This window comes from Gymnoscopelus microlampas, assembly GCF_963454915.1.
Source record: "Gymnoscopelus microlampas genome assembly, chromosome: 4".
In the NCBI taxonomy this organism is placed as follows: domain Eukaryota; kingdom Metazoa; phylum Chordata; class Actinopteri; order Myctophiformes; family Myctophidae; genus Gymnoscopelus; species Gymnoscopelus microlampas.
Window position 1 is genome coordinate 38972576 of NC_139941.1, and position 60948 is coordinate 39033523.

Genomic DNA, 60948 nt, shown 5'->3' on the forward strand with positions numbered 1-60948 from the left:
AATCTACTTCTAACTAAATATGACTCTATCCAATCTCTTCCATTTTGAATGGTAATGACTGGGCCTGTCTGCAGGTTCATACATCATTCCCATTACAAAGAATCCTATTACAAATCCCATTTGATTTTTTATACTGTATGAAATAACATTTATCAAAAGGACAATCATACCACGTGAACCAAGACATCCTTTATTTATGATTCTCTTATGATGATTCATTGAATACCTATACAGTAGATAATGCAGTGTATTCATCAAAGTCTCATAGATCACAGTGGGTTGCACAATATCTCTGCACAAAGGTTGGCCCTAGCTTTTCATGAGTTGGCCGCAGTCATTCCATGTTCAATTTCTCCCTCAGTAATGTTCCCTGGAATTCAATGGGATTTGTGCACTGGAGAAAATAGGATACACATATTTTTTTGAACTAAAATTATTTTGATGCAGCAAAGCGTATATCCACTTATAAATGATTTCAGTGAAGAAGAAAATCAATAGCTCTCTAGTTGTGTTTCTGCCAGGCTGATGGAGGTAGTTGGCGTTCAGGTACAAAGACAGATCTAGTTATTAGTTAGAAAGCAATCAAATCCCAAACATTCTATTTGAGAAGTGTCAAATGTAGGGCAGCAAACTGGGGAACAGTCCAATGCCAAGCACTGGGGTTCAGTCATGTTGGAACCGAGTAAGCCACACCAGATGGCACAGTAAAGACGCACACTAAAATGTAATTGAAAAAAGGTTACACGATATATATCCATTACAGTAGCCTGTAAATTGATTACTGTTTTATGTAATGAGTAACAGCATTTAGCATTCTAGCATTTAACTGTAATGAAAATGCATTTCAAAATGTTATTCTTAGATCTTACGTCCTTTGCAACAAGGGGAGTGAAATAAATATCACCAATTAAACAAATGATAAGGTTCTGCTGTAGTTTTAATTTGAATTATTTCTTATTAGATCTTGTTGCTCTATAATTATGAATTTTGCATTACAAATATATGTATAATCAGTCTTATCTCATTGATTTTATAGTTTTTCCTATAATAAGAAAAGGGGGGGGGGGCAACAATTAGGTTACTATGAAATGTCAGAAAAACATGTCCGAATTGTGTTTTGGTCTGTAATCAAGCATAGAATGAGTATCTCCTGGCAGACTAATGATTGATGCAAATATAGTGCTACTGAACTCAAAATGCACTTTGTGATCTACAGTATGACTAACAATTACTGTATGTCTCAGCCAGGAGGACACTGTCTCGCTTAAATACCTGGTCTGTGAGAGTTTCTGATCCCACCGTAGTGCGAGGTCTCAACCATTGTCTAACTAGTGAGGTCACACAAATTAAGTCACCATAATGACAAGTATGAATAGCTGTTTGTGGGAGTTGCTATAATTGCGCCGATAGGAACCATTACCTGTCCTTGCCAACTGCTCAGCTCCTTAGCGACAGACAGTGTCTTTGAGGTGAATCACCATTTAGCTTTTCTTCCAGGTTCTGGGAGGATTTGTTAAAAATCATTAGCGCCGATGCATTATGATGTTCCTGCATCTTACTTCTCTGAAAGCTCCCACAGCATATGAAATTGTTTAAGTTATTGCTATTCATAACACTGGTGGGTGAAGTCAAGGTTGAATACCTACTTTGTTTCATCAGCCATGTAGAGTAGCCTAATGGTGAACTTTGACCTATTGCACAACTGTACATTCCCACTTCTTCCCACTCACAGGGAATTGAAGAAATAATAATATGAAGTCAGAGTTCAGCTATAAGCCTAATGGACCTGTGCAACTTTATTGTCACATCACAGGTTCTCAGGTGTAAAACAGTGGGTGAAATTTGGTTTTGTCATTTCCATAAAACTATAAGAGAAAGGTTTTGCTGTTTTAATGGTGACAAGCCAAAGGGACATGAAAATTATAAGCTAACTCTGGTACAGTACATCAAATAAAACATTTACGTTTAACACTGTGCATAATCTTTACATAAATGAAAGAAGAAATAGGCCTATAATATATTTTTGCGCCGTCCACATTTCAACAATCCTAGATATCGCTGTGTACTCCACTTTCAGTGTGGTCAAACAAAACATTCATCTGAACACACTAGTAATGGTGCTGGCTTGGTGGTTTAAATTAGATATCATTAGACAATGATACGAATAACGAACAGCATTTGTGTCTGATGTGGTTTCTATGGCAGCACATCTGACCGCCTAAAAATAAGAAAGCGATAATCTCACACCAGCTGTCTGCTTTTTTTCCACCAAGTACATTCTGCAGATCTTGAACACTGACAGATAGGCAGACACACACACGTCTCCCACGCACGCACGCACGCACGCACGCACGCACGCACGCACGCACGCACGCACGCACGCACACACACACACACACACACACACACACACACACACACACACACAGGCTACCAGCTTGCATCAAAACATCTGAGTCTTAACATCTGGAACTAATGCTCAAGATGAGTGTGATTTTATTTTGTTACATTTCTTCCCAGCAGAACTCTATTTAGAAGACTCTTTTGAGAGGGAGGAGTCGACTGTAGTACATCGCCTCAGAGCTGCAGCACAAAGGGAAGTGGAGCTGTCCTGTTTTTTGAGGCCCTCAATTTAATATTGTATTTCCAAGGCAATCCTGTTAGCACCTCCTAATCTGACTCTGAGTGACAGACTTGAAGATGGGCCCCAGAGGCAGCATGAGGATTATACACAATGGTCTCCCATACAGTACATTTGCTTGCCTAAACATTTCGGGATATAAACAAAAAGTCAGTCTGTATGGGGAAGGCATAAATAGAGTGAAAACAGGTCTTTGAGATCCACACATAAAATGCCAGTCCCAGGCACAGTGGATTGATGAAGGAAATACGAGGAGGGATAAAAGTGAGTGAGAACTCAATACACCACAAGCAGCTTGTGTCATCCAATTGTAGTTGGCACTCAGGGGGGTTTTGAGTCTCACAAGGCTGCTGCAGGCTGTCAGTGTTTGATATTTACCACAGCTGTTCCTCTTGTCTTTGTGGTTATTGGAAGTTCATTTTCATGTGGCTCTGCTGATCCAGTTTTCATCTTCTCAGCTTTGCTGGCACGTCATTCTCTCATGCCTTCCATATCCCTCTCCCTAGAGGTGATAGTGAAAGCCTTTGCAGACGAGAATCTATCACGTGTCCCTGGCTTGCGTTGGCGCAAAATGAAAAAGGCTCAGTTTTCACATTATCAAACATCTCAGAGAAGATTAAACAATGGCCCAGTTGTAATGTTGCATTGCAACTTTATATAAAAAACAAATAGGTAGGGCAATGCATAATGGAGTAAAAATCATTTTTTTCTTATTTCACTTGCACAGCATTCATCAGAGAGTATAGAATACATTAAAGCTAATTGAGCATATTTGCCATTTGGGCTGTATTAATTGAAAAGCCATCACTGCCAGCCATGCACTAAATGACCACATTAACTGTCAGCATTATGTTTGACATCCTACTAGATGGAACTGTGCTTGGGGAGCTCTCAGAGGGCTCTTAGATGCAACAGAAGCAGAGTGAAGAGCCATACTAGATGGTCAGGCCTAAAGTCAAAGTACGATCTGTCCTCAGCTAATCACAGTGGATTAATTTACCACATCGTTCAGAAACTGTCCTGCTGGAGAAAAACAGCACAGACTGTAGATAAGCAGTACATGGAAATGAAATGGCAAGTGGCAAACAGCCTCTTTAGTCTATTTAGAGGGGAGTTTGCCATGTTGTTTGCGCACCATTCTTGTTCATAGCACATCTATCATGTTGCCCCTTCCTCCTGCAAGATATTTTCACCCTCGTTGCTCCCCCGGTCTCATCTTGTTCGAGTATCTCAGCTTTGTGTTGCAGCACAGGTAGCCCAGGGAGCAAAACACTGATTTCTGTCTCCTTTGGTACATTATACACTCACTCAAGTGCTGCTAGTGCGCAGTGTGGCGCTTGGAAGATGACAGCGGTGCTTAATTTGAACATAAAGGTATCTGAGAGATGCCTCCGGTGTGATGGAGTTCAGAGCGAACCCAAACACAAAATGCAGACACCGGAGATAAGATGAGGTTTAAGGTTTATTTGTAGAGGGTGGCTGAGTTAAGGGGTGATGGTGAATGGTGTGGACAGGCTGGAATAGCAAGATGACTGACAGGCAAGCAAGCAGGTAAGCAGTGAAGAAAGCAGGCAGGCAAGCAGACAAGGAATTATCCTGTGTGAGCACAAGGAAAGACTGTTAGTACAATGTTTGTAATAAACATGTAAAACTGTAAAACTCAAAACCAATCTAACTCGGGAGGTCTGAAGCATGTCACTAACGCTGGAGCTATAGGCTCTATGCACAGCAGCCATATTGGAAATAAATTGGGCCTCTTCCTTACTTCCTTCACAGGTTTTACAAATGATACTAATTAAGACTCTGTTACATTTAGTGTAGCACAGTGGACCCCCATAACTCTGAGAGTGTACAAATGGAGCCAAATGGACCCTTACGGGTCCATTTGGTTCCATTTGTACACTCTCAGAGTCACACACCCGTAAGGGGCAATTTGAAACCCCCTCAAGGAACCATGAGGGTCCCTGGACCACACTTTGAGACCGGTGTTCACTCTCCATTCCGACATCTCACCACTCCGACTAGTGGCTTCCGCGTGCGGTTAGGGTTAGGGTGAGGGTTAGGTATAGGGTTCGTCAACGTCGGAAAGGCGACATGTCGGAAAGGAGAAATGCACCCTTTGAGACCCACTGGTGTAGCAGAGTGTTTCCAGTGAGCCAGCATGCACAATATCAGCACCCTGACTCTGTTTGACCAGAATGGAACAGAGCCTTCATTAGTATCATTGGTAACACCTGTGAAAGAAGTAAGAAGAGGCCCAATTTCTTTCCAATATGGCTGCTGTAAATAGAGCCTATTTCATTTTCGTCAACCTGTTTTTTTCAGTGGGTAAACCAGGGTTATATGCCAGAGAGTTGATGAGGTGATGGATGGCAGGTGTGTTGGCTCTGAGGGAGGTGAGAAGCTGCAGGTGTGCAGGATTCAGGTGAGTCAGCGCCAGGACAGGAACTCATGGACACACACACACACACACACACACACACAGACACAGACCAACAGGGGACACAGAAGGAGAAGGAAAACACACAGAAACACAAGGTAAGATACAGGTGCATGGCCATGGCTGCTGTGACAAGACTCCCGCTCAACGGGTGCCTCCAGGCAACCCACCAGGCTTGCAGGGATGCTCTTCTTGGTGAAAGTCTTTGACGAGGGAAGAATCCAGGATGAGACGGTGTAACATCCACCTGCTAACCTGGTAGCTACAGGTACCCACAGCCTCAATGGTGTATGCCAGATGGTGGTCGATGATGCAGGGGGGTGGAGGGGGCGATGGCCGGGCTGGAGGACACAGATTTCAACAGGGAATCGAGGAAGGCCGGGCGAATCCTCATTGAACCGGTAGCTTGAGTTTAACAAAGGAAGGGTTAATCGCTTTCAACTTGGTGTTCCTATTTTTTGAGCATGTCATATAGGCAAACATTAAAATATATTTCTAGAAACATAAATATTTAGAAGTCTAGATCTATGCTATTTTCGTATTCTTGCATGACACTGTTGTACGGCGAAGTACTGTATAAAACAGGGCATAGGCGGTTAATGATGCAGTCTATTATGTGTGGATCAATATACCACTAGGATGCAGGTGTTCTTGGAGCCAAACCCTCTGACCTGGTTGGTAGTTGGATGCTGGGGGTCCGGTGGCAGTTGCAGATGGCTGACATTCAGATAATTCAATCACTACTGCATTTGCTCAGGCAGATGTTACATTTTGCTAATAAGATCCAGTTGTCAGAGTTGAGGAGAGAGTTGAGGAGAGGGAAAGCTTAATTGATTTAGATGGATAGGCTGAGACAGGTATTTAGAGTGATGTGAATATAATTACACATCAATCTGTGTTATGCGTTACATGAGAGGCAGCGATCATAGTTAGCATGTGATGAATGAGTTGGAAAACAAATTAAATCAAGTCACCTTTTTTTTTGTAAATTACATTTGGTGAAATCCATATCAGGGAGCAAAATAACATCTTACATGGTTATCATTTTCCTGGTCCTCACAAGAGAAATGGTTGTTGTATGGTTTACAGTTAGGACACGATTCGGGTTGGGGTTAGGGTTAGGATTTGATAATTTAGAGGTTATGTTTAAGGGTTGGAATCAAGGTTGAGAAGAACACTTGATGATGATGTCACACACAGCAAATCAGCTATTTTAAATGCCGTCCTTGATGTCCTCACGAGTATAGTAATACGCGTGTGTGTGTGTGTGTGTGTGTGTGTGTGTGTGTGTGTGTGTGTGTGTGTGTGTGTGTGTGTGTGTGTGTGTGTGTGTGTGTGTGTGTGTGTGTGTGTGTGTGTGTGTGTGTGTGTGTGTGTGTGTGTGTGTGTGTGTGTGTGTGTGTGTGTGTGTGTGTGACTGTGACTGTGACTCACCCGACTGTATTTGGGTGTGTGTGGGGGTGGGTGGGGTTGGGGGTTGTAGTCCGGCGGATGTAGCCCTGGTGTGAGACAGCTTTTCCTCAATCCCACCTGGAGGACATTCCTGAAGCTGCCAAGCTTCTGCAGGGAATGAATGCCTCAGAATGCTTTGGAGACAGGGACTAATGCAGCCCATGCTAAATCCCTGTTCTAGAGAAATTCATTTTCAAGTTGGCTTTGTGCTGAGGACATTGAAACCATTTCCAGTATAGCCTCTCTTCATGGTTGCACTGGTGAGGTGGGTTTATACACTGTAAATATGGGTCAAAGACTTATACGATTTTCAAAAAAGATTAACAGCAATTTAAATACCCTAAAGAGGTTTTTATGTTCATTTGAGTATAAAGCCAATAATGATATGTTATATGTTTCATAATCACAAGGATATATATGTGTGTGTGTGTGTGTGTGTGTGTGTGTGTGTGTGTGTGTGTGTGTGTGTGTGTGTGTGTGTGTGTGTGTGTGTGTGTGTGTGTGTGTGTGTGTGTGTGTGTGTGTGTGTGGGTGCGCGTGTGTGCGCGCGCGCGCGTGTGTGTGTGTGTGTGTGTGTGTGTATATATATATATATATATATATATATATATATATTATGCATCTGATGAGTTATTATTATATATTATATATAGGCGTATAGGCGTATACATAATGTCATCCCAACTTGACTTTCTCCATGTTTATCAGTTCTTGGTCAACTTTTAATTATCACAATATGCTTTGTGTTGATTCAATCTCACTCAAGAACAAGAGGTCAGTTACTTTATCTGACCGCTATCATCCTAGAGACCTTGGAAGTAAACATTGAATTCATGCCAATAAGTTAACTATCAGATAAGAAACAAAGCGTTTGCAGCCAAATGGAGCTTTTCAACCCAAGATGGACATAGAGCAAGAGACCATGTGGATGATGCGATAGCTCTGGGGTCAAACAAACCCACTCAAAAAATACACCGATTTTTCCAACAGCCAGGTTGTAATCCTATTAAATCAGGCACAAATGAAATAATCTGCTACAACTGGAGGGAGGCCAAGTTTACATAAATAAATTAAGATACAGATTCTCTTCCACCCCCTTCAGTGATTGCACCTGTATTCACTGAACAGGAAAAGGGCATGATTGAACTGATAAAGGCCTGTAAATGAATTGCACTCACATGGCATTTGATTCAGCTGGCCACTCATGTTTTTAGCCCTTTGTAATTTATAATGTTTCGGTGCATGATATGCAATGGTATTTTCCGAATTCCAGGAACGGCATACACATTCACGGGAAGCATATTGGCTGTGAACCTTTCTTAATCATTAGCCTTGTTTTTGATATCTCATTTTACATATTCTGAAACATATTGTTTGCACACAGAGCATGGCATTTTGTGGCTGACTCGTTTCGTTGTTTGAACCCGAATAAAGAAGCTCATTTATGAAATACAGTCGCGCGCGCATGTGCGCACACACACACACACACACACACACACACACACACACACACACACACACACACACACACACACACACACACACACACACACACACACACACACACACACACACACACACACACACACTTCACACACACTTTGCCATCAAAGGGTAGCCTACTTGAAGGCTGGAGGAGCTTCAACATATTCCAATAGTAACCACAGAACTGCATGGAGCTGTTTGATCACTTGTTAACTATAGGAGTTCTGCTCCAAGTTCACTGTGTTATTTCCTCTCTCCTAATTGTGTAAAGAACAAGAACAAAAAATCTTTTCATAGTTCCATTCATTGGGCTTGGCAGGACTGCCCACCCATCTGCTAACAAAGTCATCCAACCTTTGAAAACACCAGCGCCTTGTCAAGTCCACTATCCCTGTGAACTGGTTAAGAATTTTACAGGGGCCTTGGAAGACACTGACGATCTCTTGATGCTATATCTAAATTTGTCCAGCTTTAGGTGACAAAACGTTTTATGTAATCCAACTGAACCCAAAATCTAATGGATTTGCACTATATGAAGTTGCTCAACCCTAACCAATTGTGTTATTGTATTATCCAGCAACAAACATGATTTGATTAGCAAAGATTGCTTGCATTGTTTGGATAAGGTGGTTGTGTACTCATTAAAGGAATTCGGTATAGGTCTGATGCTTGACTATTGTTTTATTCCAGGGAGTATGCAGGTGTGCATACTCAACAGCATTTTGTTCTCTGAAACAGTCTCCTTCATTTCCTCCTGAGCAAGTTAAGATGAATGGGTTTAATTTCCATTTGAAATCCCTGAAAATAGGATGAATATTTTGGCAAACATTCCATTATTCTATCCCCTGAAGAAATTATATGATGAATTAAAACAATTGAAACGAGGGCTTTGTTGTCATTGGGAGAATTTCCATTAGAAGGCCAAGAAAATGAAATATGTTTCCTCAAACCCTGATATGACAGCAGTGCATCATTCACCCTTGGCAGCTTAATGCTGCTTTTTATGCTTGAACCATGGATTAACCCATTAAGACCTCAGGCCAATTCTACAAATGTCTTCTAAATCCTGAGAAAAACGTATGTTGCTATATCAGTGGTGCTCAAGCCTTTTTTACGTCAAGGACCCCCAAAATTATATGTATTTGGTCGCGGACCCACATCTCAAAAGATTTTGTTCCCGGGACCCCAGAAGCAAAGATTTGAATTAAAAATGCTCGCTTTAAAAAAAATATCCATTCAAAGATTTGCACAAATTTGCACACATTTTTGAAAATAGCAGATCTACAAGCTCATAGTGGCATTTTGTGCCGCGCTATGAGCTTGTATATCTACTATTTTTTAATAGCCAAAGTATTAAATAACGGCTAAAGTGGTTAAAATGACACAGATATCTTTAGTTTTACAACACAATTTTCAGGTGTCCTCCTGTCCTTAATTCGCTTAGTTTGAGTCCATGGAGAGCACTGAGGAAGAAGGACAGAAAACCACCTAATTCCAATGATAGAGATCTTAGCTGATTTGGGAAAGTGAAATTATTTTTTGTTACAGTGAAAAAGAAGGAGAGAAAAGTCCTTTATTAATCCCATGGTGTTGTAACTGAAGCACTTGCTTCCTTACTTTGTCCTGGAAACCACAAAAAAACTGCAGCAATGATCCATAGGGTATTACATTTTAATGGCATTATTACAGCAGGCGACTACAATTAGTTCATCAGCAGAATGGAGAGATAATTTTCAATGGCTCAGCTCCATTTAATGACAGTCCCAGGGATGCTGGCACAGCAAGGGACTATGAAACCGGAACACTCAAACACACAGTGGCATTTAGAAGCATAAACAATTGCACACAAGTCTTAACGACAGAGTTAATTTACCTGAAAAGCCACAATACTTTGGCTAGCGAAACCTGTGTTGACCTGGCTCTGCTCATGTGCCTAATCTTTGTTTATCTAACTATATAAATGGCGACCGACTTCCGCACCCTCGGTGAGGACACCCCACAGCTCTGTTATCGAATAAACAACGCACCGCCAGACCACATGTCGCCAACTGACTCGCCACGGCGGCCGCGCTGAATTTACGCGTCGCGTAGGGGACATCTCATTGCTCACTACACCTTTTCCACCGCGCAACATAATTAATTCTACTCACCAAATGTCGGACAAAACGGAAGGTGAATCACTTTCGTACCGTTTACCGTGCACACCACCGACACCGAACGCCGACGGGTTTCGCCGAAACAACACGAGCGGCCGCCATTGCACTCTGCCCATCTCCTCCACAACACCACACACGCAGCTCCTTTGCTTCAACCCCCCCCCCCTTCTTACGTACCTCCTTTGTTCCACCCAGGCCGTTACTTTCACTTCACTCATGTCTCGATCACAATATGTCCGTCCTTCACGTGCCATGTTCATCCCAAACACACAAACAAACAGCGACGGCCACAGCACAGCACGTTGCCCAGGCTAATGTGGTAAACAAACCGTTCTAGGTTCATGACACCAAAGGACTCGACAGTGATGTCATCATTATGCAACCCGGAAGTACAAATACCAAGGATACGTCAGTGATGTCAGTCGGGTTGCCAGGCATGCCAGGTTCTCTAAAAACAAGCGCCAGAAACAAGCAACCACCTTCATGACAAAAAAAAAAACACCGTAGGGGTCCGCAATGTTCCAGGGGTGTCCCCGCGCGTCCCAACACTCCACAGGGGGTCAGTGGACCAGCAGGGGGTCCGCGGACCCCCTGTGGACCCCCTGAAACATAAAAAATATTATTTCTTCTAATTTTTTCCTTTTTCAAAACAACTTTTCCACAGTTTTACTCCGGCGATTTGGGTCCCCCAATATACACGCGGCCACGCTGGGCCCCGTGCGCGGCTGGGGTTGAGGGGGGCGTAGCCCCCCGAAACTCTAGTAACTTATATATAACCTTGTTCCTATAATGACTTGCCCAAAATAGGGATGGTTGAAAGTGATTTCAAAGACCCTTCCATATTGGGTTATTCTTTTATATTCCCCTTCAATTAAAATACAGACGGAAATCTCAAATTCACTCATCAGAATCAGTTTAACTTGAATCAGTTCATATAAAAGAAGTTATCACCCTCTGTAACCCTTTGGAGGGCAAATGGGAACTATAACGAGAGTCAAATGTTACCATCACAGCAAGGCATGCGACCGTTTTGCTCATTGATTACTGATTTGCAAGTGAAAAACAATGAGCGACACATTCATCCAGTAAAATTGTGTATTGTCAGACTTAAAGATGTACCAGTTATACGAACCTCAGATTTTGCTGTGTAGCTGCTTAACATATAGACCTATACTTCAATGTTCTGTAACGATACAAGCAGAAAGAAAGGCAAGTTGGAGGAGATGGGATGATGTAAAACCACCATTCTTACTGCCATTCCATGGCATCAATCATTCTTTGACAGTTTCACTATTGTCAGGTAATGATATTCAATGGGTGAAGTAGAGATTGGATGAGTAAAATGGTGTCATCCTGATGTGAGGACGAGAGCGAGAAACACCTGTGTATGTGTTAATGACTTGATATAGAACTTTCACATTTTCAGCAGCCCTGTATTTTATTTCACCATAATTCATCTCAATAAATTCTATGTGCAATATGGAGGAACAATTTTCCCTGGTGTTTGTTGCTTACAAATAGTGATGATTGCATGCTATAACTTTTGACTAATGTCTAAGTAAGGCGTTCAAGATTACTACTTCAATCACATTCAACAGTGACTTTTACTTTCATGCCAGCAATCATTTTTGATTCCTTTTGATGATTGGCATTATATTCTTCAAGTGTGGACAAGGTTCAGCCAGATGATATACCTTTTTCAGAGTTGCTGTTATATTTTATAAATGTGAATGTTGCTCAGGTGAATTTCTTCTTTCTAAAAAGAAATATCCCAAATAACTTTTCTTGTGAAAGGTAGTACAATCTACTGCAAAATATCAAAGATAATGCAAGGCTTTCAATTCAATTCTTCACAGATTGAGGTAACTCCCAGCTGCACGAAGCGTGACAAGGCTTCAGCAATTTTGAAAACAGCCGCACACATTGTTGAAAGAGTTTATTGTCAGTGTGTGAGTTGCCATGACTGCAATGGTGGGAATCCCTGGTGTTGTGTTTTTTTTTCCCCACTCCCACTTTTTAGCTGCAAGACAGGAGATGCTAATCAGTCTCAAAGCAGTTTCATTACCATAAAGAATCATGCAGTCTTTGCTACTGCTTTGTTCTTGTCAGTCCTTTAAAAATGATAAATGGTTTGCACAGTATAAAATCCATTACTTTGAGTATAGTGAGACAAGGAGAGGCACAACAGTGCAGATCTGTGGGTGGGAGCTGGAGAAAGGTGTCCTTGAGGTTTTTAATTCAAGAAAGATGCACAATGGAGCAACACAAAGTAGACCATTAAAAATAGCCCTCTTTTATGGCGCTCAGCAAGCTTTGCCATGCACAAAGCTTTGCCTGTGCTGTTCTTTATTGCACAAATACTCCAACTCATACTGAGACACAAAGCTTTGCCATGTGTCTGCAAATGATGCCATATAGTACATGCGTTCTGAAGTACATTTAATAGAAATTAGTACGTTATTAATTATCACATATTAAAAAATATGTTTTACTTGTTTCTTACATTAATAAGCAGCTGGCAGACTGCAACATCGTGTTTGCCCACAAGTATGTTGGCCTATATATAACTCATGATTGCTTCTATTTGCCATCATTTTTCAGGTCTGCTTTACAATACCATTATGTGGAAAAACTCAGATTGAAAATTGGAAAATGGAAATTCTAAAAGGTAGATAATACATCATTGTAAGACATTTCGGTCCAACTCACACATTTTTGGAACACTGTCGGTGGCATAGGAGAAAAATGTCATGTTGCACAAGTTCTATATTTAAGAGACCCACAGTGGGAGTTACAGCCTTGTGTAAGATCATGTATTCATTTTTGTCTCACAGGCAGCCCTACTGAGTATTCTGTATGCTGATTATCTCGGAGGATTCTGAATATTTATTGTTTGTTTGTATGTTCATTTCATGTTCTCGAGCAGTTGCAAAGATATCTTGGTACACACACACACACGCACACGCACACGCACACGCACACGCACACGCACACACACAGTAAAGCCAAAAGATCTCTGTGACAAACAGGGAAACACAAATATACAGAAATAATGAATAGGAATTATAAAACCTGGCTGGGACACAGACTTCTCTGTGTTTCTTTCAATCTAGTGCCTACAACACACCTCATCTCAGCACCATGGACAGAGTAAGGCAATGAAGTGCTCAAACTTCATTCAAGTAGATTAAATCCATGCAAATAGTCTCAAAGGTAGCCTCAAATAGTCTTACAGTATTATAGTGGCATTATTATATGCTGGCCAATGTTGTGGGTCTTCTTATCTAACCACTTATACTTTACCTCATTGACTGGAGTCCCCAGGGGTCTATACTAGGCCTCCTCCTTTTTTCACTCTACACACCAATATCTTAGCCAATAGCTGATCTACAAGCCCACAATGTGTTGTGTTGCGCCACGTTCTGAGTTTGTAGATTGGCTATTCTTACCAAATGTTTGTCCGAGAATACACTAGGATTCTGGTCTGGTTTTGTCGCACTTTTACCAAAACCATCAAGTCCCAAAGAGTCACCACTCCTGTTTTCTCAATATCTCAGCTTCATCTGGCTAAATATTAGCGAATTTAAATCTACATTAAATAATTGTTTCATCACGTAATATTTTCTAGACTAAAATGCCTCCACTTCAGATATGTTGTGTACATGTCATGGCATGTTACAGTTTGTTATGGGTGCCCCTAGAATATATGTATACCCTCTCAACTCTGAGACCACTCTGTGTATTATAAATGTACAACAGAAACACCCTCACGGAATCATGGCAGGCACATCCCTCATACCTTATGATAGAAAGGAGAGAGAAAGTCGTAATGAAAGTCGAAGTCGAATTGAAGTAAATAAATCCCTGTGATACTGTTTGGCAGGAGGTTGCTTGATATACCTTGGGCTGGATATTAAAAACCTCAAATGGGCCATCTAACTGACAACTTATTCCATTTACAGTCATGACTAAGCAGCAGGGAGCTGAGTCAGGGTCAATCTGTCATCTCACACAGGCACAATAAGTTTGTCTGTGGCAATCAATTATACAATGAAACGCTAGCAAGAGTGCAATCGTCCTATTTTGGTATCATGATGAATAGCAGCAGGCATGGAGTGAAAGCTTACCCAGGTATAGAAATACAGTTTACCTTGAAATTAACATTTTCCGAGCAAACTGAGAGACTGCAAGGACATCACTGACTTGATTTGGAAATATCAGTTATGCAAAAGCCTTGGCCAGTGAAGGGGAGACAAAATGACCCTTTGAAAACAGCAGCTCAGTATGTTAATTAATAAGGACATATTCCAAGGTAGCGTGAGATTGGCTGGGGGCAGAGGAGTTGAGGTGACTTTCATTATCGCTCACTCAATAAGATGAAATCTGTTGAAATGCGATAGATTGTAATATACTGTACTTTTAGATGGTTGGCTAGTGCAACAGTGTCAGTTGCCAAAAGGACAGATTTTCATCAAGCTATAAATTAGGCTTCATATACCGAAAAAGCAACAGAGAATGCTATTTTATTGCTTAAATTTGAATATAGCTAACTAATTGGATGTCAAAAGGTTACGTGTTTAATTGAAGAAGAAGAAGAAGAAGAAGAAGAAGATCAGTTTAGTATTACTTTATTGTCTTTTTGCATATCCCAGACATACAGTATACATTGTAAAATGGTGCATTTATATAGTGCCTTTATCCAAAGCACTTTACAATGTACATTCATTTACCCATTAACAGTTCACACACCGATGGCGGAGGAAACCATGCAAGACACCAACCTGCTTGTTGGAAGCAGTTGGGTTCAGTCAGTGTCTTGGTCAAGGACACTTGGGGAGTCAGGGATTGAACCAGGAGACTCCAGATTCCCAAGTATGCATGCACGCACTCACTCACTCACTCACTCACTCACTCACTCACTCACTCACTCATCCATCCGATCCCATGGCCTAGGGGGCCGTAGAGGTGTCCTGGTGGATGTTTCGGCAGACAGGGATCTCTGCAGCTCTTGATCTTCTGCTTTGTGAAGCAGGGTTGGGAAGCTGCAGCCAGTCCATTCCTAGGGGAGTCCCTTTTTTCCGAAGGTTTCGCCCCAGGACCGCCCCTAATGTGCCTATGCCTAGCCTTAACTCTAACCTTAACCTCACCCTGCGTTTTAACAGCGGGCAACTCTCGGGCGATGCCGGGCAACATCGCCCAAAATATAATGAAAGTCTATGAGAGCCGGCGATCGGGCGAAGTGGGCGGGGGGGCGATGAAAGATGGATTTTCTTTATCTTTTTGGGCGATATCGCCCGGCATCGCCCAGAGTTGCCCGCTGTTAAAACGCACCGTAAGTAACCCAGGCGAAACCCTCGGAAAAGAGGGAGACTCCCATCCCTTGATGTTGTCCAGCCAGGACTTTCTCTGTCCGCCTCTTCCTCACGTGCCCTCTACTGTCCCCTGCAGGATGCTCTTTGACAGGGAGGTTTGTCGTGTGATGTGACTATACCAGGTACAGTAAGTTTGTGGCATTTGACTGTTATGAGTAGTGATTCTGGTTCTCCAGCACGGGTGGTAACTAGATGCCTGAGGCTACATTGTTCCTTAATCACCTACAGTATATACTTGTTCTTGTTGTATGACAAATAGCAAAACATAGCCACTGCTGTTTTTGTTATTTTTGAATATATAAAGGCACTTAGCCACATAGTTGGTGGGCTCTGTGGATATTACAACTGTATACCCTCTTGGGAACCCACAGACTGTTGTGTCAATGCATACTATATTGTTGTTTATAGTGTGAGAGTGTAGTGGTTACACTCTCAGTTAATTCATTTCACTATTGTATTTTGAAAACACATATGGACAAACAAACTGCATCAGTGCTCTGCTGTATGCAGCAGGTTTTCAAATAATCAAGAAATCCAGGGATATAATAGTTAGTCATATCTTTGGGCTTATGCGATTATTGCATGGACTGCAGATTTGAATTTGCTGTTGAAAATGCTCGCTCATTTTCTTATCTATCGATGGCATACAGTTCAGTTGTAAAGTTCTCAATCAAACCTAATTGACCATTGATATTCAATTTTATTCTCAGCCTCTCACACAAACAGACAGGCATGCAGTCACATATACACACACACACACACACACACACACACACACACACACACACACACACACACACACACACACACACACACACACACACACACACACACACACACACACACACACACACAGAGAGAGAGAGAGAGAGAGAGAGAGAGAGAGAGAGAGAGAGAGAGAGAGAGAGAGAGAGAGAGAGAGAGAGAGAGAGAGAGAGAGAGAGAGAGAGAGAGAGAGAGAGAGAGAGAGAGAGAGAGAGAGAGAGAGAGAGAGAGAGAGGGGTTCTGTACAGCTGTACAGGTCAGTGCTATAGAGCAGGGGTGGGCAGCATTCCTTTCCAGAGAGCCAGAGTGACTTGTATAAAGTGACCGAAGGGCCACTCATTGGACAATTGAAATGAAACTTGAAACACATAGTGACAAATAATGTTAAACTTTCATGAATTTGGTAGACATGACAGACTACTTTACAAAAGTTTTTGTTTTAACAGCTGTACTGTATCACTGAAATTATGTTATAAATATGGGCCCAAGGCAGACTGTTTCACTGTTACATTATAAACATGTAACATTTGAGTGTATACAGATGGAATATGAAATGCAGGCTATGTACTCAAGGGTAAATTTTAATTACTTTAATGTTCCCCTCAGAAAGGGAATCATAGGGTTCAAGTGGTTAATGTAAAAAAAACTAAATCCTATCACGCAAAGATTTGGCGGACCCCCTATAGTAGCTCTGAGGACCCCCTAGGGGTCCCGGACCCCCTGTTGAAGACCCCTGCTATAGAGTGTTTGTTCAGTACAGTGGTCTCCCTTCTCTCCACCTCTTTAGTAAACAGAAAATGCATTTTCAGGTCGGTTATTCAATTTTATTCAATCAGGAGAGAGAACTCATAGAGGATACAGGACAAGCAAGTTAAATTGGAAGTGATGACACACAGAAATGAGCAGGCACATTTGAAAATGGAACACTATAAAATTGAAGCTGATAAATGGGTACTCTGTCCTGATTGGCTGAAATTGGCAATCCACCTAAAAAAAGAAATCTGTTTATTAAAAGCGATGGAGAGAAAGGAAGACCTCAGTTATTGAACAAGCACTCTATAGCAATGATTACAATCTGAATATAAGAGCTGTAACTTTATTGATTTAGCTAACAAATATCAATTACATTACATTTAAATCTTAAATTAGTGTTAAATGCTGACAAGACTTTTAACTAAGATGTTTTGGATGAAACTTGGTTTCTTATACTGAAACAGAAGAGGCTAAATTAGGTACTTTTCCTTTCTGCTTTGGATTATGGGGACATCATTTACAAAAATTCATCAGCTACCACACTTAAAACTTTGGATTCAGTTTATCACTCGACACTCAGATTAATAACAAAGAATGGTTATTATAGTACCCACCATTGCATCCTCAGGGTTGGTTGGCCCTCCCTTGCTATTAGGAGAAATCAGCACTGGTTTGTATTTATTTACAAAGAGTTTACCTCCTACTTAAATTCTCTTTCACATTGGAATACTGGAGCCTATCATATACGCTCCCAGGACTGTCTGACGCTTGAGATCCTAAGACTTTTAAATTGTGTGCCCCCGCATACTTGAAACAATTTACAGGGTCTGCTCAAGGGAGTTGTAACTCCCCTTTTTACACTTGTAAATCTGTAATGTGACAATAAAGTTGAAGTTGAGAAAACATAAAAGCATTAAAACAAACTGCAAAATAAACACATTAAAAAAGGCATTTAGATACAATTCATAAAATAAAATACAAGAATAAAGTTTCAGGTTGAAAAGCCTCAATAAAGTACAGTGACAAACACAAACCTTTAGGTTTGATTTAAAATAACTGAGAGTTGTAGCAAACCTGCAGTTTTCTGTGCGTTTGTTACAGGTATGTGGTGCATGAACGCTGCTTCTCCTCATTTAGTTTTGAATCTGGGAACAGAAAGCAGACCTGTCCTAGACAACCTGACAAGTCTTGGTGGTAGGCTACATAATGTAGCAGATCATAAATGTGCTTTGGCCCAAAGCAATTCAGTGCTTTATAAAACAACAAATCAATAATTTGACAGACAGGAAGCCAAGGATCTGAGAACTAGTCTGGTCTGAACTGTACTTGCACCTCTGTTGTGCTTGACTCCCTGAGAAGAAGGTAAAACATTTGCACACTGTGGATGTTTTTACCTTCTTCTCTTTGATCCTTGCCTTGATGTCCAGCACCTGGCCTATACAGATACAACTTGTGCACACAATCTCCTCTGTGGTTGACTGCCTACCATGCCAGTTCAATAAGGAGATCTGAGTTCCTATTCCAGTGCAATGGAATATGAACCCCTAAACCAGACCACATAGGCTGCTACAGTAGTAGGCTAATTCAATATTGCCATCTTGTGGTCATTCATAAAATACTAAATATTCTGTCATATTCTTTTTTTTTTTTTGCAAAAAAGGATGGTCCGGGTCCTGGGACAGTTCTGTGATGAAGCAATGTGTCCTGAATCTGATATTATCCTTAAAAAAAAGAAGAAGGGGGAAAAAAGGATATTACGGATATTACCCAGTTTTCTCCAAATGAGCATCTACAGAAGCTGATTTTGGGGGACTTGTTTGTCATGTTTGTTTCTTATATGCCCATCCATTATACTCTCATTTATACAGTGAAATAGGCTCTTTTGCAGCATATGTAGGCTACATTTTTAAACAACATTTAGTTTTAATGTATCAGACCAAATATTGAGACACTACCATTGATTGATTGTCACGCTATCAGCATTACAATATTATTATTTTTTGTTATCAAACAAACAAACAATTGTCCGTCATCTATTATATTTGAACCATTGTGTACTGCTGATCTTTAAACATTGAAGTAACATAAGAGGTATTTTTATAAACCAAAAGGATTTATATTTTATATTATGCACAGTTAGGGATGAAACCTAAAATGATTAAAATATGTAATATTTAAGATGAAATGTTTTAATCCTCAATATTTTATAGCGGAATTTAGGCTAACAGTTATGTCAGTTTAGAGGTCTTTCACAGAATATACATTATACTGCGCACACACACACACACACACACACACACACACACACACACACACACACACACACACACACACACACACACACACACACACACACACACACACACACAAGGTTAAGAAATTAAGATTATTTCTAGATTGTAACAATGCTTTTACCCCTGTTTATTTCACTTTTAAATGGTGCCGCAATTTTAAGGAACATGCATTTGTGGGACGAGCAGCACAGTATGTGGATTGCACCCATGAAATATTTGCCAAATATTCTCTGCCAATGCCAAAAAGCTTATTCTGCTGTTGCTAATGACATTTTTTGTTTTGTTTGGTGGATTGGATGAATGAAGTCTATCAGAAACTAGGAAGAAACAAGACATATTGGCAATTTTACAATTTATTCATTTAACAAACTGTCAGGAGCCTCAGTCAGTAGTGTGTGAACAAACCATATACACAGCCACAACAGCCTGCATGCTGATCACTCATGCTGATCACCAGCGGTCACACACTGCTGTGGGAGTAGGATGGCATTCCACTCCTCAACCAGGATTTGTCGCAAGTCAGTAAACGTGATCATATTGGTCACTTTAGCACGAACAGCACGCAAGCTGATCCCACAAATGTTCAATTGGGTTGTGGTCAGCCCAACTCTTTATCCAGGCCTCAATCATCTCACAGCTTAACTCCCTCCTCACTGGCCTCCGGGCATGCTCACTTAAGCTCCTCCAAATGATCCAGAATGCCGCAGCAAGCCTGGTCTTCAATCAGCCAAAATGTTCACTTGTCTCCCCCTTGTGCACTTGCTCTTTGGCTCCCAGTTGCTGCCCACACCAAGTACAAAACACTAATGTTGTTGGCCTACAGGTAACCAAAGGCACGCTAACCCCCATACCTTCAAGGCTTGATCCAACCCTACAACCCCTCCCGCTCACTCAGATCAGCTAACACAGGACAGCAGTCTGAACCAACGCTCCAATGTCCTAGACCAGGGGTCTTCAACAGGGGGTCTGTCTGGGACCCCTAGGGGGTCCTCAGAGGTACTACAGCGGGGCCGCCAAATCTTTGTGTGATAGGATCCATTTAATGTTTTTACGTTAACCACTTCAACCCTAGCATCCCTATTCTGAGGCAAAGAGGTTTGGTGTAGGGAAAACAGAGCCACACCAACAGAGCAAAAGGTCAAGTTTACTAAGTATTGACGGTTTAAGTATAGTCACTCGTTCTCATGTTTTGTTTCTTAGGTTTGTTTTTCTTGACCACAAATATTACGAATGTGACTGTCATTTAGATGCATGTTATTTAGACAGATGCCAGGTTCATTATTTACCTGGTATCCTAGTTTCTAGAGGTAGGCCTACTACACTGCTCTCTCTGCATTCTATATATGTGATTATTTACATTACTTATTGTCAGTCAGTCAGTCAGTCAGTCTGGATAAGAGCGTCTGCTAAATACCTAAGTTGTAATTGATTATAAATTCAGGACTGTTGGCACTTAATTGGCAGGCCATTCCATTCTCATAGGTATAGGAGTCATTCCACGAATTCGGTACACTTTGCAGTCCCCTCTGACCTTTTTAAGTGTATTGTATCCATCGGGTCACCAAAATCAAATTTTAAAAGCTTTTTAGAATCAATTGACATGTTCCCTTTACTATTGTGTAAAAATATTATATATTTTATCTTTATATCTGAAATTATCTGCCTTTTCTACAGTAGACACCGCCTAAATTTGCCCATTTTTCATGTCCCCAATGGCCGATAGAGAGATTGGCCTTCAGATATGACTACTAAAAGTGTAGAATAATCCATAACTTATATTATTCACATAAAACCAGCAATGTACTCTATTGCTAGTCATGTTTCGTTTTTTAATAAATAGTTGATTTATCATTAAAATCATGTTATATAGCTCTGTCCCACAGTCACACTCAACCCCGTTACACAAGTCATTCTCCTCTCTGTAAAAAGTATAAACTGACCCTTTAGTGGCATCAACAACATGTGATGGCATTCTACAAGTCTTCTGAGCAAGATGCTGCAGAAAGAGGAACATTTCGAACTTCTTATACAGCTATTTAGGGTCATTTATACTTTCAAAGCGTGGTCGTAAAGCATAATTAACTCAACCCCGTTACATGAAATAAAGACAGAAAACTATTATTATTTTAAATTGTCTTTGTCATTTCAGCAATATATGTGATTGACTAATGTCATGCATGCCATGTGGTCTCCTCTTAATCATCACAGGTAGAGTTATGGCCATTTTGAGTAAAAAATCTCAACCCCGTTATGAATTTCAACCCTGTTACATATATTATTCCATATAAAAATATTAATTTAATGCCTGAGATGGGAAAATATGTTTTTCTGCATGTTAAATATGTCCTTAATGGTGTGGGCTATTCAAAAAAGTAATTCGTTTCCATCGATTTTTCAACAAAAAAAAAGTGCAAAGTGTACCGAATTCGTGGAATGACTCGTAGTCTCTGTATGTCTCTGATAACCCCCACTGTGTTCTCTCTAATACTGATGAACTTCAATCATCCAATCCACCAATCTACATCTCATGTGATGATGTGCACAACCCACATACTGAGCTGTGCTTGCTGCTCATCCCACAAATAGGCCTACATGTTCCTTACAACCATTTAAAAGTGAAATAAACAGACTTTCCAAATGTATTTCCAAGAAGCATTACAGCATTACAGAGAAATAATATTCAATTTCTGAACCTTTCGTTTTGTTTATATTACAGCATGTGTGTGTGTGTGTGTGTGTGTGTGTGTGTGTGTGTGTGTGTGTGTGTGTGTGTGTGTGTGTGTGTGTGTGTGTGTGTGTGTGTGTGTGTGTTATTACAGGAAAAGTGGCAATTGAAACCATCAATTAATTAATCGCCGAGTTTGTCGCGCATGCCTAAAACTACATCTCAATCAATTGTCGCCGCATGGGGCGTTGATCACTTGTAGATCTGTTCCTTTAGGCACGCGACACCGTCGTACTCCGGAGGCCCTAGTCTATTGGTCGATACGAGGCTACGATCATCCCTGTTCCAGCGTTGCCATTATCCGCTTATTACAAGCGACCTTGGGCTTGTTTTTCTGTGAAGTTGCTTGTAAATATTGGTAGTTGCGGGTTGCGTTTTTTTGGGGCTTGTTTCTGAGTGTAGTTGCTTATTTTTTGTTTCCTATTGTTCTTTAAAAACAGTGGTTCTCAAACATTTTCATGCCAAAAAGGACCCCCAAATGAATATGTATTTGTCTGACAGACCCATAGTTAAAAATAAGGACAAACCCCCATCTGAAAACATGTTATACCAGGGACCCCATATAAGATTTGTGTTGTTAAAATCATTATTTCTTTTTATTCACATTTTCTTAAAGTTTTTTTTTTTTAAATAGCAGATCTACAAGCGACGCGTTGTGAGCTTCTAGATCGGCTATGTGGCCTTCTTTTGGGCTTGTTTTCCTAGACTGATGCTTATTTCTTGATGCTTACTGGTTGCTTATTTCTCTCACAAAACATGGCAACACTGCCCTGTTCGCTGGTCGCTGAACGCCTCCCGCGTTGCGCCATTTTGAAAGTGTATGCAGGGGAGAGGCTGAGGCAGGGAGACGAGGCGAGGGGAAGAGAAACCTCAAAGTGCAGTTCAAAGTCTGGGGGAAAAAAGCCATACGGAGGATTCGCCGTTGACTTTCTCTTTGCTTGCGAACTGTTTTGGAGCTATTTAATCATCCTTTGTGACTCGTGTGCGAGAAAGAGGAGCCGTAAGGTGTTCCGGTTACAGGTTCGCTGCTAACGCCTCCTCTTATCATAGCCTCCTAGCTTAGCTTCGTCCACTGGTCTACGGGCAGTGTTGCCATGTCGGCTTATTATAAGCGACTTTAGGCTTCTTTTTCTGCAAAGTTGCTTTAAAAATTGCTAGTTGCGAGTTGTGGTTTTTGAGGCTCATTTCTAAAGTCCAGTTGCTTATTTATACTAGCTTTAAATTAAAAATATTACAATTATTATATTTTTTTAAACCAGTGGATCTCAAATATTTTCATAAATGTTTTGTACTTGCTTACTTGGGAGCATTTGTGTTAGAATGTTTCCACAAAAATAAATTCCACATTTTATTCCAAGAGTTTTTGAAAATAGCAGATCTACAAGCCTTTGTGCTTGTAGATCGACTATTTTCAATTAGCCGATGCACGTAGGTTTAAAAGTGCTCATGTGGCCTATAAAGCAAGGTGCATCTTTTGGGCTTGTTTTCCTAGTTGCTTGTTTCTCTCGCAGAACCTGGCAACGCTGCTGCTCTCCGGTCAGTCAGAAGGAGCAGAACCCACCCAGCCAACCCGAACAACAGGGCCCCAAACCCGCAACAAACATCCCTCCCTCGCTCACCATGGCAGGTAAAAAAAATACATGGATATTGAGCAAACCTTGCTTTTAAAATGCCGGAAATAAAGGTTTATTATTCTGTATAACAACTAAGTTCCACGTTGTTGAGCATACAGGTGATATATATTTGTTTTAATGCTACCGATGCTAACGCTAGTTAGCCTGATAGGATACTTGTAGTTGCAAGATGCTGTGGTTGTGATGGATGTCTGTCTCTACGCCTCCCACAACTCAGCTGTTTCCACACATGCAAAACAATGTTGTAGATTACGGGGATGAATCACTATATCCACGAACACTTAATAATAAGGTTAAAGAAGTACATTTTGTGGCCTCCCCTCCTCATCGATGATGACTTGGAAGCCAGTTAGCAGCTGCAAGCTAACGCGTGCTAAAGTTGTCAGATCATGTTTGAGTGTCTGTGTGTGTGATTTGGGTGTGATTTGTTTTGTGATTTGTGTTTAATGTGCAGGAGCCGGTGGTGGGAGCAACGATGTGCAATGGTGCTTCTCCCAAGTTAAAGGAGCTATCGATGACGACGTCGCTGAAGGTAGGTGTCCATGTGATCGATGGTTAATAATAGCTCGCAGGAGGAGCACCTGCCTTGTTCGAATTGCATTCTGGCTTAGCTTGCCTGAAGGTAATACTATGGGTTTCAGTAAAAAAAAAGAAAAAAATACATGGCGTTTTGCGCTTCTGTACTTGTAAAGCCAAGGTGTTTTGCCTCACACATAGTAATGCTGTCTCATTATGAAGGAGGATTCAGTCTCCAAAGCAATCAATGTGGTGGTTTGGACTTGTTGCAGACAAAGGGCATCTTATCGTTCACCCAAACGCGACAGTTGTTAAGCTAACCCTTTGGATAGTTCAAATCACTTTGCTTTGTGACATGTGTGTAACACGTAGCATCTGTGTCCTGTATTGACAGTGACAATTGGGGTAAGTGTGATTCCAGGTTTCAACTAGTGGCTGAGATGAGAATCAATCTGCCTTGCAGTTCTCGATGCACTGCTTTGATCTCAGTGGTCTTTAATTTGAGGCATATTTGCTCAAAACAAATGTATACCCTTGGTAACATTTTTGATGGTGCATGATCAAGTTTAATGCAAAATCTTTTCCCTATACAAAGGGAAAAATATACAGAATGTTTGCTAATAAGGTGGTGGTAGTTCCCTTGTCCTTGTATCCAGTGAGTATTAGTGATGCACAAGATTCTGAAATGCATCTGTTTATAGTATGTGATGGATTCGTATATGTGACGTACACTGCATGGTTGTTTACAGTAAATTGTGCCTGAGAACAAGGGTAACTGTTAGCCTGTCCTTATTGTGTCAATACACAAAGCAATACGAAGGCTTAATCGCAAGACTCGACACTAGGCTTGTGCAAGTTTTCCTTGTTGCCCTAAAAAAAACATTCCTTCATTCTCCACTCTTTCACGCCCATTGTCTGTCTCGTATGCAAGTGCATGGAGTCAAGTTGTACAGGCCATTTGTGTGAAGCATTAGAAGCAGAGCAACTTGTGCGATTGTCTATTTTAAGGATACAGCTGAGATTTGTGCCAGGCCGAGATAAAGGATTGATTGTTGTATTGTGGGATTGATGAGAATACTCATCTTGATTCAGTAGCTGCAGATGGCAAGTCATTTCTTTTCTCCTATTAAAGGCCAATTAGTAAACAATACTTTTCAGATTGCACAAGATTATAATATATCATGTGAACATGCTATCAGATTATATCATATAATTAAGAAAAATTGGAACACGGTTGCTATATTTGGAATCACTTTGTAACATGCTCTGCTTTGACATGCCAAATTCCAGTAAACAAGTCAATGGGTTCCGTTGCCATCTCTGGTAGCCGGGCTCTTTGTCCCGTCTTTCAAAATCAATGACTGCAAACTGGGGGGAAAATCTTTTGAAAATATGACCGTACACACGGAAAGAAATATGTCTCTGTTGGGCTTATATATGTGGTTGAATGATTTGTATAAAAAGACATCTGAAATGGCAGGAAACAAAAGGCTATTGATTAGCCATCTAATTACTGGTCCCATTTAGAGCTAGAGAGCATCAGCATTTGCTGTAGAATATGTCGGCACATATGGCAAAATGAGGATGTGGGGGGTGGTTTGAATAATCGTCAGTAATTGCAATACCTTTCTGACAGCTGACATCATATCTACTGTTGAATTCAACCACTCTGGAGAGCTACTAGCCACTGGGGACAAAGGCGGTCGAGTTGTCATCTTTCAGCAGGAGCCAGAGGTAAGTTGCTGTGACTCATCTGGGTTGATGTGAATCTGTGGTCTCCTGAAGCTTTGTCTTCATGTAGACAATACCAGATTTTTGTTATGTCATGTAGAGCCCTACCGATGCCAGATTTGTAGGTCCGGTCCCGATTTCTGAGTGTTCTAGAGTCTAGACCACCGATTACTGATGTTTTGACTCACATTTTTGTAGAAAGTGAAAAATAATTGAATCAATTATTTTGTAGATCTACTATTTTTTCAACAATGGAAAATGTTAACCTATAATGAAATGCCCCAAATTGGGATGCCAGGGTGAAAGTTGTAAAACAAAAAAATTAGTACACATCAACTGCATAATTGAAGATACCAATGTTGTAAAAAAACTCAAATAATGGCTGATATATCAGTCTGGCTCTAGCGTTAAGCAAATGATGGATCTGTACTTAAGATAACTGGCGCTAGTTGGACAGATGTGGTGTGGGGGGGGGGGGACACCGGAAAGATTTCACTTGAGCTTGACCTTGAATATATTATTGGGTGTGTGTTTATTTTAGGTGTGATCTTAGTAATCAAATAACCGGTTCAGTGATGTAACCTATCATATAAAAATGTCTTGTGCAATTTACAACTTCAACCAAAATGCCAACACTCATCTTTGTTCCATATGAAATTAAACGTGGTGTTCCTGGCTGCTGTGTAAAGATATTAAGCAATTTCAAGATGGCTTGGCATAAATAAATGAGCATTTATCACGATTTTGTAGTTTTAAAAGTCGATGTGAAGTCTATAAAAGTCGATGATTAATCAACGTCTCGTTGTAGTTCTGTGATGTGACTTGGGAACTCACTGTGGTGTTGTTGTGTGTCATTGTTTAGAGTAAAAATCAGCCACAGTGCCGTGGAGAGTACAATGTTTACAGCACCTTCCAGAGTCACGAGCCTGAGTTCGACTACCTGAAAAGCCTTGAGATAGAGGAGAAAATCAACAAGATCCGGTGGTTGCCTCAGAAGAATGCAGCACAGTTCCTCTTGTCCACCAATGGTTAGTAAGAGAGTCATAACGCTGTAATAAAATCCTGACTGTTAAGGCAGGGGGGGGGGGGGGGGGGGATTGAGCAAGTGAAGACGGTGTGCAGGTGTTTCTGATTCCTTTATTTGAATTTATCTACTTCATGTGTGCACATGTAGTCTTAGTTTCCCGTAAAACCTGTCTGCCAGCATTCTGAGCAGCTGCTAAGTGAAGACTTTCTCAGAATTATTTTTTTATTGCCAAGTATGTTTGGACAGTAGGAATTTGACTCGGTGAGGTTGGTGTATTACACTGAAGGAAAATGCTATATACAATGTGTAGACTATAGACCAAGGGTTCTCAACCTTTTTGTCCAACTGGGTACTAATACTTGTACATACAGGGAGGGGCATTATGACCTAGTACAAACTATTGCTGTGTTGCTGCAATGATTTAATTAAATATTCTACTTAAATGACTCTTCTAAGATTAAGGAAACACACAGAAGCCGGCCAACATTGAAGACATTTCGATCTATAAGGCCAAACCTCATGTGACAGGCCCACAAATCGCCATTGTTGTTAATACTTAATTGGCAGGTATTTTTGTGCCAGAGAGTAATTTGTCTGCAAAATCTAAATGTGAAAAACAAAATGTAGATGTTAGGGGGGAAAAACTCTTTTAATTAATAGTTTAAAATATTTTGTCAGTTTCCACGGCCCACTGTGTGGAGCTCTTGAGGACCACTGGCTGCTATGAGTGTGCACAAAGGGTAGTAACATAATTTACATACCACAATGTACTTGATTAAATTGACCATGTTATGTTTCAATGCCACTTGGCTCTGAAATGACCTGGCTGAGGAGCTCAGACTGGGTAAATCAGTTTTGCTTCTTAAAACTTAATTTTATTGAAAGGCCTTTCCATAAATTTAACTTGATGTGTTTATTATTCACTGCACTTTATATTTTAGACACGTCATCATGTTTTTGTTTTTATTCTGTTGCTGAATTTTATTTTTGTTTTTATTCAGTTTTATGTGAAGCACTTGGTAACTTTGGTTTGATAGGTGCTTTATAAATAAAGTTTATTATAGTAAGTAGTGAATTATGGCACTTGTGTTCACCGTCACCTGTCACTGAAATTAATCTTTCCTGTTTTATGTCTCTATGTTTGCAGACAAAACCATAAAGCTGTGGAAAATTAGCGAGCGAGACAAGAGACCAGAGGGCTACAACTTGAAGGAAGAAGATGGACGTTACAGAGATCCCCATACTGTCACATCACTACGGGTGTGTAGGCTGGCAACTATCATGACTGATCATGTTTGGAATTTACGGCAAAGCTCTGATGTACATAGTTTAAAAAAATATCCAAATCCGTACTTAACAAAATGAAAGGCGTTATTTAAAGGAAATGTGTTTACTTGCATATTCCTAGTAATGGCTGTTAATCTATTTATAAATTCACATGCGTGTCTGTCTCGGGCATAACTCGGGCACCATTCGCCCTCAACCTTTTGTGTGTCACAGATGACCCGGGGATGTGCACTGCCAAGTGGCAATTCGTTCGCACCAACAGTTATCGAGAAACAAAAAAACGGGGGGGGCTGATTGGCCTACCCAACCTGGGCTTCACGGATTGGTGGAGTGTCACATTTGTGCCAATATAATGGGTGGCGTGCACAATGGAACTCCCATTTGTGTATGCCCTTGTACGTCAGCAGTAGGATCAGGGTTCCCGTAGCTCCATATTTAGTCAATTGGTCCTATGCGAATCAGTACCACACTGGGTACTCTTGAAAACAGCCGCAGCAGGTATTGCACAACCGGGTGGGGCATGCATTCCCAATTTGCATCGTTCCCGGCTTGTGTGTGTTTTGGTACATCCCCAATCTAATTTGTGTCTGTTTCGATGCGGTTCGAATTATTAATAATTGCAATCCGCCCTGTAATATTATTATATGCAATGACACATGGATGAGACAAGTGCTACAGTTTATTTTCTGACTTCTGTGCCAGTGTGGAAGACAGCTACAGGGAGCGCTAAGGGACAATGCAAACGGCAGGCACAGAGGCTCAATACAAAATGCAAAGAAATATGTTACACAGCCAAATATACTTACCCCGTTTTCACATAGCCAAAGTGCCGGAAAATATAGTAGAGGATTCATCTCTGTGAAAACGGGCACTGATCTTGTGTGGCTGAAGTTTTTGACCAGAAGACTTGCACAGCCACACTCGGTTTCCTCTCCTGTTTGGAAAACGCACTATAGTATTTTATTTTGAATTGGAAACTTTTTTGTAAACTGTTTTAAATAGGCTGTAAAAAAGTAATAAAGGAAATAAATTATATCCTTTACACACACGAATAGTATAGATAGATAAATGCATATTTAATTAGTATTTAAAAAATCTATTGGAACAGTATTTGAAAGTCGAATCGAAACTCTATTTTATGTCAGACCTCTGACTGAAAGTACAATGACACTTTGGTAGAGGTTTGGGTTGTGTATAGTTATCTTGTCATGATGTAACTCAAAATATTGGAGCGATATCTACAATAGTTGGTCCATTGATTAGAAATGGATATTCCAAAATCGTGTAGCACAAATTAATGCAAACAAAGAAGATTCTGCTAATAACACTACAAAACAGGTTCTGCATTATTCATTTCTTTAAATAAGATCTAAATGTTGCACCTCTCCCTTTTGGCTTCAGGTACCAGTGTTTCGGCCCATGGACTTGATGGTGGAGGCCAGCCCTAGGCGGGTGTTTGCTAATGCTCACACCTACCATATCAACTCAATCTCTGTCAATAGTGATTGTGAGACCTACCTGTCTGCAGATGACCTGCGTATAAACCTCTGGCACTTGGAGATCACTGATCGTAGCTTTAGTATCCTTTTTCCTTGTAAAGATCTCTGGTTCAATGTGAAAACCGGGAAAGAATCTGTAATTTTAGATTTTTGTGTTGTCTATTAAAAAAATTGCAGATGTACAAGCTCGCAGCGTGGCACGAAGTAACACATCTGCTATTGTTGAACATTTCTGAAAAATCTTGAAAGTGTGATAACTACTGATTTTAGAAGGCATTTGTAGAATTGGCTGTTAGGTTTTCTTTATTTTGGGGGTGCAAGCAACTACCTAGGTTCCACTTGTATTTAATTTGTTAATTCCTACGGTTCCTCATCTGGAACGCTGGAAACGCTAGTTTGGTCCCTTGACCTTTTTTCAGACATTGTTGACATAAAGCCAGCAAACATGGAGGAGTTGACTGAAGTGATCACAGCAGCGGAATTCCACCCCAACCAGTGCAACACTTTCGTCTACAGCAGCAGCAAAGGCACAATCCGGCTGTGTGACATGAGGGCATCAGCACTGTGTGATCAGCACTCCAAAAGTAAGCAACATTTTCTGTGTGTTCCATGCGTGAGATGTTGAAAGCTGTGACAGAACGAATGTTGAAGTCCGGCAAAAGGGATCATATTATGGGATTAGACGCTGCCAACATGAATGCAGATGCAGCATTCCTTATGCTACAAAGTGGTCTTTTTATGGGCACACATTGAAATTGCTAATGTCTCTTTAAATCTGCTAACGGCTCCTTTAACTGTTCTAGATTCTGAATACAATGTTAATTGGATAGCTGTGGCAAGGCTAGCTAATACAGGCCAGTAAGGACTGACCTCTGGGGATGCACCCATTTATCAGATGATCTTAATGGAGAGAGTTGTGCCTGATTATGGCTATGGGCTTACTACCCATTAGTACCTCTTTCTTTTGTTCGAGTTCTGCCGTATCCCTGCAGACATTGTTCATTCAAATGAAATGGTGCTGAACAATTCCGGCCAATTATTTTAAGACTGTCCATGGTGTGTTAAACTGACAACCATGCCCATCTTTTATCAGTGTTTGAGGAGCCAGAGGATCCAAACAACCGCTCGTTCTTCTCTGAAATTATCTCCTCCATCTCGGATGTGAAGTTCAGCCACAGTGGACGCTACATGATGACCCGTGACTACTTGTCTGTCAAAATCTGGGATCTCAACATGGAGACTCGGCCAGTAGAGACGTATCAGGTCGGTGTATGCTGCATAATTGAAATGTAAATGTTTTACTACAAGCTGAAATGCACTGTCCTTGACATGTTCCACACTACTGCTCCAGAAGGGAAGTGTTTATCTTCATATTTTGACATGGGGATGAACATTTCACAAATGCATAATTGATAGTCATTAAGGTTCATTTCATGTAGTGCACCAATAAAATTATGAGTGACACAAGAAAATGCAACAGTGAAAATGCAACAAAGAAAATTCACCAAAATGTGAAAATTGATAAATCTACTGGCTTAGAGAATTTAATATCACTTCCCCCTGCATGTTTTGCAAGGAATGACTTGAAGGATTTTGTTTAGTGTAGGTTTAGATTTCCTATGTCATTTTGCAATGACACTTTGGTAGAGGTTTAGGTTGGGTAGTTACGTTGCCATGATGTAACTCTAGATATTGGCAATATCTTCAATAGTTGCTCTGTAGATTAGAAATGGATATTCGAAATATAGCTGACTTAAATTGCACTTGAAACAGCTCTCAAAGTCACTCTTTCAGCACATAAACAAACACAGATCTGTATTTCAATAGTAAAATCAACAGGAAGTTGATATTTATATTTAACAATAATGCGGTACCGTGTTGGATTCAAATCTTATTTTTTATAGTTAAACCTTTTATTTTTAATGTTCGAATACATATTTGAATATTCAACATTAACAGCTCTAATACGCTGTATGCCAACATACAAAAATGGGAAATACAACCCGACCAATTTCGAACGGTCAGCAGTTGATTATAGAGAGCTCTCGTAACCATGGCAAATGTGTCAGTTTTGTGTTGCCATACTCCGCCATCCTACTATCCTACTATCCTACTATAATTCTAGTAACCTCTGTGCGTTTGTAGTGGTGGTGGTGAAGACACCCGGTTCTCCTCACTGGCTGGACCAATTGCTCTGATTTAGCACACAGCCATTGACCATTACCATCTGAACGCAACTGTGAAGCCCGTTTTTCGATTTCATCAAATCTCAGCTTCTTATTAGCGTTTTTGTGTCAAACACTGTCGCCATGGTTACGGGGCTGCCCAGCTATGGGACGAACTGCCTCCCGGGTTGCCAGATCATGTGCGCATATCCCCCCACGGATGCGCTGCGCCGACCGGGTATGGTCTAGTACAGATAAATGAAGTAACATTTATTAAATTAGAATATGTCCAGGATGGTACCAGTCAAATGGAACAGCTGCAAAAGAGAGAAATTGCAGTTGGGGCTTAAATGAAATGAAAATCACCATATTCTTCAGTAGGGCCTGGAATATGAGTCTATGCATTTATGTTGAATTTGGTTTGACAATTGTACCCTGGATATCCTCTCACTATACCGCTCCACCTGGTGGACGATTTAAATTATTACGCTTTATTCAGAAATTTGGTGAGCCAAGATAAAATTAGTAATTTCTGTCAAGCTTGCCTGACATGAATGTGAATGAATAATGAACAGCCATCAATTCATTGTTTACATCCTTACTTTGATGACATTTTCATCGTAGTATGGCTTTCACTGTATCACTCAATGGCTTTCTTCTAACAGGTGCATGAATATCTCAGGAGTAAGTTGTGCTCACTCTATGAAAACGACTGCATCTTTGACAAGTTCGAGTGCTGTTGGAACGGGAACGACAGGTGAGAACCTCTTATTTTCCTATGTGTTTGGTGTTCAGTTCAACCAGGGATTAAAGCTATGATTGTTAGGAAAAAGTAACCAAATGTGCAGTTGTGACTGATCTTTTTTCTTAATTTTTTCCTTAATACTTAATCTTCCGCTGGCAATATCCAAGGCATATAATGTGCATGACTTACATTTTCTGGGTGGTTCGCTTATTCAAACATGCTTTAAAACCAGCAGCTTTACAGGCCTTCGAAAGCACTGTCTGTCTGCTCCATACAGAGCATATGGCTGTCCTTGCTTTATGCTGGCTAGTAAAACAAAATCCTTATTTTGGGCATGTCATTAAATGCAAAATGTTAACCAAAATAGCAAAAATAATAGATCTACAAGCTCACGATGTTGTGAGCTTGTTGATCATCTTATTATTGCTATTTGTCGTATGATGACGTGTATCGGACTTAAGTGGTTAAGACTGATGCTATTCCTGCCCCACTGCTTACGCGGCTGCCTCACCCTTTTATTCTCCCCGTCTTCATTCCTTTGCAGTGTGGTGATGACCGGCTCCTACAACAACTTCTTCAGGATGTTCGACCGAGGCTACCGGCAGGACATGACCCTGGAGGCATCGCGGGAGAACAGCAAGCCGCGGTCCGTCCTGAAACCTCGCAAAGTGTGCACAGGAGGGAAGCGCAAGAAGGATGAAATCAGTGTGGACAGCCTGGACTTTAACAAGAAGATCCTCCACACCGCCTGGCACCCTCTGGACAACATCATTGCTGTGGCCACCACCAACAACTTGTATATATTCCAGGACAAACTGAACTAGCATTTGATGAACCAGTCAGATCCCAGTTTCTGCTTAAGCCCCACTGCTCTGAACCACCACCTACCCCCACCCCTCTAAAGAACATTATCTGTTTTGATGGCTATTTGAGGCTGAGTCCCCACATCTAGACTGCAGAATCAGATTTTTCTTTTTCTTTTCTTTTTTTGAATTGTATATGATGGTTATGGGTATATGTCAATGACAAACTCATTTTCTATCACGCAATATGCCAGAGCAGGCCAACACTGGTGCATTTCAAAGTGTGACCCAAATTGGTGCAAACAGGATCCATAGTCATTTGTCCGGACCTGGGGATTCAGCCTTAATGGGATTCCTCTACTAGGAGCACTCCATCCATACCCCTGTACCATATTTTAACTCTTGTTCACTACATCCCAAACCAAAGGGAAATGTTTCCTGAGTAAACTTATTTGGCTCTGTCACCATTACTGCAATGTTATTTTGTGCCATCATGACATGATTTTGTATGTCATAACTACCAAGTTATTATTTTGTCTATGTTGTAGCTACCAAGTGTCTTTTGTTTGGATAGTTTTGCTTTACTCATCTTTCCGTCACAAGTTTGTTTTGTGTAGGCCTAGAACACTGCAAATGCACGCTGTTAGCACTCCATATTTGCCCCAAATTATGTGTCAAGTTGCCAATTTCACTTGCCTCCCCCTATTCCCTTATGTACAGTACGATGATATCCCTGACATGGACAGACTAGAGTCTGGCAAATAATGTCATATCTAGATTTTAATACAGTATGAGGGTAGGCTATTTCTGCTAAGCATGGTGTCCTTCCGCAAAAGAAACTTAAATCAAAGTGATTGAAGGCACTCGGGCTCGGTCCTTTGTGAGATTGACAGGCTGCTGTCCTTGACCTTTTTTTAATCCAGAGGCGCTCAAGAAGTGAGCTCATATTCACCCATGCTACAATACTACAAAGTCAGGGAATGTTATCACTGAAACGGTCAAACCTGGAATAAATTCCTTGCCAAGAAATCTTTGTAAAGGTGTTTGTAAAGGTGTCTAATAGTCATTTCACAAAGGTTTAATTCTTCCTTAAGTTGCATGTGAGAGGTCAAACTACGGGTTTTTCACAATTCTAAATTCCATTTCAATTTATTTTGTACCAAAACCACTCTTTGGCACAAAGACATCAGGTATCTGCAGAAGATGGGCTCCTCAATGGAGAGACATGGACCCTTATGGGTCTGGAGAAGGGGTGGAGGTCAGTGAGGAGCTGTCGGAACCCAAGTGTTCTGGATGTCTTGGCAGGGACTCCCTGGGCTCCCCCCTACCTCCTGAGGCATTTAACAATGTGAAGCAGTATCACTGTATTTGAGAAATTTAAATAAACTAATGAAGCTACTCTTTAATTTATATGCACCCAGAAATATATATCTTCACACAAACTGTAAAAGAGGGCTTCTGCTGTTATTCCACCAAGGACTGGTTTAGGTGCAAAACAAATGATTGCAATGAATGCAGAACCCTAGTTTGACCCCTCACATGCTACTTGAGGCAGAATTAAACATTTTCATTTTCCCTGCATAATGTTGCAGGTACCCCAACTTTAAAGAGACGTCATGTATTCCACTATGACCGTTGAATTTCAGCCTTTGTGAAATGTGTTACTATATACACCTTTACAAACGCATTGGTGAATACATTTCTTGGTATGGAATTTATTCCATGTTTTTTGTAATATCCCCTGACTATACAGGTGGGGTCACTACCTAATGGAAAGTCATTGTAGCGTGGTGTGGCCTATTCCCCATTAGTCTGGCACTTCTGCACCAATCTTGTAGTGGTGAATGCTTATTGATCGCTTTACCATATGGATTTATTTTCTTTCTTTTTTATGATTTATTTTTTATGATGTTTTGTATTGTACCTGTCAAAAGAAAAAAAGAATCACTATAGCTGGTTTATTTTTGTATGAATTAAGGCAATAGGATTACAGTCTGATCACTGTAGTTTCTTTAGCTGTACGTCTTGGACTGATCTGTAGATGGAGAGAGGGTTGCCTGAGTTGGTAATCGTTTGTGTCACGTCTTTGGAAGCAGTTTGTTCATTCCGCTGCGTGGTTGGAGGAAAGCTAGAGAACATTTTTGTGAAATCAAGGGAGTCTGGTGGTTTCGATTGTTGGCTGTCCAAAGAAAAGTATTTTCAGGTGTCCGTACCTCTGTAGTCATAAGCACTATAACATTTTAATTTGGCTTACTGTAACTACTTTGGAACTGATTTGGATGCTTCCGAGTTTGGTTGGATCTTAATTTGGATCCTTTGAAGTTCCCTTTTGTGTGCCATGGTTGTGAATCATTCGCTCGCTGTGAAAGGAATTAATCAAAAATAGGCCCTTGTGGGTCTAAATGGGAATGGCATTTTTATCATGTCAAGCAGTTAAATCTAGCTCAGTCTAAAGCTAGTCAAGTTATTTGGCTAGACAGAAGTTACTGATTATTGTATGAAGTTATTCGGTTCTTAAGTCTGACGTAATTTTGTAGTCCGATGTCACGTCCGGGTCCAAAAGGCACCAGCGCCGTCCACTCTTCATTGTAAACAACATGTTGGAACCCGTAAATCTTTTTACAATAACCTCCTTTTTCAGAAATGAACCATTGAGGGTTAATAAGGGTCTTAATGCTAATATCATAGAAGTACAAAGTATTTATTTATTATTATGATTTAACATTATTATTATTAACATTAAAACACTTGGACCCGGAAGTTATTCTAGCGGGGCGCAACGTCACGTCTTAACAATCGAATTCTCTCATGCTGGGCTAGTTCTTATGCGAGGGGATTGAAAAAGATCTTGTGAAGCACATTTGCAGACAATTATGTTGAATTGATCGTTGGTGCTAGCTCATAACAGAGGGGAGAGTAAAGCCTAATTTATATTTCGCTGTACGACCATGTCACTCAGAATCACTTATTTGTGGCAAGTGACACGGTTATACAAAGTATATAAATTAGTCGTAAAACACAGCAATGCTGCTGTTTCTAAATCACCCTGTGGTTCATGTGCTGCCAGTTGTTTTCTGGAGCAAGCAGGTAGATTATAGCACAAGTATTTTCTTTTTGTAGAACACTTGGATGACAAAATAGCCATTGAATCAGGGCATGAAAGTTGTTTTGTTCGTTTTTTTCCCACTGGATCATATTTATATTGGGTTAACGTGTTTCACTCCTCTAGAGAATTGATTCCCACTCACTAGCAATGCCACCATTAACCACCAGTGCTTATGGCTGCTATGTGTGGTTTTATGCTAATGTTGTGAGTGTCACTTCCTCAGGGCTCTGGGTAATGTGCGTGTGTCATGAGACACTTTGCAAACCCTTTTTTTTTGTTTTTTTTGTTCCGCAAAATGATTGCTTTTTTTCTTTGCTCACAGATGTGAAAACATGAGGGTCAGTAAAGTTATTAGCCTCATGTCATTTGCACATAAATCTGCCTGAACGCCGTACCCTTATCCCATTCCATTGTCACATCACATACATTGCATCAGAATGATTCAACCTGCCATTCAGAAGTGTTTTTGTCTAATGATCAGCCACCAATTGATAGGTATTCATTTTAATGAGGTCGGTTTTCAGCTTAGTCCAATCTAGTGATATTCACTGATTAAATGTCTTTCTTTTTTCTTATCTGAAATGCCAATTTAAATCAAGTCATTTTACTGTTCAAAGGGTTCTACAGTTGAGTTAACCCAAATACGACTGCTTTTACAGGAAAATTCTGATATACTCCAAAAACAATGTTTCAAACTACATACTGTACATCCCAATCTGCACGTTTCATCCAACTAACATATAAAATGGTTATCACGGCTAAATCGGGATGTTCTCTATATATCATACTGTATACCACTTTCCCCAAACATCTTCATAGATATTGTGCAAGGCTATGGTGCGAGACCACAAAAAATGTAATTCAATAGAACCCTATTGCCTTTGTCATAGCATTTGAGGAAAAAACAAAACAGATAATCAAGTATGTTTCTTGAATTTACTGGCATGCCAGACAGGAGACTGCTCAGGGGAATTTAACCGCTGCTGTCCAATTAAAACCTTGTCTCTTCAACACATCAACTTTTTAGGAATTCAGGAAAAAACAGCCTTATTTTCAGATAGTCAAAACTTGCGTTTCTGTAAAACATTTTCAATGGGTCGTGAATGGGATTCATGGGCCCTGGGGTCATGAAACTTGCTCTACCTATAAAGGACCATGTAAACCTTCAATTAAAATAAAGGAAAAAGAACACCAAAATTGGAGTTATGAGGTTTTTCCAAGACGGCAGCGCTACATACATGTATAATGTATCACAGGAGTCGAAACAAAATGCACTTTTATTTTTGTGAATTTCATTAATTTGTATGTTTTTATTTCTTTCAAGGGGCTCTTGAATAAAGATTGTAGGAGATTTTTGGTGATCTGTTGCAAAAAGAAATCAATACAAAAGGTTCACTGTATAGCTCTGTTTGTCTTTGTCAAATGGAATAAAGTACAATTTAGATCAAAAGTAATGCAGAATTTCAAACATGGATTCTGAATAAAAAGAAAACCTGAGTCATTATTTGCGTTCTTTAGAAAATGTAGTTTTATACTTGGAAAAATAATGATAAAAAACATTAAAGAGTATTGCAGGACATTGAATTACAAACCCAACTCAAAGGATAATTGGGTAGTTGGCACACTGAAACAACTATGTGGTAGTGTAATTTATATAGTGAAGCAGAGTTAGTCATTTTTGCAATCCCCTGCAGGGATGACCAATAATGCTGAGAGTCAAGTACCCTTTCTGTCATAAGATCCCTAAAGACACATTAAACATTCCCTTGCCCACTATTCTTCCACTTTGAAACATCCTCACAGCCAATTCTAAGTTATATTATATTGAGGTACCGCACAATGCCAGGAGCAGATATAGTTTTGTAAAATACAATAGATCTCCAAGAAAGTAAATATGAGACTTTAAATGCAAAACAGGGGTAACACTCTAAACAAGAACACACAAAGACCTGACAAAATATCAGTGTGAATACTGATCACTAATGTTCTTTTATTTTACAAGTTTATGATGGAACCCATTCTTAAAAGCTTCTATGACATGTAGCAATATCCTACATTATTTACTACTACAGAGATAGATAGGAGGGGGGAGGATGGGTGAAGGGACAGCCCCAGATGCAGAAAGACAAGAGAGACAGACTGTGCCACTGCCATCCACCCTCCCATCGCTGATCCAGGGTCAGTTTGAGACACTCACTCCAGTGGTGGAAAAAGTACTCAATCTTTTTTACTTAAGTAAAAGTATCAATACTGCAATGTAGAAATACTCTGTTAAGTCAAAGTCTGGAATTCAACATTTACTTGAGTAAAAGTACAAAAGTATTGGTATCAATATGTACTTAAATTACAAAAGTAAAAGTACTCATTATGCAGGATGTCCCATTTCACAAGTTTTCAAATGTATAAATGGTATTAAAATCTTTTGAAAATAGCAGATCTACAAACTTACAATGCGTCGCATTGCGACGCATTGTAAGCTTATAAATTGGCTATTTTTAAATGGCTGAAATGTATATAGAGTTGAAGTGGTTACTGTATGTATTGTAATAATAATCAAAATATACAAAGTAACTAACTAAAGTTTTCAAATAATTATAGTGGAGTAAAAGTATAATATTTGCCTCTGAGATGTAGTGGAGTTGATGTAAAAGTACTGAAAATGAAAATACTCAAGTAAAGTAAAAATGACTCAAAATTGTACCTAAGTACAGTACTCGAGTAAATGTACTTAGTTACTTTACACCACTGTCACTCTCTGTCTGGACATGTCTGGACTTTGGATCGATTGTGCGCCTGCGCACAACGTAGTTCGTCTGCGTGTCATGTTGATGAATGCTAGAACTGGGTAGTCAACATGTCTACCGCTGCTGCTCAACACAACAATAACGAGGAAACGGGACTCCACGGTACGTTCTTCCGCACACTTTAATCCGCGCGTTTGGTATCAAAAAGTGTTATTTGAATATGTGTTCGTGATTGTACGTGCATTGCCTGGGACCATGTTGTAATTAAGATGTTATTGTTGGAAAAGTTAAATCGCGTATAGAATGTCCTCTTCTTCTGGGCGGGGCGGAGAGCGGTGTTGCCAGGTTTTGTGAGTAAAACAAGAAACCATGTCCCAAAAGAAGGAGCCCTTTAAACCTATGTACTTCGGCTATTTTCAAAGAAATCTTGGAAGAAAATGTGAAAAATGTCTGAAAATGTTTGAGAACCACTGGTTTAAACAACACTACACAGCAAGCCCAAAATGAGCAACTGCACTTTAGAAACAAGGCCAAAAAACCGCAACCCACAACTACCAATATTTACAAGCAACTTAACAGAAAAACAAGCCCAAAGTCGCTTATAATAAATGGACATGGCAACCGTAACGGAGAGTGATGTTAATATACGTCATCGTAAATCCTCCAATGGAGTTGCGCTGAATGTTTGATTGATTGGGATGTCAACCAACCACAGCTATACGAATCTGCGGTGGGAGGGGCTTTAGTCAGAGTAATAATAAAAAAAAAACAAGTTTCAGACAAAAGAAATATTGCCAGTCGTGGAATTACTGTCAATGATTAGTGAGTAAGCGTTTTTATTGTAAGAATTGATATGCATTTTACATTAAGTAATGATCTCCATGATCAAAATGTGTCGAAGAAAAGTAACGTAAATAATATTAGAATATTTTGGCTAACCAGATGACTCGCCCCAAAACACGCTCGCCCCATTATTTTTCGCAGACCAGCGGTTCTTGTATTCAATTATTGTTTTAAGTTTAGAAATAAGTTTAGGGTTAGGCATAGTTTTACCTTGGTTAAGTTTAGGAATAATGTTAGGGTTGACACCGTTTTACGGAGGTTACGTTTATGAATAAGTTTAGGTTTAGGCATAGTTTACTGAGGTTACGTTTAGGAATACCAGGTGAATACCGACGGATTTGCCCCGGGGCGACTGTGTTTTGGGGTGAGCGTTTTGGTATTCATACTGCACTGGCCAAACCCATAGAAAAAACCCAAAGTGGGACATGGTCTTTCTTTCGTGTATGTCCTTGCATGCACCCAATAGTATTTGTGCACGACCTTTATTTAATTAGAAGAGAAGTTTAGAAGGCATCGAGCAACACTCAAACTAAGTAATATCTATAACTCGAAATGTTTCGGACAGATTTGTTTGTCCAGCGAATCGCGATTGTCCGAAACGCAACGAAGCGAGAGGTTTGTTTACATGTTCTACTTCCACTCAAGGAACAGTGACTCGCAGCTCATTCTCTCTGTGTTATGCAATAGCTCACACAAGGGAATGGACCTCGTACGTGACTAATACTATCACAGTGGAATCATCATACTGCATAGCCGAATCACTGTATTTAGGATCAATCATATTTTTGTGTGCTCCAAAAATGACACAAGGTTTACATTCTCTCTGAGGATTGCATAACTCCCCTCCCTCCACCCTGTCTGGAAATAGGAAATGTGCAACCCGTTTCTGGGGCAGTGGCACAAAGAGAAGAGATCTATGCTACCTTGAATGCAGTGCTAGCCTAGTAAGCCTACACATGCAAAAATGAACGAAACAATAATATGTTCATTTGATCTCTTGGGTGATTTTATTGTTGTCCCAAAAAAAAATCCCTTTTGCACAGTGTTTTATGTATGTTAGCCTTGGACCAAGACTATCATATTTTATTGAGTCTGACTTTAGCTTTCATATCATAGATGTGATATCAAAATCAAAATTGATAAAATATACATCTATGATAGTCTTGTTCCAAGGCTAATGTATTGTCAATATTTGCAAAAAAATGAACCCTGGCCTGTGCTTGTGCATATAGGGTCCTGGGTGGAGCTAGAGATGAATGGGAACAACACAGGGACACAGGGTGTTCAGCCCAACCCTTCTGTTGGAGCCACCATAGACCCACTGAATGGCAATACAGGGGAGAGTCAAACCCCACAGACCGTGGACCAAGTGGTATCTGAAGAGATTGACGAGAGCTTGGTCGGTGGATTGGAGCATGTGCCATCGTCGTCCTCCATCCACAACGGAGACATGGAGAAGATCCTGCTGGATGCACAGGCTGAGTCTAGCCGGAGCAGCTCTGCCTGTAATAGGTAAGGATGAAAGGCAGAGAAAGTGTTTTTGTCTTCCCAATAGAGCATTCTTTTCTGTCTATTCTTTATTTGTTTTTAATTTGTTGTGTATTTTTTTTTCTTCTATAATGCCTCAGTCCCCACAGACCACCCAGTCCAGAAGATCAAGATGAGGGTCAAATCATGTTTGATGTAGAGATGTCAAGTGCAAGGGGAAGCCAGGTAAAACACAACAGAAGTCAACTTTTTATTAATTCATTAATTTATTATTATTCTTTTGTCTGCCCTAACCTTGAATTTAGCTCACTATTACACTGTTAGATTAGACACACTGCCATTATGTTACTCTTTATCTGTAGTCAGAGGATGAAGGACCAGATAAAGAGGCAGATGAAGATATCCTGATGGAGAAGGGGATAGACTGGGTGGCAGATTGGTCCAGCAGACCAGAAAACATTCCTCCAAAGTAAGTCAAATTTAAAGTACTGTACACAATACACATGGAACAAACATAATAACTACTCGCCTTTGGTTGAAGTGGTAAATAGCAGTATTTACTTCATACATCACTAAACCGATTATTCCGAATTTGATAGATTTGTATTTTGGATCGATTAATCAATGATTTGGTTTAATTGTTTCAGCTATACTATTACACTCACCGACCATTCACTGAACAAATATTGCTTGTAGTGGCCAATTGTTAGAAGAACAATTCCATCGTCGATGCAAAGTTTCTTATGGTTTGTTATCAAAAAACATTGAATTGTGGTTCCCTCTCCCACTCTTGCTCTGATAAAAATTCCATAGACACACCCAGGTGCATGCTGGTCCTCTACCTGCCTACCTACTGTATATAAACTCAGGTGTTACCCAATTAACAAACAAAACAAAAAACTAAATATGCAAAACAAGAAAATTATTAAACTAAACAAATAGGTCAAATAAAACAAATAAATGAAAAGAAAATACTTGTTTCACATCTAATTAAATAAAGCTAAAATCTAGAATATTCTAACAATATGATGTATTATTAGTAAAACAACAATTAAAAACGTACAACAAATAAATAGCCCCTACATTGCTTTTATCGATTGTTTAGCTAACTCTTTAATTCTTTCAGGGAGTTCCATTTTAAGCATCCCCGACATTCATCATCTCTGAGTATGAGAAAGAGCGGGGTTATGAAGAAAGGTGGTGTCTTCTCTGCAGAATTCCTCAAAGTCTTCATTCCTTCCCTGCTCATCTCTCACATTATTGCTCTTGGCCTTGGGTGAGTCCGATTTTATACACACCACAGAGAATGAGAAGAATCTGTGTGCATTGTAATATAATCATTTTAACCCATTAAGACCTGAAGCCGATTCTACAAATGTCTTCTAAATCCCAACAGTTTTCTGAAAAATGTATGTTTCTATATCAGTGGTGCTCAAACCTTTTCATGTCAAGGACCCCCAAAATGATATGTATTTGGCCAAGGACCCCCATCTCAAAATATTTTGTTCCAGGGACCCCCAGAAGCAAAGATTTAGTTAAAAATGTGGCAGAGGGAAGGTTGGCAGAGGGAAGGTAGTTCCCAGGATTACATAGACAATTGGCACCAGGTGTAAAAAAAGGGGGTTACAAAATCGTGGGGTAAAAAAATGTTTGCTTTAAAACAATACATATTCAAAGATTTGCACACATTTTCACGAAAAAAAAGCTCATAGCGCGGCACTCGGTGCCGCGCTATGAGCTTGTAGATCTGCTGTTTTTGAATAGCCAAAGTGTAAAATACTGCTTTTTAGCTCAAATCAAAAAATGACGTTCCAGGTCTTAATGGGTTTATAATAATTGCATGGTTTGATTTGTGGATTGGTTAGATTTCATGCATTTTGTGTATTTGTGTTTTTTCACAGGGTTTACATTGGAAAGAGAATTGCCACACCCTCCACCATTTCGTACTAAATAGGAAAAAACAAAGCAGTGCCTGTGTGTGGTGTCAGAGTTGTCCTATCTACAAGTTGTTGAAACAACCTCATGTGGTCAAGTCCTCTCTCTCCCTCTGACTCTATACACCTACATTTCTCTTCATGTTTGCATTTAGTTCTGTCACAGTCTAGATTTGGTTCTAGGACACATTGCAAAATGTTGTTGCACTGCTTCCCATTCTGGCACTGGATGGAAAATATCACTATGAAATATTTTGCATTTACTCAAATTCAGTCACTATCAATATCAGAGTCCAAAAGTTAACAGACCCTTCCTGCATGAGAGAATATTACTGATCCTGTCAAACAAAACCTAATTTGATGTCAGATGGCCTGGGAGTTTGGGATTTGCTAACTTCCATGCTGATGTTTTTGGTGGACTTATTGGAAATCTGGCAGCCTAATCCCAGTGCAATTTTTGTGAAAAGGAGGCCAGCTGCATCTCTGCCTTTAGTGTCCCAGTGGGCAGAGTGCTTGAACCAAAAAGATGCGGACATGTCACAGAAGATAATTCAGTTGGGTTTGAGGGTAGCAGGGAGCTTATTGCATTGACCTTTTTATGCTCAATATTCATGGAAGTTATAGGGAGCAAAGATTGTGCTGCACAGTGGGATTAGTTTTTCAATTCCACACCTTTTTCCTAACAGAAGTTGTATAATGATGGTGGTCAAGGGTTGATTTAGAAGCTTTATGTTTCTTTGTTGAATGTTGGGAAACTTAGACACTCTGATCCAGTGTGTAGGCCCAAAGGTTTCTGGTGGGGAGTATAGATGGATGAATATTTTAATGGAAATCACTGGCTGGATGATAATTTAAAAAGCTAAGTATATATATCTTTTGTTTTATTTTATTTTGCCTACATATCTTTTTCAATAACACGCAATACCACAACCGTGGCAACGTGCCAAATTTGTATGTCATTCACCTCTGCACATGGGTGATATACTTTTTTCTCCTAAAATGTTGAAATATTTAAATATATGTGAAAATAATTCAAGCTGTGACCTTCCCCTAAGAAACTACACCTCTGTTTTACATTGTATAATTTGTGTATTCATTATCATATTACTTACATGTGTAGCATATCTTAAACATTGTGGCAATGTATTTGTTGCTAATGTCTGTTTTTTGTTGTCTTGTTGTTTAACAATCGCCATTTTGATAATTGCTCAACTGGCAGTGGTAGGTATGAAAACATTTTGGGGGCCTCGTTTATGAAAGTGTTTTTTGACTTTATCCTAGAAGCCATCATATGATAATTTCGAAGGACATGGTGGAAAACATGACAATTATTATAGCAGTCATGTCTAGAATTAGATTTGTTTATAATGTAAAATCTATTCAATCTGATTTTGACATCAAGACAACTTTGGCATCGGTCACAACTGGCTTGGATTTGGTCATGAGCACAACATTTGCACATTACCAACTTTTATGAATGAGGTGCCACCTCTCCTGTTGAACTTAACTGCTTTCTGCTTTTAAAGGAGAAGAGGAACATAATTGGTGTGTTGAAGATTTGCTTGCCTCTAATCCAGATTGTTGCATGCCTTCATCTTGATACTAGCACATTTATAGCGTAGATCCTAGATTCATTGGGTTGTAAGCGAGATCAGTTTTATCATTTTAATTTTATATGCATTGTTATTGCTACTTTTTATACAGCACAATATACTGACTATTGCTTGTATCCAGGGCAGGGCCCTCAGAAATTCCAAGTATTATTCAAGCAGTGATAACGGGTAGCAAGAATTGAGGGTTGTGTTAATATCATATAGGTACAACTACATTGTAATCTTGTTCGAAAACTAACATTAAAATGTAAAATTCCTCATAATGTTCTACAGTACTGTCTTCCTTATTCTCCCAAGTAATTAATGATGTACGTTTTTAGTAGTAGCATGGGGCATCGTTTGACCAAACCTAAGTTACTGTACGACCCATCATTTTGTTGTTTGATGCATGGAGCCAAGCCTAGGGACAATCGGGCCCTTTTCCACAATCTATACTGCTGTAGCCTACAAGGAAATTGTCAGCATGAGATGCATAGAGCCTACTACTGAATATGGACAAATTAATGTCATTAACAAGCTGGGCTCACACATAAGAGCATAAGATTTTGAGCCCAGCTTAAAGTCACTTCACAATTCTTGATGAATTGAATACATAGGACCACAATGGAAACAAGCCCTTAGGGCTTTTTGAGTTATACTTTTAGCATCATTGTATAGTCGAACCACTGTACTTTTTGCAAACTGTTAATAAAGTAGGCTATTCAATCAATCAATCAAATTGCATGTAGTGTAGACTGCAGAAAACAGTAAAGGAACAACATTACTGTAGGCTAAATTTACTAGATTTCCCCCAAATCGAATGGTTATTTTCATCCATATAAGACCTGCTATGGCGAATTAACTCAGTTCCCATTGGTCTGACTGATTGACTGTAAAATTGGCAGAGCAGAGAACCTGTCAGAAACAAACAGATGGCATCATGTAAGATCAAAATAAAGCATGGGTTGATTCTCTGTCAGAAACAGATGACATGTGAAAAAAATAAAAAAAATAAGCATGATTTATTCTCTGAAACAGATGACATGTGAAATAAATAAAAAAATAAGCAAGGATTTATTCTCTGAAACAGATGACATGTATTAAAAGATCAAAAATAAAATCATGCATTTTATATTGAGCACTGGGGCGGGGCACTGCGCATGCCTGGTGGCTTTTGTGGCTCTCGTCTCGTGCTGTTGGTACCCAGTGTTGCCATGTCTACTTATTATAAGCCTTGGGCTTGTTTCTAAAGTTTAGTTGCTTGTTTGAATGTTTAAACAAGTGGTTGTCTCAAACATTTTCATGTATTTTTCCGTGGGCCCCACATCTAAGAATATGTTGTGCCAGGGACCCCCGTATGAGATTTTATGGTGTTAAAAAAGTTAAAATTCTTGCTTATTTCTCTCGCGAAATCTGGCAACACTGTTGGTACCTCTGCCTTTCTGGTCTTGAGAGACCTGGTAATTCATAAATAATACTAATAGCAATCATAGATAATAACGCCTATAGCCTTGCAGCGTTAGCAAAAAAACGTATGTTCGCTGACGTTTTTGATAAGACAATAGTACAGTAATATAAGGTGTATATAGCCTATACTGCAGTGGTGTGTGGATTCGCCCTGGGCGTCGACTGGCCATCCATCCAAGTAGTGTTGCCATGTCTGCTTATTATAAGCGAAGTTGGGCTTCTTTTTCTGTGAAGTTGCTTTTAAATATTGGTAGTTAGTTAGTTAGTTGTGGTTGTGTTTTTTTGGAATTTGTTTCTTATTTCGGGCTTGCTTCCTAAATGTTGTAAAACAGTGGGGTTTCAAACATTCTCTTGTCAAGGACCCCCAAATTAATGTTTTTGTCCCTTAGCCTACCCATCTAAGTATTTTGGATTGTGACCCCTGTACCAGATTAGTGTTCAAATGTTTCCCAAAAGAATACTCTCAATGTGTCACTTTTTTAAAAATATTTATTTGGAAAAAGCAGATCTACAAGTTTTGTACATCGGCTATTTTGAAATATCCGACGCTCATGTGGCCTAATGTGGCCTAAGGACGCTTCCTGGGGGCTTGTTTTCATAGACCAATAGTTGCTTATTTCTCTCGCAATATCTGGCAACACTGCATCATCCAGGCAGCAGAGCATCCATTGCTTTCACTGGTACTGTAGCTAACCGTTAGCATCCATCAGGAGGCAATAAGGCACAGCTGTGTGTGTCGTCAAAATGTCGGGTTACCAGGGAAAGAAGAACATTCCACGCATTACAGTGAGTATTGTATGATTTTATATATCTTTTTCCTTTGCACTGACGATGTTTTAAACAAAATATGCTGCAAAATATCACGCCATGGTTGTTGCTACTATAACGCTAGCCAAGTCTGTACGGATACAGGATAGGTGGGCACCAAGGAAGAGTGGGCACCTCGGTGTTAAATTGGCTTTTCTTTTCCAAAATGTCTAAAAATAAAATATTTGGAAAATGTTTTTAAGTAAGGTAAAGTATACATGATTAGAACATGCTTAAACATTCGACAATTAAGGTCTAATATTTCTACAATTCCTACAAATTGCTACAAAACCTGTATATCCAGTCATTTTGGGCCATAAACAAGAAGTTGAAGGATACATTTATGTCTGATAATGATGTAGGCCTACCATGCATGTTCACATCATGCATACCTTTTTCAAATATTTTAGACAAAATAGACAATTTTACATCGAGGTGCCCAGATGTTCATAGTGCCCACCTATCCTGTATCCGTCTGTACCATCCACCCACCCATCCACCCATCCATCCATTCATCCATTCATTCATTCATTCATTCATTCATTCATTCATTCATTGATGCTGTCATCATCAGCATAGCTGTCACATCGCTGCCACGATATCACTGGTTTGCACAATGATCCGACTTAATTGGTAACACAAGTAATGCAGGTTTCTGTTGTCATTGTTCATGTAATGCAACGTCCGACTAGCTGGCTTTCTCTTTTTTTTATCGCATCTAATTTCGACGGCCTGGTTTACCCTGCTATCCAGCCTGCGTCTTCAATTTGTAGCATTGGATGAACAGTAAGCTACGTTTAGTTAACAAGTGTGGAGAGACAGGTTCCATCTAATCAATCAGTCGGGGAGATTAATTAGATAATATGCGACATCCATTTGTGGGGTCCAGCTGCCTGGGCTCTCCATTGATCTTCATGGTCATAGCAAGCAGGCATTCTGTATTAATTAACGTTTAGTGTAGTTGAAATAGGTTTGGGTTGCCATCCCCGTTCCCTCAGATCCTATTACACATTACCTGAGGGGATTCATTATTCAGTTTCCTAGCTTTTATTTGAAGAATTTAAGCCAGCTCAGTATCCATCCACCCAACACAAAGCCATGGCACTGCTTTTAGGCCTAACAATCGGAGGACATCACGGTTGTTGAAAGTAGTAAAACCTCTTCTGTAAAGTAGGTCACTGAGGAACACTCACCATAGCCCATTCCTTCATGCTTTGATCATAAAGCATTTATAGCCTGAGTGCATGCAGCTAAGGTAGAAGGCAGTTTAGTATAGGAGGCAAATTTATATGGATATATGACCAGAACACCCATCTACTGTATGTTGTGACACTGACAGGATAGGCAGTGATTTCTTCTTCTTGTAAATAACTGTTAGTCAGAACTTCATCCAATGTTAAGGAAGTTTTATCTGCAGTAGATATATTCTGGCAATTCTGCATTATTCCTCAGCAAGCTCCAGGCATTCAGACGATAGTTTGGAATGTAGCACAAACTGCAAACAAAGCATTTTAACATGGCAACCAAAATTATGTTATTTACCTGAACAGTCATGAGTCATAACTGAGTTAATTCAGTTTACCTGGCCTCAAGGATGATATCATAGACATCATGGCACTATACTGTGGGTTTCAATTTCAAATGTGCTTTTGCTTGATTAAGCATACATAATGGATATAATGATGATAATACCATTATACTGTTCATGGATATAGTTGGTTCCTGCTTGTTGAGTAATCAAGTACAACTGTACAACTTTTTAACGGTTATTCAAAAGAGTTTCAGAATTAGATGGTAGAGGAAGGAGAAACTGCAAAAACTCAAATCACAAAACTTCTTATAATTAATCTAGTTACATAGCCCTATAAAGAGTAAAGACCATGGGGCTTAAGTTGCATGATTTATGCAGTTTGAAGTTAATTTGCAATTCATTTTATGATAATAGTAAATTGAACCCCTAGGGCCTTTTGATCAGTGAAAAGCCTGCATTGACAACTGACTTGTTATGTTGTTTAAACTTAAACACTTCAGGACCATGAGGATATTAGTTTGAAGAACTAGAGTTACATTGTAAGGCAAGGCAAGTTTATTTGTATAACACATTTCAACAAGAAGGCAATTCAAAGTGCTTTACATAAAACATACTGTGCAAGGCAGGAATTTCAGGGAGGCCACGAAGCCCATGGCCGTCGTTGCCCCTCAGTTTGGCCATGTGCCCCTCAAAGAAATTGCATGCCCTGAGGCCACAGTGGCCTTAATGCCCCAGCTGACTGTACCACTTTCTCCTATTCTCTTTCTTGTCAATATGCCAGTGTCTCTTTCTTGTCATGTACTGTAGACACCAGGGTCTTTTGTTGAGATTCAGCTGGGCTGAGCATGGATCAGATAGTAAAGTCCATAATTTATTTATTTCATTGCAGATAGTCTACATTTAAAATAATCCTTAACCCTTAAGATTGACTGCCAGAGTTTTTTCAGAACAGTCTGTAGCCTCTGCCAGGGTTTTGCCATGATTTTGGTACCTGTTCGCGTAGCCACAGATTTTTTTCCTCCAGTATGATTGCTCCCCAGATGGTTTCTAATCACAGATGAGATTCAGGTGTGGTTTCACAAATGTCAACGAGGTCATTTTGATCTCGTTAACATGTGTTGTTTGATGTTTGAATATAGCTCAGAACCAGTAGTTTTAAACCAAAAAACAATGTAAATTGTTTGTCCGTTTGAATTTTAACATTGAAGTGAATGGAGCAGCAAATCTTTGAACATTTTTAGCTCCTAATCTGTTCGAAATTCGAAAAGGGTTGAAATTATAAAAAAAATTCAAAAGACGTATATATACGTCATTGGCAGCTATATAGTTAAATTCAATTAATTCTTTCAATGGACTAAAATCTTGCCTTTGTGCCCTCAAAAAATGTACACAAAAGGCCAAGTGGCCATGCCCCTAAAATGACGAAATTCCAGGCCTGGTACTGTGTATTACTGTAAGTGCATTAAATTGCATTAATCCTTAAATTTACATTTTAGGGGTTGTTCTATAGTCAGTCTATAGTGCTATTTTGATCACACAGACAGCACAGAAAGCATCTAAATTTAGAGTTAGGCTTTATGTCATGACCCACTTAATGGCCTATTAGATCACATCAATACATCCAGTGCATCCATTTAATGTATAAGCCCCATCTCTATGTCCATCCACCCTGACCATTAGTGACTGGACTACATTGCACTCATCTTAGGGCATGTTTCAGGAGGTAGGATGGGGAGTAAAGCTCCACCTAGGGTTGTCGCGATTATGACATTTTACTTGACGATTAATTGTCATACAAATAATTGCGATTAACGATTTAATTGCGTTTCTGTCGTTGAACATTATGGACCATTATGAATAAAAAAAATACATTTCTGTTTGTCTCTTAGGCTTCGTAAACAAAGGGTGCACGGGGCAGATATGACAAATAACTTACATAATTGAATAACTTTATACTATCACATCGTGACGCGTTTTGAGTTTGTAGATCTACTATTTCCACTATTTTTGAAAATGTTTGAAACAACATGAACATGGAAATTGATTATGACGATTATCCAAAAATAAAATAATTTGTGACAGGCCATTTTGATCCATTTGGATCCTCTTCAGAGTTAAATGAACACTGACGATTTTACTGGGTGCTTTCTCCTGAGGCCTCACAGGAGGGTCATGTAAGAAGTAGGTTGACCTGCTGTGCTCTCCTTCCCACTCATAAAGTTATTTATGAGTTATCTTTGCCACTCCACTGTTCTTGCACCCATTCTGCATTCTCCATTAACCCTTGCCTCTTCAAGCACTGTCTAATTTGTCTCTGAATGAACCACATTGGCCTAATGATCATTTCCCATCATTTCTACATGGGATAGCTGGTTCTCCAGTAGTAGTAAACAAGAATGATCAATATAATGTTTATTATTATCTTCCTACCTTCAGACAATCTCCATAGTGGTCTTATTAAATTAATTGATTTAATTACACATCGGTGCATTTTTTTGTTACTCTTAATGTATTGAACAGTATACTAGACATGTTTGTGATGAGTAATGTCACCTCCTTCTTTAGAGTGACCGTCTCCTAGTCAAAGGGGCGAGGATAGTTAACGATGATCAGTCATTCCTGGCAGACATCTATATAGAGGATGGAGTCATAAAGTAAGTTCATCACATTTCTTCTTGGTTTCATTTTCTTGAACCCTGCAGATTTAATTAGGTGATAATTGCAGTGCTACAGTATGATGAACACAATATTCCTGTAGGCCACTATAAATACAACCAGTGCTGCTATTAGTGGTCCATTATGGCCTGATAGCCTAATTATCAGGAGCTTTATCAGGAGTGTGTGATTTCCTCTCTTTGCTGGTTCATGCCACTGATCAACTGAACAATAATAAATAATTTTGGCTGAGAATGTGAAGGTATGTATAACCCAGCCAGCCACTCAAAGTCTTAAAAAACAAATGCACAAAAATAAATTATTTGGAGTGATGGCTTGTAATACCAGCATTACAAGCAGCATTGGATCTTTAATGTGCTGTGACAATAGTTTCAGTTTTTATACATTGATATACCTTTTCACATGAGGAATACTTAGATACTGTAGATTTGACAAAGATATATTCCTTCTTACAGTATGTATTAGCAGTAATTAGACTAGTACAGTATCTTAAACTCTGAATCCGTCTTCCTCATTCTTTCATAAAGCCACTCGCCTCTTATTTCTCATCTTTCATTGCTCTTGTCTCTCTTTCAGGCAGATTGGAGAAAACCTGATTGTCCCTGGGGGAGTGAAGATCATTGAGGCCCATGGGCGCATGGTGATGCCCGGGGGCATTGATGTTCACACACGCTTCCAGATGCCCGACCGAGGCATGGTCTCAGCAGACGACTTCTACCAGGGAACCAGGGCAGCATTGGCTGGGGGAACAACTATGATCAGTATGTACAGAACCAGAGCGTCCTTATTCTAGGGGCAAACATTCATCGAAAATAAATAGCCAATCACAATGGCTATTTTCACCACATAGATTTGGTGTAGAGGGGAAAAAAGGAGGGGGCCTAGTATAGTCCCATGGAGGAGTCCGGTCAATTTAGGATTTAAGTGGTTAATCTCAAGACAAAAGAACTCTTAGCATTTCTCAAGGGGCATTGTCAAGCAGCTTTTATGAAACACAGTAATCCTCTTACGACCATGATACTATGTCTAGCAGCATATGTGTATGTGATGTCAAGCGTGTGATTGCATTTTAACTGTCGACTGTGCACACCAAAGCCCACCTGTACATGTTTTGTTTACAGTCGACCATGTGGTGCCAGAGCCTGGTGTGGGTCTGACTGCAGCCTTCAACCAGTGGAGGGAGTGGGCAGACAGCAAGTCGTGCTGCGACTACTCCCTGCACGTGGACATTACTGAGTGGCATAAGGGTATCCAAGAAGAGATGGAGAGCCTGGTGAAGGACCATGGTATGTTTGCATACACCCAACCGTCTGAGTTCATGCCAGGACACATTATATAGCCTAACCAGCATTTTGCCACATGACTGAACAAACTGCTATTGAGCTGACAACAACCCCCCACAGCTCTTCTTTGTTTGTTATTTAACCAGGATAGTTTCATTCAGATTAAACATGTATTTTTCAACAGAGTCCTGGCCAAGACAGGCAACAGCATGATTTTAAAGTTACAGACAGAAAATACAAAAGGAGACAATAATTAAATAATGAAATGAATACATTTCTAGGAGACCATTTCATAACCACATCAATGAAAAAACATTGACACATTAAGGAATTATTTTATTTGAATTGAAAAGTATTTAGCGAAATTAATCAAGCAGCAATCAATTAGGGCAGCAGTGCACTATTCCTCATGTAGAAAGCTGCTATTTGTAAAATGCTTTGAGCACAAATTACACAATGTGATTCTCGCAATAATGTTTTGGTTTGGTTAATAGATTGCTACAGGGATGACATCTTTTTGTTGGTCGACATTGAGCTATCGGATATTTCCATGGAATGCTTTTATTAGATTATGGATAAATTGAGGCTTTTGGATATTCACGATTGGCTTAACAAGATAATCTCCACAAATCAACACACTGTTGACTGTTCAAAGTCTTTGAAACACACGTCATTTATAGAAGTAAAAAAAAAAAGCACAGGCTTTAATATTCACGGTTGACATATTGCTGATTGTAATTTATGTTGTAGAACAATACCTGAAACCCTTACAGGCTTTTATTAACTACAGACCTTATTTTTTGACTGATATTCACCCCATGGTAAAAAGCATTGGAAATCTTTTAGGTAGGAAAATGCAAACTCACTTCTGGGTTGTAGGACTACAAACTGAAGCATTCTATTGCTTGGGTTTCTTTCATGGCTTTCAGTTGTGGAATACTTAAGTTTTTTATCTGCACATATTCTAACTGAGACTGCAAACGACTTGCGACCTTGATTGTAAAATAAAAACGTATAAAATCTTGATCATTATGATCAACAATATGCACAAAAAATAATCGATTTAATCGGTTTATGAAAAATTGTCGATAATCAATTTGAATAAATATCATAGATTTTGGGGGGACATTTTGAAATTGTGGTCGAAATCTTCTAAAAATAGAGAGAATAGCAGATCTACAAGCTCTGAACCTCCAGTGATGCAACGGATTGTAAGCTTGTAGATATGCTATTGCTCGCTATTTTTGTGCGACACTGTTGTAAGACAAAGTATTAAGTAGGGCTTAAGTGAATCAGACTAATCGATTATAAAAATATATTAGAATGTTTTCGCATCGATTCGTTGATATTTTAAAAATATGCTCCTCGATTATTTGATTAATAATAATCGCTAAGAAAAGTATTGATAGTTGCAGCCCTAAAGTTGATTCTCCTGATTCTGATTCAATTTAACATTGCAACATCTTTGCTCTGAGCTTAAATCACTCGCTCTTAACTTTTCTGGTATGTGGTTTATATCCTTCTGTTTTTACTTTCCTCTTTGTTCTGTCTTTTCATCCTTTTGCGCTTCTTATTTTATCCTTGGCTGCTTTCTGTAATTTTCTATCTGCAGGTGTCAACTCTTTCCTGGTCTATTTGGCTTATAAGGATATTTTCCAACTTTCTGACTATCAGGTATGCTTAGCTAATGTATCGCTATTAAATGGACACTGGAGGCTCTCTTGTCTCTCTCTCCGCTGCTTAGCTTTCTTCGACGTTGCCAGGCTAACTTGCATTCTGACCAGACTATAACCTGTGTCACAATTCTATACGACAGTATCATTCTAATCCTGTTTTGAGTGGCCCATGTTCACACTGGAAAAATAGCAAAATATAGTTACTTACAAATGCCTATATTCATTACATACTAGAATCACTGGAGTTTTAAGTGTGGTGTTGATGGACATTATTGCCCCACAACGTGGAAGGGAGTGAGAACAGGAAAAAGGTAAACGAATCAACTCATGCTGTCTCAAAAGAAGATCGGTAAAAAGAACGGTTAACAAAAAAAGAAACTCATTGGGGGGAAAAAAAAGTTTGTTTTGTGCTACATACCGCTTTTGAATTTGAAATTGGCGTTAGTTAAGTCGCAGCTCAATGATGACTGGAAGAGACCTGTGTCATTGTTAGTCCAAAATGGTAGTACGTGAATTACCTGCATATTACTAGAAATCATCAATTATCATCAATCATCAATTATTACAAAACTAAATACCACAAATCCCACGAGGAACTATCAAAACAAAACATGGTATACTGTATCTACTAACTAGAAAAAAGTGTATGTAATATATAGTATGAATTGAGACACAGTTTGTATACAATCACCCTCTGTAGATGTATGAGGTCTTCAGTGTCATCAGAGACCTTGGAGCCATTGCACAGGTGCATGCTGAGAATGGGGATATCATTGCTGAGGTAAAAATCTTTCAAATCATTCAAAAATATATTGCATTTATACTATATATGTATTATAATATCTGTAGTTTTGTTTGTATTGTAATAACATTGTTCGTATTTTGGGTCTTTTTAGGAGCAGCGCCGCATTATGGAGCTGGGCATCACTGGTCCAGAGGGCCACGTGCTCAGCCGTCCAGAGGAGGTACTGTACCGTATAACTGCTATTAATCTCTGTCTGACCTGCCCTCTCTTACATCAGCTCAATGAGGTTTAAAGTGCTTAGAAAAAACAATCTAAGAAGCAAGTAATCTGATAATGGATACAGTATCTAAATATATTGTTTGTTTGAATAAGAATCAAATGACCTGAGACCAGAGTAGTTCGGTACTGTTTATAAAACAGCCATGAGTCAGTCAGGAAACCAGCATGGCAGCCAAATAGATGTCTGGCTTAATTTGTGTGTGGTCCGTCCCGCTCTGCAGGTGGAAGCAGAGGCAGTCAACCGCTCCGTCACCGTAGCCAATCAGACAAACTGCCCTCTCTACATCACCAAGGTTATGAGCAAGAGTGCTGCTGATGTCATTGCCCTTGCCAGGAAAAGGGGTGAGGGAAAAAAACTAAACTTGGCTCCATTTTCTTCACGGCTAGGTCTTTTCGGATTCTATTCAGTCTGACTTTTGACATTTTGACAATTGGGGTGTGGGATGTGTGTGGCCTCTCTATTGTAATAGGTGCTGTGGTTTATGGAGAGCCCATCTCTGCCAGTCTGGGCACTGACGGCACCCATTACTGGAGCAAGAACTGGGCTAAAGCGGCAACCTACGTCACCTCTCCACCCCTCAGTCCGGATCCCACCACCCCCGACTACCTCAACTCTCTGCTCTCCTGGTAGGTGCTCCAATGACAGGGTCCTAAATATAGCTCGATCACGTGGTAAATGTGTTTTATATCCACGCAGCCATATTTCATCCTTACTGTCATCAAATTATCTTACCAGGGTGCTGAATACATTACAATATATCGAGAGAGAAAAATGGTCATGTCATTGTGAAAAAGAGGCTTTTTACATAAGAGCTTAAAGGAGTTCGAAACGTTTTTTAGACATTTAAAAATAAAAAATCATACATTTTCTTAAATTTGTTTTAAATAATGTACACTCACATGAGATTCAAATGGTTTTATAGGCTTAGAAAGAGCGATTTCATTCTCCATAGCATGGGTCACACTGCCACATTCAGACCATAGACAGATAAATACGTATGCGCCGCATTCGCCACCGCATCAATGCCGCTGCCATATTGGTGAGAGCAAGTGCATGTATGAGGGGCAGCTGGCCATAACTCCACTGCAAGAAATATGCCTGACTCGTATATACCTGAAACAAAAACTTTTTTCTGTTATTATCTATGTTCGATAAGGTGTTTTTATATGAAAACCCAACATCACTAGTTTAACTACATGTCTAACATTTGTCACATGCCAAACCGCTTGACAATGGGTTGAGAATTCAGTGAGTTATGATTTTAATTGTGGAGAGACATCCTGCTTCCATAGACATGCATGGGGCAAACAGGGATTAGGAGGCACGGCTTGCTCTCACCAATAAGGTGGCCCCGTTGACATATCGCTCCGAGCAGCAGCAGCAGCAGCAGCAGCAGCCAATACGGTATCTATCTACATGTATATATCTATGGTTCAAATGTTCAGCAGAAATGCTAAACGCTCAGCTGCACCTTTGCCAATAGGTGTCAGTATGGAGTTAAAAAATAGCTGTTGTAGTTGAAAATGATGTTCATCTTTTGTTTTATTGCCCTATCTCTGAGGACATAAGAGACATCCTTTTTAGTCAAATGTCTTCCATTTATGTTAATAATATCTTTGAGTTGGATGATTATGAAAAACTTGATTCAGGTATGATTCAGGAAATTAGCTTTTGTTGTGGCGAATTTTATATGTCAAGCTTGGGAAAGAAGATAGAACACTCTGTATAAATCAGTTAGTACTTCTTCTTTAAGTTTATCTCCTTTTTCTCCAGTGGGGACCTGCAGGTCACCGGTAGTGCTCACTGCACCTTCACCACCTCTCAGCGTGCTGTGGGCAAAGACGACTTCACCATGATCCCAGAGGGTACCAATGGAACCGAGGAGAGGCTGTCCATCATCTGGGACAAATGTGTGGTAAGGGAGAATACACAGTGAAATCCTGCCTGGCTGTTAAATCACGTTCAACCTGGCGTCCCTATTTTTGGCATGTCATTATAGGTCATTAGGTTAAAAAGAAAAATCCGAAAATAGCACATCTACAAACTCACAATGCGTTGCAGCTTGTAGGTCGTGACACTGTCATACAATGAAGTATAAAATTGGCTTAAACGGTTTTAATTAGCACTCTAACCCATTCTTTGACCCATTAAGACCTGAGGTTGATTCTACAAATGCCTTCTAAATCAGTAGTTCTTCTCACCCTTTCAAGATTTTAGCAGATGTACAAGCTCGCAGCGCGGCACAAAGTGACGCACTGTGAGCTTGTGCATCTGCTATTTTTGAATAGCCAACGCAAAAATCTAAAATGACACGGGGTTAATATGTTAAGACACATTTATTTCTATAAGGTTCCTAGCATTAAGTGTACCGTACCTGGGTGTTACTGACTAGGATTAACAAATACATTTTGTCTATTAGTATAATGTTTAAAACGTTATCCTCTGTCCCACAAGGTGACTGGTAAGATGGATGAGAACCAATTTGTGGCGGTGACCAGCACCAACGCCGCCAAGATCTTCAACTTGTATCCCCGCAAGGGCCGCATTGCCGTGGGCTCTGATGCTGACCTTGTGCTGTGGGATCCAGATGTCACCAAGATCATCTCAGCCAAGACCCACAACCTGGTGAGATTTTAACAAACGTTTGCTCCTCCTCATGGTTCTCAACTGGTTTTGAGACTTGAATTTTATTTCCAAACCACACCTTTGACTAATTCAGGGCCGTTTACCGTGTAGCGCCAGTGCGTAGATTACCACACTTATAATAGCAAAATGGCATTGGCCACGCCTCCACGTCTTAAGTTAAGACATAAGACCTGGCAGTAATTAAGACGCGGATAATAGGGACCCTGACAGTGTACAGGACAAGCTCTTTGTCTTACCCTTTGCCTGCCGCCCTTCTACATCTCTCTCATTAGAGCTCTTCACTTCTCCCCCACAGGCTGTGGAGTATAACATCTTTGAGGGCACTGAGTTGCGTGGAGGTCCTCTGGTGGTCATCAGCCAGGGCAAGGTTGTGTTGGAAGAAGGTAACCTTCACACCACAGAGGGCTGTGGGCGCTATATCAACCGCAAGCCTTTCCCTGACCATGTGTACAAGAGGATAAAGGCACGCAGCAGGGTGAGTCCTTTTACCACATTGTAATCAGCTGAACCTGCCTGGAATAGTGTTCTATTTATGAATTGATGAGTATAAATGATTAAATGACCTTGACCAAAGATTTATCAAATACAATATTTTTTTTTGAAAACTACAAATAATGTTAATATTATACAATTATATACAAATACATATTTTTGACTGCTGGGTTAACATATTCAATTCAAGATTTCTGTTGATAATTTGTGATGAGCATTTACCATACCATTGCCTTATATTGTCATAATTTTATGTTCTAAATTAGTTGCATAGATTAACCAAATAACCAACAGCAACAAATATTTAATGAAAATATTTGTTAGTTGCTGCCACAATAAGCATCCTACCCAACAGATGTTGAATATCATAAATTGACTGATGAATGTCTGTGGCCTTGGACACACAGCTGACAGAGCTGCGAGGAGTTCCCAGGGGTCAGTATGACGGTCCAGTGTGTGAGGTGACCGCGACTCCCAAAGTGATGTCCACGGTGTCCTCGGTGAAGACCTCCCCTGCCAAGCAGGATCAGCAGCAGCAACAGCAGCAAGGCGCTGCCAAGCCCGGCCGCAATCTCCACCAGTCTGGATTCAGTCTGTCCGGTAAGTACAGTACAACACAGAACTGCAGGCAGTCTTGAGTTGCCCGGTGTTTGCATCACCTGGCATTTTTGCAGACCAATTAGTCCAATTATTACCAGACGGTCGTTGTACTTAAGTACAATTTTGAGGTATTTTTACTTTAGTGGAGTATTTCCAATTTTCAATACTTTTACTTCTACTCCACTACATCTCAGAGGCAAATATTGTACTTTTACTCCACTGCAATTATTTGAAAACTTTAGTTACTAGTTACTTTGTAGATTTTGATTATTATTATAAAACATACATTACCCACTTCAGCCCTATATACATTTTGGCCATTTGAAAATAGCCGATCTACAAGCTCACAAGCTTGTACATCTGCTATTTTCAAAAGATTTATAAACATATAAAAACTTGTGAATTGGGACATTCTGCATAATTAGTACTTTTACTTTTGTACTTTAAGTATATTTGATACCACTATTTTTTTTTAAAACTAAGTTAATTTTTAATTCTCGACTTTTACTTGTAACAGAGTATTACTACATTGCAGTATTGATACTTTTACGTAAGCAAAGAAATGTAGTACTTTTTCCACCACTGCAGACGTTCAATATATCTATCTAAATCTCTTAAATCACAGGTGCCCAAGTTGACGATAACATTCCTCGTCGTAACACCCAGCGCATCGCCGCTCCTCCCGGTGGAAGGTCCAACATCACCACCCTCGGCTAAGCTCTGGTCTCTGTGAACCGGGGCGTGGGGCAGCGAGAGACCAGAGGCCGTTTGCAGCGCTGTCACAGCTATAGTGCCACAGGTTGTTGGTTTCATCTGGGTATTGAAACAGCCTCTGGCACTCTTGACACGCCCCACCGCCACAAACAAGCACTCCATCCATTTTATGGGAACACACTGCTATGTCATTTAATGTAAACACTATTGCGTTATGTTTTGTTCTAACTTCAAGCCATATTCCATTTTCATCTCTACGGAAGAGTCAAGTGAATCGTTGAGAATATGCACTGGTGTTGGAGGTATACTACCTGCAAAGTAAAATTATGCATTACAATTTTTAGGCTATAGAATCTTATTGCTGAAACTCACCACTTTGATTGAATACTTTATTAGTCAGAAATGTACAGCATGAGGTACAGTCAGACATTTAGGCTAAATGTCTTTTTGCAGTATTTTAACCAGCGTTGGACAAAGTATATACTCAAGTAAATACTCAAGTATTCAAACGTATAAATTATGAAATACATTTTCAGAAATGTTCAGAAATAGTAAAAAATATCAGATCTACAAGCTCACAACGTGTCGCTGCGACACATTGTGAGCTTGCAGATCGGCTATTTTATCTATATTTGAAATAGGACTTAAGGGCCGTGGTTAATTCATAATATATTTGTGTACATTTCGCTCCCAAGAGTCCCTTCCTAGAAATGCAGTGGAGGCAAAAGTACAATATTTATATTTAAAATGTAGCAGAGTGAAAGTCATCAGCTTGCAAAAAACTACAACAAAAAAACAAATACTCCAAAAAATTTGAGTATTTGGAAATTGGAA

The 60948-nt window shown here is 39.8% G+C and overlaps 3 protein-coding genes across 4 annotated transcripts; all 3 read left to right on the forward strand.

The window, feature by feature from the left end:
* The first annotated feature begins 22911 nt into the window (after positions 1-22911).
* On the forward strand, positions 22912-38093 carry ppp2r2aa (protein phosphatase 2, regulatory subunit B, alpha a). Its single transcript, XM_084055844.1, has 11 exons — positions 22912-23103; positions 23595-23710; positions 24172-24249; positions 25870-25967; positions 26827-26992; positions 28139-28251; positions 29680-29857; positions 30197-30361; positions 30871-31040; positions 32608-32699; positions 33232-38093. Exons 2-11 carry the CDS (start codon positions 23704-23706, stop codon positions 33509-33511), a joined length of 1347 nt encoding a protein of 448 aa, XP_083911970.1. The 5' UTR covers positions 22912-23103; positions 23595-23703; the 3' UTR covers positions 33512-38093.
* Positions 38094-39419: 1326 nt separating this feature from the next.
* Positions 39420-45481, forward strand: bnip3la (BCL2 interacting protein 3 like a). 2 transcript variants are annotated; one of them, XM_084053909.1, is made up of 6 exons: positions 39420-39502; positions 41416-41695; positions 41812-41896; positions 42034-42140; positions 42798-42947; positions 43573-45481. In XM_084053909.1, exons 1-6 carry the CDS (start codon positions 39451-39453, stop codon positions 43619-43621), a joined length of 723 nt encoding a protein of 240 aa, XP_083910035.1. In that variant the 5' UTR covers positions 39420-39450; the 3' UTR covers positions 43622-45481. The 2 variants fall into 2 exon arrangements, with proteins under 2 accessions (XP_083910035.1, XP_083910036.1); XM_084053910.1 differs by lacking the exon at positions 39420-39502 and adding an exon at positions 40089-40162.
* Positions 45482-47408: 1927 nt separating this feature from the next.
* dpysl2a (dihydropyrimidinase like 2a) lies at positions 47409-60440 on the forward strand (the record flags this gene model as incomplete). Its single annotated transcript, XM_084055150.1, has 14 exons — positions 47409-47450; positions 51568-51656; positions 52255-52439; positions 52800-52964; positions 54574-54635; positions 55338-55418; positions 55534-55602; positions 55883-56003; positions 56132-56288; positions 57436-57577; positions 58117-58287; positions 58604-58783; positions 59208-59400; positions 60026-60440. 14 exons carry the CDS (start codon positions 47409-47411, stop codon positions 60115-60117), a joined length of 1749 nt encoding a protein of 582 aa, XP_083911276.1. The 3' UTR covers positions 60118-60440.
* Between the last annotated feature and the right edge of the window lie 508 nt (positions 60441-60948).

Coding starts and splice junctions, on each gene's coding strand:
- ppp2r2aa (XM_084055844.1), top strand. Junction 25,968..26,826: donor TCTTTCAGCAGGAGCCAGAG/GTAAGTTGCTGT, acceptor GTCATTGTTTAG/AGTAAAAATCAGCCACAGTG. Junction 31,041..32,607: donor GGCCAGTAGAGACGTATCAG/GTCGGTGTATGC, acceptor TTCTTCTAACAG/GTGCATGAATATCTCAGGAG.
- bnip3la (XM_084053909.1), top strand. CDS start 39,451: ATGTCTACCGCTGCTGCTCAACACAACAATAACGAGGAAACGGGACTC. Junction 39,503..41,415: donor CGAGGAAACGGGACTCCACG/GTACGTTCTTCC, acceptor TTGTGCATATAG/GGTCCTGGGTGGAGCTAGAG. Junction 41,696..41,811: donor AGCAGCTCTGCCTGTAATAG/GTAAGGATGAAA, acceptor ATAATGCCTCAG/TCCCCACAGACCACCCAGTC.